Source organism: Malus sylvestris, chromosome 13, assembly GCF_916048215.2.
Source record: "Malus sylvestris chromosome 13, drMalSylv7.2, whole genome shotgun sequence".
NCBI classification, from domain to species: Eukaryota; Viridiplantae; Streptophyta; class Magnoliopsida; order Rosales; family Rosaceae; genus Malus; species Malus sylvestris.
In genome coordinates this window covers 35,045,449-35,117,537 of record NC_062272.1, presented here as the reverse complement: position 1 = coordinate 35,117,537, position 72,089 = coordinate 35,045,449, and the positions used below count along the sequence as shown (strand labels likewise).

General features: G+C 38.1%; 2 protein-coding genes across 3 annotated transcripts; both read right to left on the bottom strand.

Annotated features, from left to right (window-relative positions):
- Positions 1 to 17,105: 17,105 nt before the first annotated feature.
- LOC126594745 (uncharacterized) lies at positions 17,106 to 40,733 on the bottom strand. 2 transcript variants are annotated; one of them, XM_050261006.1, is made up of 7 exons: positions 40,650 to 40,733; positions 40,356 to 40,454; positions 39,805 to 39,848; positions 39,571 to 39,644; positions 38,855 to 39,414; positions 20,165 to 28,053; positions 17,106 to 17,351 (listed from the first exon to the last, which is right to left on the bottom strand). In XM_050261006.1, exon 6 carries the CDS (start codon positions 28,033 to 28,035, stop codon positions 26,887 to 26,889), a length of 1,149 nt encoding a protein of 382 aa, XP_050116963.1. In that variant the 5' UTR covers positions 28,036 to 28,053; positions 38,855 to 39,414; positions 39,571 to 39,644; positions 39,805 to 39,848; positions 40,356 to 40,454; positions 40,650 to 40,733; the 3' UTR covers positions 17,106 to 17,351; positions 20,165 to 26,886. The 2 variants fall into 2 exon arrangements, with proteins under 2 accessions (XP_050116963.1, XP_050116962.1); XM_050261005.1 differs by lacking the exon at positions 40,650 to 40,733 and having other exon boundaries at positions 40,356 to 40,643.
- A 24,376-nt stretch (positions 40,734 to 65,109) lies between these two features.
- LOC126595452 (uncharacterized) lies at positions 65,110 to 65,961 on the bottom strand. Its single transcript, XM_050261743.1, has 4 exons — positions 65,901 to 65,961; positions 65,601 to 65,812; positions 65,321 to 65,509; positions 65,110 to 65,226 (listed from the first exon to the last, which is right to left on the bottom strand). Exons 1-4 carry the CDS (start codon positions 65,959 to 65,961, stop codon positions 65,110 to 65,112), a joined length of 579 nt encoding a protein of 192 aa, XP_050117700.1.
- Between the last annotated feature and the right edge of the window lie 6,128 nt (positions 65,962 to 72,089).

The window sequence follows — 72,089 nt, the reverse complement described above, 5'->3', positions numbered from 1 at the left end:
TGCAAAAGTTTAGGTTAGAAGAGAGCGATCGGTCGTGACGTTCAATATCTTGTGACGTTTGGTCAAAAAGTGGCGACTGGTGAGACAAGCATTAAATGCCTCAAAAGTTGGGACATGGTGATGATGGGAAATGTCTCGTTGTTCGGTTTCCTAACTATTTCATTTTGTCTGGGGTTGGATTGCTTATATAGCACGATTTGGTTGAGTTGGCACCCAAACGGTTAGATGGTTGAGATCACTCCTCAACATTAACTAAAAGGGGTAGAGGAGAGATGAAAAATCCTTATTTCTCCATTGGAAGAGAAAAAGAGCAGACATAGGGAGAAAGACGGGAGCTATGTGATAAGGATTTGCATGCAGAGCTAAACACCATTTGATTGGTATAAATTTGGTAAGTCTTCTTCCTTTGCTTGGAATCAAACATAGTGTAAGGTGTATAGGAAGTTTTGAATTTGTTGGTCGGGCCAAGGGGAAGATAATCAATGGACTGTGTTGTTAATGCATGGTTTTTTTCAATGCTCAAAGTAGTACATATACTGGGAAAAGACCGAGAAAGGCCCAATAAAAGTCAAGGCCTAAGGTGGGAAATGAAATCTAAGGCCAGTGGAATTAGAAAGGGGCATTTCTGAGTGTTGTAGCCGACCGCTCATCAGTCTAGTTAGACCAAGTAACATAAAGCACTTTTTTGACCAACAAGAACATGTGCGAAGATTAACAATAAATGCCAGGAAATTAAAAGTGGGTGAGCCCAAGGCTTTCTGGACTCATTGAGGACCTATATGAAGGGGTGGGAACCTTATGTAAGGGGGTCAGATGATTGAGAAGAGAGAAAATACAATTCTTTAGCCAACTGTTATTTGTAACCTTGTTGAAGTTCATTTCGAGTGCAAATATAAGGATAGTATAGCGGCACAAGTAAGGGTGTCGAACCACAGGGACTGAGAAACAACTTAGTAAAACCTTTGACTATTACAAATGAGCAATAGTTAAAGACTCCTTATGAATTACAATGGGGGGGGGGGGGTTGAGTAATTTTGGAAAAGAAATAAAGACAGAAAGAAAAGTGAAAAATTAGAACTATCTAAAAATAAACCTAAGTCATGAAATAGGTTAGAAACGTTTTTAGGACTTAAATTTGACTTCAAATAAACAAAGTTCTTCCCCTAAACATTCCTGAATCAGTGATATGATCTTTTAACTTCCCTTTCAAATGCACAACTAAGATGTTCATATATCTAGCATGACATATAACTAGATTGTATGAATCCTCTCTTACTTTGCATGTTAGATGCATGACATATACATAAAACTTATATTTGTAGGTGCAACCTAACATGACATATACTCAGATTTAGCACCTAGAAACTCATTAAGAACGAAGAGTATTATGAACATCACATGAACCTAGAACATGGCATTTATCCTAGAACTTCATGGAATCAATTTACACGATTAGTTCTGAACCTAACCACATGTTGTTAATGAATGAAAGAAGAGATGGCAATCATCCTTATCATTCTCAACAGAAAGAAAACATAAACAAGGTAGCTAAGCTTGAAAATATGTGCTTGAAATGATTGAAACATAAAACTAATTCTAGCTTACAAATGAAATTGATAAACTAAAACTGCATCATAACATTAATTCAATCATGTCTAGGGCTTCAAAGCAGCCCTAAGTATCCATAAACTAAATTAAAAACATAACAAAATACATAAAAAGTTAGGAAAGCTAGAACCTAGAAACTGCTCAAGGCTGAAGGCTCCTGCTCTTTCCAGATTTAGTGTTTTTCTGTTTTTTGCTCCTCTTCTTTCTCCTTTTGATTTTGTGTATTTTTCTTCTATTAAAAGGCTGAATTTGTTTTAGACCTGCTGAGAGGAGACTTCAGCCATGTCCAATGGTTCAATTCTTGAACCTAGAAAGCTTAATGGTCAAGCCCAGTGCTTAAGACTGCTTCCCAATTCACGTAGCCGATGAAGGTTATCTACTTTCAACGGCCATTAAGGTTGCTAGGAAATATAGATAACACCATTCGGCGCATAGAATTTTCGGTGAAATGAATAATCGGGCACCTGGCATTCAATGTTTTTCTCGGTTCAAATTTGTTATTGTAAAAGCAATGAGAGAAAGGGATCGAGTGTTACAAAAGCCGAAGTAACTTCTTGAGGAGGAATGCCAAGGTCCTGATCATGCGGATGGATTAGTGTCTCCGTCATCGTTTCAGGCTTAACAAAGGGCCTTTTTTCAACGGTCGGCTGTAGGAGGATCGACCTGGTCAGTTGCCTTAACCACATGTGGATGATTGTTGGTAGGAAGTCTAGTTTGTCAAGGGCGACTTGTCAGTAGGGTTTCTTTGTTGCCGTCATCATCCTGGAATAAGAGTTGTTAGTATTCGGAATCTAATCGAAAAGAAAAGGTCACCAGCAACGTAATCATACCTCATCATCCAGAACGACCACTGGTTTGGGTTTTGGATCTAGAGGGAGATTTTTCTCGACCAAGGTGGCCACTTCCTCCAAGACAAGAGCAACAGTCGACTTTGTTATTGCAGGTTCCTTGACCACCGGGTTATTGGTTGGTTCGACTCCGAATTGTCGAATGGGACAAACCTCAGGTGCTCGACTGGTAGGAGGGTTTGGTTACGTGTCCATCGAGGCTTGAGCAACATGAGCATGAGAAGACTCAGTGGTTGCTCCTGTGGTTTGTTTGGAGATAACATGAATCTCCTGCTCTTTTTTTTTCGCCAATTGCTTGACAAGTTTTTTGGGACGGGGAGCATCACCAGCTGTTTTAGCCTCTTGGCGAGACCGTTTGCCCGGCAAGGTCGGTAAGGCTATCGCGGTTTTCTTTAGCGAAGGAGAACGTTTTTTCTTGGCCACGATCACGGTTGCCATGTCCGTATGAATGCTTGAAAAAACTAAAATCAAATCAAAAGGAAGTTTGAACAAACAACCAAAGGAAAACGATAGACGAAGACAAATACATTGAGCCGTCTCTTTGGATTTTGGGGCAAGGGTTTTCTTCGGGCGGTCGCTGAAAGCTTTTTTGATGGCATTCTCGATCGATGTGTGAAAGAAGTCTTGAGTGTATGTTTCCCACTAGTTGACGAAGGTGACGGTGCTAAGGGTTTCAGGCACATTAGGCCAGAGACGGAATTTTTGGCACCTTTCTTGAAATTCACAAACTGTCTCCCTGCATTCTTTCTCTGAAGAACCAGAGGAGCATCCTTGACTTAGGAGGAAGCGGGAAGTGAGTAGAGGCACCGGGCAACCTTAAAGGTAATCGAGTTGCCAAGCGATGAAATGAGGATGGTAGACTTCCCAGCTCGCTCGACGAGCATCGCAACTGAGGGAAAGGTCACGTGTTAACATAAACGACCCCCAGTTTTGATGAAGATCTACATCTTAAGCTTCACTCCATGCTAATAATGGAAGCTTGATGGAAGGGGGATACTCTTGACGACAGCATATTAGAAACTCGTCGTCAAAGAGGTCTTCTAGGCTGAAGAAGTATTTGAAAACTTCTTCAGCCCGATAAGGAGGCATTGGTCGAGACACTAATTGAAGGCCGAGCGCTTCGATGGATTGGAAGCTGGGGATCTCTGGTCGAAGGGTTGCAAAATAGACCTGCAGCCAAAGTTGGAAAACCCAAAGAGGACCGTTCTGGTGCGGATTGATTTTGTTGATGGTCGTCTTAGCCAAGTAGCGCATGAGGTTGGCAAGGATGGCCGAACTAAAGGCCAATGTGTGACCACTTTCCAGGGCTTTGGCAATCGGCATATTATCGACCAAGCACTTATTTGATTTAGTACAACACCAGTAGAATAGGAAGGCTTCGTGCTCCCCATTCTGAATGTTTTCTTCTCATCGGCCAGCGAAATGGAGGATGAGAGTGTTGTAGTTGAAGAAATTCTTGTGTAGTTTTTGAATCTCTTCTTTTAAAGGTTCTTGACCCTCTTTACCAACTCTTTGATAGTCCGCTCGTCGAATAGAGCTTTGAGGTCGAGGATAGACGGATGCCCAGAGAAGGTGGCATCAACAGAGAGGCCAGAAGGAGACGTTGAGGATGGTAGGGCTTATAGGGCCGAGGGGAAGGACCATGGTGTTGGTGGTTGAGCACCAAAAGCACAAAGCTACCATAAGAAATTCTCTGTCCATGATGATTTCCACGATCGAGAGTTTAATGGCATCGTAGATGCCAAAAGTCTTCCATTTTTGGCCGAAGATTTTTGCCATCCGTTCGAACCAAGCTGCCCAAGCTATGGTGGTTGAAGGCTAGACTCCTTGGGGCTTGGTCAGGTCCCACTTCGACCAATCGAACCCTTGCAACAAAGGTGCCAGGCAATGATCCTTGAGGAGAGTGGTGATGGACGATGGTACGATGTCCTTGAAAAGTGGCCCTGAGATCTTCGAAGCGTAGAGTTTTGATGGCACTTCGATTGATGAAGCCTTGGCATTTGTTGCATTCGTCGGAAAGCTTGGAAATGAAGGAAGCCATTGATGAAGAATCGAATAGTTTTTGGGTTGAGAGTTTTCTGGGTTTTCTAGGAATTCGAGGGCCAAGAGCAAGAAGGGTTTAGGAGTTCATGAAGCGTAAAGTTTGAACGAAGAAGAGATAGGTATTTATAGGGGTTTTGGGCTGAAACCCCAATGATTTAAAGTTTCAAATAAAGGATAAGACTAGTCAGACAATTTAACAATCATTATGGAGATTTAGGAAACCCATATAAAGAGGCCAAGAAATTTCAGATCGAGGATACACGACGACATGTGACGGCATATTCAATGATAAGGAGACATTTGAGTACGTGCACGACTAAAAAAGACCGAAAAATTCACAGTTTGAGGTTATAATAATAGCGTGTGATAAGGTTTTGAGGTTTGAGAAGACGTTTCAGTGTTAAGGACGAACATGCGAAGCAGATGCCACGTGGCAGGATGTTTGACAAAATTAAGATCGTGCGATCGTGTCTCATAAATGCGCTTAATGGATGGAATATTTGAAACTTTTCATTATCCTATCTACCTAGGGTTCCCTTCTTCAAGGTTGAAACTCGGTTAAGGAGTTCTAAGCCGAAAACCTCAGAAGTGAGGGGGCAATGTTTGGGCCCAAAATAATATTATTGGGTCGAGCATAGGTTTATGTTTGGTCTAAAGCTTTTCCAAAAATACTATGGGCCAGCCAGGGGTCATGGGTCGCTCAGTTGGGGAGGTTGAGTCCTATTGCAAGAATGAGTGATTTGGATAAGAGTGGATGGGTCGAGTCCTAGTATGATAAAGAGTCTCAATGGAATGAGAACGCTGAGATTTGAGAAGTGAAGGTGGCCGGATAAAGAGTTTGGCTCAAAGTCCTAGTGGAGGTAGGATTGGGCGAGTCCTGGTTGGATTAGGATGAAGAATCTTAATTCGAGTATAGTTCTGATTCAGCCAAGATGAGATTGGTTGCTATAAATAGAAGGGGGTGGGTCATTTGAAAAGCCTCTCCAACTCAACACACAAACTGCCCTGCTCAAACTCTCGCTATATGCGAAACCTCTCAACAACCTTGAGATTTTTATTTTCCTTTTTCACCAACACATCTTCAGTTTGGATAAACAGCACTGTGAAGACAACCAGTGAACATCTTCAGTTTGGATAAACAACACTGTTGCTGTAGAATTAGCCGACCGCGAAACACCTTTAGTTTGGATAAATAGCACTGCGACGAGGCTGATTGGTTATCTATCCAAGTCTCGATCGAGAAAGATTTTCCAATCCTTATTGGCAAAGGTCATCTTATCAGCTTTCTCGGTGAAGTGAGATGTTACTAGGTTACTACATTCGGCACCCTAAGAGCCAATTTTGATATTGAACTTCGCAGAACTTACAACTTTGTCTTGAGGCTTTAGAACCCGAAGGCCGAGACGTGTTCCTTCCTCGGTTGCAGTAACGAGATTGAGAAATCAGCAGTGCGCTCAATGCCACATCCACATATTTTACTCACCAACCGAGGTTGGCCGTCGAGTTGGCACGCCCCACACATAACCGAATGACGTAGTTAATGAAATGCAAAGCTAAGAGTAAGAATCATCTTTGTATATATATTGAAAAGAGTATGAATAATATCATAAGCTATTTGTAAGAGAAGTAAGGGAAACGGCAGACCTTGAAACCTTAAAAGATAAAGAGTGAAAACAATAGTATTTATATACATGGTTGCATTTGACACCCTAGAAGAATATTCTTCTTGCTCATCCTTATCTATGCACAGTTGTCCCTTGCTGTCAATGTACCGTTGAGATGGTTCTAGGTGAGTGCTGGGTGTGTTGATCAATTGGACAGGTGTCTTGGCAAGGTGTAGCACCATGGGCTCTATTCATTGGACTATGGTTAATATCCCCCCTCAAGCTAAGTTGCGGGGATTAAGCAGTTAGCTTGGAACTAAGCAACTCGAAACGAGCTTTGGAAAGCTTTTAGTGCATATATCTTAGCGAGCTGATAGTAAGAGGGTATATATGATATGTCAACTAACTTGTTTATGACCAATTCACGAATGTAATGATAATCGATCTCGATATGCTTTGTTCTTGCATGAAAAATAGGATTGGCAGCAAGAGCAAGAGCACTTTGATTGTCACATAAGAGCAGCGAGGGATTATGGAGATAGAAACGAAAGTCATGTAGAAGGTAGCAAATCCATGATACTTCAGCAGCTGTTTGGGCTAGAGAACAATACTCACTTTTCCGTGAAAGACTGAGCAACGGTTGGTTGCTTCTTGGCACTCCATGAAATGAGATTGTTGCCAAAGAATATGCAAAAGCCAGATGTAGAACGTCGATCTATGGGACAATCGGCCCAGTCAACGTCCGAAAAAGGAGTAATATTTGTAGAGCATTTGGTGAGAAGAAGTCCATGATCTGGTGTCCCTTTGAGATAACAGAGAATCCGCTTGATGGCTATGAAATGAGTTGTTCTAGGATTCTGAAGACGTTGACAAACTTGATTAACAGAAAAGGCAATGTCAGGCCTTGTCCATGTAAGGTATTGGAAAGCACCAACCAATGATATGTACATGGTATGATTTTGAAGCAATTCACCATCGTAGGGAGCAAGTTTGGAAGCAGATGAAGGTGATGCACATGGTTTCGAATCAAGCATGTTGGCTTTTTTTAGGAGGTAGAAGTAGGATTTACCAGAGCACCAACTGTAGCAAGGGCATCAACGGTTTGCTTAACAAGCTGAAGATAGTCAAAAGTGGAGAGGGTTCATTTCTTCAAATTTTGAAGCTTAGCTTTGAGCTGCAGCAAGTGGGATCTACTACTACCACCAAAATGGTTCTCCAAGTTGATCCATAGAGTATGTGCAGTGGTTGATCCAACGGTGTAAGGGAGAACTGCTTCAGAGAGGGTAGCATTTATCCAAATCTTATAGGAGCGGTCGTATGCTCGGTCTTCCATATTATTCTTAGCAGTTGTATGCTTTGAACACGTTCTTGCACTGCTATATTTCATTTTAATTACATATTCTTATTTGTATGCATGTTTAAAATGGTTTTGTCACCCTCGGGTGTCAGCCAGCACATGCTCATCCTGGTATTTGGGGAATATCGGGGTTGGGGCACGTCACATTCAAATTTGGATAAGAAACTATCTTAATACACCCATTTTAACTTTCCAAAAAATCCTAACACTGCCAAAAGAAAGAAGCTCTCTTAATTACTTAAAAAAAAGTCTCGTTCAAGATCATCGAAGAGTTTCACAAACTCATTCTTGTCTTCTCAAGTTTATCTCTTCCGCGCATTCTTGTGTTCTTGAAGATAACCTTGCATGTATCAACCAACTGAAGAAGGAATACACTAAGGGAGACAACACTAAGTACATTGCGTCGAAGTTCTTTTATTCTCACCAACAATAACAATATCAAAACATTGAAGTCAAGCAAATCCATTCCCAAGACAACCTGGTTGATCTCTTCACGAAGTTATTTTCCAAGTCTACTTTTCAGAAGCTTGTCCAATGAATCGGTATATGTAAACTTTCTGACCTGAATAACTTGTAGTTCTCTTATTTGAAAGTTATGTCAAACTCAGGACGAGTATCCAAAAGCATACTCACTACGATTAGAAGCATTTTTTCCACTAGATTTTTGTTACCTAATGAGGTTTTGATGAGGCACACAACTTGGGATGATCATACTCTTTTGAGGTTTACTACTTTCGTTCCGTATGATTTTTGTTTTTTACATATGCATATTTCTCACATTTCTCCTTAGTCTATGGATTTTGTACTTACCTTAGGTTTTAACATAGGAAGATTTTGTGAGTTTTACTACCAATGCATATTTTCTTTAATTTGAAACCCATATTCGCCTGTTGTGCCAACGATTTCGTCAACTGATCTACTTCATCTGTTTAAGAATGTGATTGTTATAACCCGTCTATAATTATATTTTATTTTATTTTTAAATTATGAAATGATCAAAATGCCCTTGGATGGTATGTGTTGACTTTCATTGACTTAGTAGTTAGAACATGTGTGAGATATTAATTAGTATATTCTTAAAGTACTTGTTATTATGAACGATTGAGCACATGTGTAGGGGGCAAGATAATATCACTAGATATAAAATAGGGTAAATTACATTTTACCCCCTCATGTTTGGGGTTGATTTCAATTCCTTACAATATCTTTAAAACATTTCAAATCATACATTGACTTATCATTTTATTTCAATTTCTTACATCCGTTAGAAAATCCGTTAAGTAAATTGTTAATTGATGACGTGGCTGCCAAATTTGTGCCACGTGGGAAAAAAATAATTTTTTATGCCTTTAAAATATTATAATAATTTATCCTATTTAAAATAAATAAATAAATAAACCAAAACAAAACACAAACCCAAAAAACCCATCTCCCCCCGGGACCCACCTCAATTCCCCTTCCTTGCAACCCAAACCCCCCATCCCCACCTCCACCTCCACCTCCACCTCCACCTCCCATGCATCCCCCCCACCCACCTCACCTAACCACCCCCGAGAAGATGTACGACAACACGACAATAGGGCCCGCGTGATATTTTGCCTCTAGTGCGGTGAGCACGTGTTGGAAATGTGCCCTAAAGCCAATCATGTGATGATACTTTACGGACATTTCACATGTTAAACTAATCTAGTTTTACATATAAAGGGCATACATTATTGTTTGAGCCGTCTCATATAAATGTTATATGCTTAAACGATAAAGTCCAAGGAATATGTGATTGGGAGAATGTAATCTAATGAAGTTAGATTCATGAGACCATTCTTTCGTAGACACATCCTAAAAGTTCCTGATCATAGGATTGTCAATTGGGCGTTGACAGTCCGTTAAGATCAGTACGTACTATGTCTTCTCTCAGGGAGAGTGATTAGTCTCGAGTCATTGGTGTGTGTGACATCAAGACAAGTACGTAGGTGCTCAATAGAGAATGAGTTCACTGAACGTGATCAACGAAGAGTTCTTATATTCCATGTCACATGAGAACTCATGGTTGGGATAATGCAAAGTAGTCCTTTGACCTGAGGCATCACAGTTGTCTTGTGGTTAAGTCCTTGATCTTTGATTATGTCAAAGTCACCCCCTCGGGGTGTCCACGGCATCGTTGGGGTTAAGCCACTTAGCTATGGAGACAAGTGAATGCGCAACAAGGGATCTCTAACCTTCAAATAGTTGAGGGAGAATACTCTATGATATGATTTGGAATCTCTGGCCAGAGTATGAATGAGATTAGGGAATGCGTTCCAAATCACATTCAAGGAAATCATATAAGCACACGAATCACATTGGATAGTAGACATGAATAAATAAACTATCATACCAAACAATGTGGTCAAGAGTATTAGATTAGAGAAGGACCGTATTGCATTTGTAATCCCATACTGAATAGGTTCTCTATCCTCTTCTGATTAGCTTGGGTAACCATGATATGCTGCTAGGTGTCACTCATGGTTTGTGGAAGCCCTAAACGTGTGTAATCACTAAAGGGAGAATTGAAAATAGTTTCAATTCACAATCGATGTAAAATGGTTTTAATCGCCCACTACCTCGCTAAAAGGAACCTAATGGATCGCACACCATAAAAGGTGGAGATTGAAGATTAAACGGAAATGAGTAAGAATGATTAAATGGTTTAATCATTTATTTATGGCAAGGATTAATTAATATGTTAATTAATCAAACGAATAAGTTCGTTAAAGACTTCGGGATAGTTTTGGACCTTAAGGCCCAATGGGCTTCGAACGTCAAGCCCATTAACTTAAGTTGTATGACAATTTAATGAATGAAGATTCATTAAAGCCCAAAAGCCCAAAATCCCCTAAATGGCCGGCCATAGTGTGATGAATTAGGGTTTTGGTTATTTAGGTCACTTAAAGAAGTGACTATATAAATGACTTTATAGCCAAATATTCATTAAGTGATTAAGGGTTTATTTTGGGGGAAAATTGGTGAGAATTGTCTCTCCATTTTCTCTCTAAAAAGGCCAACACCTTGGAGGGTACATCTAGCAATCCTACTACTCCAAGGTCACTCATTTCTTCTACAATCTAACCTTGGTGAAGAGACTTAGAGGTTCTCAATTTTGGGAACTTGGAGAACCTATTCTTCCATCCAAATCCATGGATCTAAGAAGCAAGGAATGAAGGCCCTATCTCTTTGGGTGATTAGCCTTTGCTTATGCAAAGAGGAATCTACAAAGGTATTAATTTCAACTCACTTTGTTTTGAGTTGATTATTGGTTCACCAATCTACTAGGCTTTGAATTTCATGGTAATGTTTTGTTTTTGAGTGCATGCAAGCATGATTCCGCCTTTAATTGTTAATTGCATGCTATATGATGTTGCTCAAATGAACATGTTTTTCAAAATAAATCCTTCAGCACGAATATTCCGGCGTTGATGATAGCACCAAGTCCGAACCATGTGAGGTCCCACCAGTTGAGCACCTTCTTCATCTCATTATGACTCTGCGCCTTCATCTCCACCAACTCTGTGTTGTCCGCCGACCGAGTCAGGACTCGATCCACGAACCGGGCGGTGTCTGCCCTAGCGCATTGATGTAATTACCGTAGCTGTGGAACGACTCATCTGGAAAAAAATCGTCCTTTCGATACGTGCAACCTCTCTACCGTATCCCCTCATTGTCTCCTTCGTCGCGCGCCACCATCTGTAAAAATTCAAACTTACGTGAGGGGGCTTGCGAGGGAGGTGAGGATGGGGTGGGGTGGGATGGGGTTGGGGTGAGTCATGGGGGAGGTGGGGGTGGGGTGGGATGAGGGGTTTGGGTTGCAGGAAAGGGGAAAGGAGGTGGGTCGGGGGGGGGGGGGATGTGTTTTCTAGGTTTTTGTTGTTTTGGTTTTTATTTATTTATTTTTAATAGGGTAAATTATTATAATATTTTAAAGGCATAAAAAATTATATTTTTTACCAAGTGACACAAATTTGGCAACCACGTCAACACCATGTCATCACTTAACGGTTTACTTAACGGATTTTCTAACGGATGTATGAAATTGAAATAAAATGATAAGTCAATGTATGAAATTGAAATGTTTTAAAGATGTTATAAGGAATTGAAATCAACCCCAAACCTAAGAGGATAAAATGTAATTTACCCTATAAAATATTAATGATAGAATATAATAATAATAAAATAAGAAAGAGAGGAAGGGTGGAGAACCATCGAGAAAAAGAAAGAGGGGAATTTGGCGTGGAAGAAAAACAGGTGGGGAGGCCATTTTCTTATTCTTTTTCCTCCCTTACTCACTTCACCACTTGCAAACTATTTTCATCATAACTTCCTCATACAATAATGAAATCACACAAGGCCAAAGGCTATACTTTCGTAGCAAAAACGTCTTCAATCTGATACCATACCCACCCTTTGATAATCGGTGTACAAGAAAACGAGGTCCAAACATATTGACGTTTTCCGACGACTTTCCTCCGATTTCGATCAACCCCGTTGGAAATTGGCCTCGACCCAAGTGAAAATAATGATTCTTTCCCCGTGGGCTCTCCTCTAGCGTAATTTTTTTCCCAAGGTGTTAACTTTCAGTTTTGGGATCAGTTCTTGATTTCGAATTTTAATTTGGTATTCTATATGAATATTTGAGATGATACTCGTATTGTTTAGGAGTTGAATTGGAACTAGGCAATAAGGATTGGTTGCATATTTAGGGAAGAACCTTGAAATCCTAACCTCAATTTGGTTCTCTTTAGAAATGCAAGAGTTGGGTTTGTTTTATAAGTATTAATGTTATTCCATAATCGAGGCCATATACATTTGAATATTTTGTGTCATATTTTTCCTACCCTTGAAGAACATTGTTGAATTTGTATGTGTTGTAGCCTAGGTTTGTGTAGATAATTAGAGTTCTAAAACTACTGAGTGGTTCTATATTTTTCCATGGCATTGTCAGATGCTAATGCTAAATACTTGATTGGACAGTGCTATTACTAGAGTGGTATATGACTCTTGGTTTTGTTCATTGATTTATTGGTGGTTCTTTATTTCATTCTTTCAGCGGATGAAGAGCTTAAGGCTGTTAGGAATTTATATTTTTATTTTGAGGCACTTGAATAAACAATTTGGTTTTCTATGTTAATTATTAAGAATCATTGATATGGTTTGGCTGGTGTACTAGTTACGAATAATTATTCGAATGTTATAGGTTTAGGGATTGCATGTTATTCTATGGCCCAAGAACTAGTTCCTTGATATCAAACATTATACCTATTCTCTAATTGAATATAACTATGTTTTGAGTTCAAGACCAATTTAATATTGTGGGTTAGGTTATTGTGGTTTGTTTGGCATGCTTATTTGATTAACTAGTGCAAATAAATGTTATCGAATTTAGTGAAGTTATAAATATACTGGATTCTATGTGAGGTGGTTGTTTTCAAACTATTATATGCTAAATACATAACCACGTATACAGAGAAAATGTAAGTAGTGTTGGAAGTATGCCCACAAAGCCACTCATTTGATGTAATAGCTTTTTGGAATACTTAATGTATTAAACTTTTATATGTTTAATGAAGGGCAAAGCTTATTGTTAATCACTATTTATTGTATCATGTGTTTAAGTAATAAGGGAATCCAAGGGATGTATTTGATCTAAGAGACAAGTGATCTAAGTGAGTTAGATTATCGAGACCATTCTCTTATGTTCATTCCTAAAATGTTCCTAGCCATAGGATTGCCAATTGGGTATTGACAATCTGCTAAGGTTAGTATGTGTTATGTCGACTCAAGCTTGAGTATGACTAGTCTCAAGTCATTTGGTGTTGGACACTAAGACAAACACATAGGTGCTCGAAAGAGTAATCGAGTACACTGAACAACGATCGAAAGAGAGTTCGAACATACATGTCATGTAAGAACTCGAAAGTTGCAATATGCAAAGTAGTCCTTTGACCTGAGGCATCATAGATGTCTAATGGTTAGGTCCTTGATCTTTGATCATGTCAATGGCATTCCATCGGAGTGTCCACGACATTGTTGGGGTTAAGCTATCTAGTCATGTAGGCATATGAATGCACGACAAGGGATCTCTAACCTTCCATGGTGGAAGGAGAATACTCTAAGATATGATTCGTAAGTCTTTGGCCAAAGCAAATGAATATGACTTAGGAAGTTTGTTCCAATTCATATTCAAAGGAATCATATAGAAAAGTATCACATTGGATAGTAGACATGAAACAAACTATCACTTAAACAATGTGATTAAGAGTATTGTATTAGAGAAGGACCGTATTGCATTGTAGTTGTAACTGGATAGGTTCTCCAACCAATTCTACTTAGCTTGGGTAACCATGACATACTGCTAGGTGTCACTCATGGTTTGTGGAAGCCCTAATGACTAGCAAACACTAATCATAAAGGGAGAATTGAAATGTGGTTTCAATTCACAATCGATCGTTAAGAGTAACAATCGCCCACTACCTCGCTAATTGGAACCTAATGGATCGTACACCGAGTAAGGGCGATAGTGAAGAAATTAAATGAAATGGATATGCAATTAAATGGTTTGATTGAAGAATGGTCAAGATTAATTAATTAGTTAATTAATTATACGAATGTTTCGTATTGGGCTTTTAAGTTGGTTTTGGGTTTCGGGGCCCAAAAGTGTTTTGGTCCATAAGGCCCATTATGTTTAAGTTGTATGACAACTAAAACAAAATGGGCAATAAGCCCAATCACAACATATAGGCCGGCCATGGTGAGGAGATGGTGAAAGTTTGCTTAATTGCAAGTTTGCCACTCACCAAAGAAAAGTGTTATAAAAGCAACTTTATAGCTATTTTCTCATTAGGGTTTTCTTTGAGGAAAAGAGGTGAAACATTTTCTCTCTTTCTCTCTACAAAGAGGCCGGCCACTTAGGGAGATTAATCTAGCAATCTCTTCTTCCCTAAGTCATCCATTTCATCTTCACACTTAACCCTTGGTGTGGAGACTTAGAGACACCAAACTTTTGGTGTTTTGGAGATCCTTTCCTTACATCCACAAAGTCCAAAGGAGCACAAAAGGAGAAGGAAATCACAAGCAATATCCAAGGAGCTAGGAGGTGACTTGAAGGCCCTCCACTTGGGTGAATCCCTTGTGTAAACAAGGATGAGCTTCAAGGGTAAAGAAACTCTAAATCTTTACTTCTCTTTAATGTTGTTAAAGAGTTTATTGGTTCACCATATACTAGGCTTTGAAAGTCATGGGTTTTATGAATTGTTTTTGAATGCATGCCTACTTTAATGTGTTAATAGTTTGCATATGTATTCAAATGTTCTTACTTGTTCTTAGTTAGGACAAAATTTTTTTCCTTCAAGTAGCTAGTTTTATCTGCCTATGTATCAAGTTATACGTATCTTCCTCACTCAATTTCACTATATACTCCAATTGGATTAGTTCTAACAAACCATTTTATTTGCTACTAGCCTCCCTGCACACGCTCACGCGCATGCGGAAGGCTCTTTTATAATGACGTCGTTTTACGCACAACTTATACAATTTAAATGTATTTACCTACGTGGATTTGAAAAGTGAATTAAACATTAAAAGAATGAATGTAACCTTGTCATATATTTGATGGAAGCAAAATATCTTTGTACACAACATTTCTTGTGAAGACTCCCATACATTAACAAACACATAAATCACACAGTAAAACAACATAACACACTAATTATGAAATTAGGACTTCAATTTAAACACGATTAAAGCTAAAAGGAATATCAAAGTTTATTCAAACTTAAAAAACAGAACGAAATCAGATACTTAAAATTTGATGTTAACAATTCCCTAATTTTAGATCACTTACCTTTAGTGTGGAAATCCAAGACGTCGAAACCTGAAAGCACAGTATTTTGAAACCCTTTTTTTTTCACAACTTGCAGAGTTGAAATTTTTCAAACACCGGCATTTGTCAAAGGAACTGATCACATTATATCCACTAAAAAAATTTGTTTTTTTAGACTGTAGATAACCTTTTGTTTTTTCACAGCTCTGAAGTAAATTAGTCACACACAAACGATAAATAAATTAGGCCAACACTATTAGTAACCCAAAAAAATTGCAGAAAAATCTACAAAATAGCAAGACAAGAGAAATATCTATGCTCCCGGTTGGCCGCAATGAATCATGGCATTAAAAGTGGACCTATATCATATACCCATATACCCATGGCGAAATACAAATAGAAAGTTTTCCTTTTAGTTTTGCAGCTATTCTCCCGGTTGGCCTCAATGAATCATGGCATTAAAAGTGGACCATAACTTGGTTCTCTTATGAGCTACATGATGGACACAGATTAACACGTCATGATACAACTTAATGATCTAGCCGATCCCTCACTTTCTTGCAGAATGCCAGGCAGCAAGTTCAACAGATTAATGTTATTATATTCAATACGGCAATACCAAATTGTAAAGTGAACTCTAAAAAGTAAGGCCTATGCTAGACATCTGTATTATATAGCAACTTCATTTCCATCTGAGAGTACACATCCTTGAACAAACTAAGAAGATACCTGTTGTAAATCGAGAAGCTTCATCTCAAGATCTCTAACAGCATCCTGTCGCTCTTGAATTTTAGCCAGAGTGTCCATTATCTACAATTTGATACACAATTTTGGAAATGATCAATCTTAATCAGAAAATTAAATGTTTCAACAACCCAAGCTAGAAGGGTTAGGAGCTTAAAATTAATTGTTCACGATGTCAAAAAATGTGTCAAGTTTGTGAGAGAATGCACAATTTCAATGGTAAAAAGTGCTTATTTGGGGGCAGAGAATAAAAAAGGAAATTTGACAAACTTGGCCTCGCCCTTGATCTTGCATTGCCTTCTGGAAAATTTGTTCATTGTATCCTGTCTCGATTAATCTTTCAATTGTCTGCACAATGTTAAATAATTAGAAAATGAGCTTTCATACTGGTATAGATATACCGTAATTTCAACAGTGCAATAAGTTTTACCTCTTCATAAGCTCTTACGCCTGTCACTGACATTCACAAAATGCAAGAGAAATAAACTATAAAATCAGATCATGAAAATTCAAGTAGAAGCTGTAGAAATAGCAACCACCAATGAGTGGCAAGTGAGGGGTTCAAACCTGTAAAAACTCACCTCTCGACAACATCACGATACTCTTGATGGATGGTGTCCCTTAGAGTCTGCATGTTTTAATCTAAAACTATAAAACTTACAGTAGAAAGATGCTTAGAAGCATCCACTATGAGAACTGGTCTGCCGTTAACATCAAGAAAGTCGTGTCACTAGTAGAAAAAAGCTCATCTATCACGGTTGATGCCCATGGTAGATTGCAATTCACCACGGACATTGTGCCCGTTAGTAATCTGAATGTGATAGAAAGTCACAGATTCTACCACGGGTTATGCCCGTTGTCAATTGTAATATAACCACAGATTGTGCCTGTGGTAGATTAAGATCTAAAACCACGTGCATTATAACCGTTGTGGATTACAAATTGGGCACGGCTAATGACCGTTATAAAAAAATTTCTAAAAACAAAAACAAATAATAAAATATTGTTTAATAAATGTATTATATAATATTTATAAACAAAATTATACATTTACTATAATATAACAATTAAATAAAAAATCATAGATTCAAACAGTATAGTTGTACACTAAACTAAAGCTAACAACAAAACGATGAGATATACAAAGAAATACCAAACTATCCAAAGACCTTCAACAAACAAGGACATTGTCACTTGAAGACTTCACATTTCTTTGAACACCTCCAAACAAAGGACCTTGAGAGTGAATTACTTCCCCTAATGCTTGAGCCTCAACAATTGTTGCCTCTCTCTATCTGGATGGACATAAGCATACAAAAGAACATAAAAACACAAATTTCCATCAACATATTCCTGATTGAATCAATTTTTCGTAATGAGTGAGAAATAACGATACAAACTGGGCACAACCTAAGAGGACAACTGTATAAAGAGATTAAGAGCTGCACAGACAGAACTACCAACACAGCTCTAATGCAAAACTTTCATACTCAATCATAAAAAAATAAGAGGAACCCATTACAACAATTCACAAACACAAGTCAAAATTCGACAAAAAAAAGAATCACATAGCGAGAAAGGATTTGCCTTTCAAGATCCATCTTCAGTGGAAACCCACTTTCGTAAGTGTACCACCCAGACTTATCGCACCAAGCTTAGAAATCAAAACTCATCACTCGAAGACATCATATACAAAAAACCAACCAAACTTATCACACTAAAATCTTCAGAATCGCGAATGTCCTAAAACTGATATAAGAACCGGTCCTTCTCTAACAAGGATGCACATGGTGCAGATATTTCAACAAACATAATTATCAACCCAACCATATAAACCTTCAAACTTTACAAAGATATTCAAGCATTAGAGCTAGAGGTATCAATAATTCAATCCTTAGCAGAGCATCCACTAGATTTATGCATGCCTAATACATTTTCTCTAAACAATAACAAAAAGTTGAGAACCCAAGCATGAAAAGCAGTTTCGTTTTCCTGTATATTTTCATGGTGAGTAATGGCAAGCTTTTCGAGCAGAAGTTCTTACAGTTTACGTGTGATCCTTACCTCAAAACAATCAGTACAACAATCAAACCATCTTACCTCAAAAGGCTTTTCAAGTCCTCAAAAAGCTTCAGGCCTTACATCTAAACCAAACATGGGACTATCTCAAACAAAATCAGAACGCAAAGTACAATCAAAATCCTTAAAATTAGTTTGCCCAACCCTAAATCTAATAATTTTAAGAAATACTATAGCACCAATTGAGAGAGGAATTGCGATAATACCTAAAGATAAGAGAGAGAGATGAAAGTAAGAGTGTTTCCTCTGCTGGAGGTTTCGAAAGAGAATTACAGGAAAAATTGATGGATATATGCATCAGAAACATGAATTAAAGATGACAATTAGAAGGGAACGAAAAAAAAACCTGAGGGCTTTGATCTTGACCAAGGTATAAAATATCGATGATATCGGAAATATCGGTAGTCCAAAAACACGGAAATTTCAATGGAAATATCGGGATATTATCGATATCAATAAAAATTGAATAAAAACCACGAAAATTGTAAGAAAAACTTGGAAATTTTTATTGAAACTTTGCAGGATGTTTATTTAGTCAATTATCTATTAGTTTATCACAAAATATTGGAAGGAAATGCATTGCATGATAGATATAACTGATTTAAGTTGATTATATAGCGAGCTGGCAAACATTGTGAGTGTAAAAAATATGTAGTAATTAATGAAAGAAGTTTAAACACACCATAATCATTTATATATAATGAATTAGTACAATATTTTACACTTTATACATTGCATGGTAAGATACATGAGTGACTTAGCAAGGTCTAAAATATTGATAATATCGGAAATATCGGTAGTCTAAAAACACGGAAATTTCGATGAAAATATCAGGATATTATGGATATTTTAGACCATGATCTTGACAACGGTTTTGATTTTCATTAGAAGGTCTATCTATTTGCAACGAGGGAGAGGGAGAGGAGTGGACGAAACCGCTTAATTTTAAATTTTTTACCAACTCCTCTTGTCTATTTTCTAGGAGTGTGAAATTTGAAAGATTTCAAATTTTGGGAAAATTTCGAAAATTTTTTAATCCCGCCTTCTGATTTTTTTTTTAAATAGTGTGCATTATTGCATCACATTTAATGTCCGTGGTAGATAAACCAATGCGGTGTAATTACTAATAATATTGACCACGGTTAATACCTGTGGTGGTTTAATATTTTCATAACGTGCTAATTAAGACCGTGATAGTAAATTATTTTATTATGACGGGCCATTACTTGCGTGTTGTAAAACACTATTATCTACAACATGCTGACTAAGTCCGTGGTAAATGGTCATTTTTTATAACGGGCACATAATGTCCGTGGTAAAATTAATGTGGTAAATGAGCTATTTTCTTGTAGTGTGTACATAAGCTTTTCCAGTTTTGGCTATACCCTGCACTTAATTACAGGATTAGGGAAGTGCCAAAAACGAAACTTTAATCATAATTACATTACTTTTCTGCTTTAAAGGGGTAAAAAAATCTAAAATGAAAGAAATTTCCCGACATAAAATGTAAGTGACAGAACATGTTCAAGCAACAACTAATGCAAATTATGCAATTGAGCGAGCTAGTGTAGGATAAGTATTAACACACATAAATTATCTAATTTGAAGCTCATATCATGCCCAGCAAACCAAAACAAACAATTCAACTGGAAATTTGAAATTCAGATCAACCAAAACAAACCAAAGTCACTTACCATGGAAGATTATCACAAAATTGCAGGACCCAAACAATCTAAATCGAGTGGGTTCTTGGCGAGGGGGAGGGGGGGGAACTGACTCCGCTCGACCATTTTGTTATCATGGGTCATCTCTATCAGAAACTTTGTATTCATCCTTTTATTTCACCACAATTTTAACATGTATTGGTCTGTAATGCAATTTTTTTTAGCGGACATCTGATTAGAGCTATAGAGTTTTCCTCTCTTTTTTTTTTTTTTAACTACACGTTAGAATTATAGGGCTTGATCTATGACTTCTAGCAATTGATAATATATGCATGCTCTAACCCAAAAATAAAATTAGAACATACAGTGTTGTGAGCTGCAGAGTCACCATACTGCTGTGCAAGAGCATCTCCCATGCTCTGGCACATAGCCATTTGAGCCGCAACAATAGTGCTATCAAGACTACACATCAATAATTATTCGAATATTAGAAATAAATTAAACAAACAAAAGAGGAGAAATATTTGACCACCTGTACAATCATCAATTTCTTCAGCCATTAAATTAAACCTTCTTCGACTGTTTTAGTCCACAATCAAGAGAGCAAACCCTTCATAGAGTTTTAGGCAACAATAATCAAGAGGAAACTAAATAAAAAAATTGGGGATTTTTAAGAACCAAAAACTCTGCAATCAAACAAAATATAATCTACATGGAGAGTTTACAGAGAGAAAAAAGAGGAGAGTGAAGCTTACTATTCAAGGCAACCAAGACTTTCAGATAAAATCACAAAAAAAAAAAAACCCACAAATTTAACGAAAAATTGAGCACAACCCAGAAATTTAAAGGAAAAAATCTACAAAAAATTAACTAAAACTCAATTATAATAAATCCAAAATCTGAGTTGTGCATTCAATTGCTTAATTCCACTCGACTTCTTTGTATGGAGAGTAATCAATGTCCTTTTTTATTTGACACAATTGAACATCACCACCACTAACGACGCAAATATGCCTGCAAAAAATCCCAATTTGCATACACAACAACAACAACAACAAAGCCTTTTCCCACTAAGTGGGGTCGGCTATGTGAATCCTAGAACGCCATTGCGCTCGGTTTTGTGTCATGTCCTCCGTTAGATCCAAGTACTCTAAGTCTTTGCTTAGGGTCTCTTCCAAAGTTTTCCTAGGTCTTCCTCTACCCCTTCGGCCCTGAACCTCTGTCCCGTAGTCACATCTTCAAACTGGAGCGTCAGTAGGCCTTCTTTGCACATGTCCAACCCACTCATTCCTTATCTTATCCTTTCTCGTGAGCCCACACCTCCAACGAAGCATCCTCATCTTCGCTACACCCATTTTGTATACGTGTTGATGCTTCACTGCCCAACATTCTGTGCCATACAGCATCGCCGACCTTATTGCCGTCTTATAAAATTTTCCTTTGAGCTTCAGTGGCATACGACGGTCACACAACACGCCGGATGCACTCTTCCACTTCATCCATCCAGCTTGTATTCCATATATTCTGTCTTTGATCGGCTTAGGTGAAGATCTTTAGATTCCAACACTTCTCTCCAAAGGTTAAGCTTCGCATTTATCCCTTCCTGAGTTTCATCTATCAACCCTATATCGTCTGCGTAAAGCATACACCGAGGAATAACATCTTGAATATGTCATGTTAACTCATCCATTACCAATGCAAAAAGGTAAAGACTTAAGGATTGTTGATGCACAAAATCAGTGAGGACTTTGGTACAACAGAAAGTATTAAATTTGTGACTTTCGCTAGATTGCTCCGGTCATTAGTGTGGATAAGTATGTAAAAGGATAGAGACAGGAGAGCAAACACAAGATGTACGTGGTTCACCCAGATTGGCTACGTCCACGAAGTAGAGGAGTTCTCATTAATTGTGAAAGGTTTACACAAGTACATAGGTTCAAGCTCTCCTTTAGTGGGTACAAGTGAATGATTTAGTACAAATGTCATTAGGAAATATTTTGGGAGAATGATCTCCTTTTATAGAAGAGAGTTTCTAGCCTTGTTCTGACATTGACACGTGTCATGTTATGATTGGCTTCCGATGTTGACACGTGTCGCGCTATGATTGGCTTCTGATGTCGACACGTGTCGCTCTGTGATTGGCCTCCTGCTTGGAGGGGAAGCTCCTCGGTTGGGGACTTGCAAGATCCAAGCCGCTGAGTAATCACGAAACTTCTAAGTACTGAAGTGTGGTATCATCTTCACTTGCCTTATCTGTCTCATAGGTAGATGTGGCATCTTCTCTAGAAGTACTCTTCCTCCGTCCAGGGGTGGTATCTTTAACTGGTGGAGATGCACAAGGTAATGTATCAATTTCACTTGAAGCTTACTTGTAGTTTTAGGCGTAGTCAAGCGCGATACAAACCATGTAGTAGGAGTCCCCCAAGTCGCCGAGCTAGGGGATCTGCTGAAAGAGGTGACATACAAGGTAAGCAATCAGAGCTCTAAGCAATCAGTCCCAAATCAAAAGTTTGATTTTGAGTTCCGGCTGATTGTTCTCATTCTCCTTATCTTGCAGGCAGCATGAAGGATAAAGAGAAGAAAAGGAAAAGAGATGATATGAGATACTTTTGCTTTTGAAGAAGTAACTTTCCACAGGCTTATTCTTGAACTGGGCTGGAGGGTTTTCTGGTTACCTCCAGAGTATAAGGCCGACTGAAGAATTTGAGGGTCAAAACAAGTCCATCAAATCTAAAGTATGTTCGACCCTGTTGATATGGGATACTTTTGCTGTTGACAAAGTAGTGGAAGTATCGGCACGTGTTCTGTTACGCTTGTCTCCACATGCTTCCTTGTATCCTTCTCACTGGCCCTATCTGTTCCTCAGGCAGATGTGGTATATTCTCTGGAAGCATAAGATGTTGAAGATGAGTACTCGAGAGCAATGCTAGGTAAGTAATCAGGAAAGGGGTTCCAGGCAGTCAGTTCCTGACTGGAAGCTTGATTCCAAGTGTTGACTGATTGCTCTCTTTCTCCTTGTCTTGCAGGTAAGAACAAGGCCAAAGGAAAAGACAGGAAAAAAGCATGATATGGGATACTCTTGCTTTTAACCCTGATGATATGAGATATTCTTGCTCTGGTGTAGTGATGTGATAAAAGTTAAGCACACAAATTAAACCCTCTTTTGACAATTGTAGTATATGTATAAGTACGGATTGTTCTGGACCGGGGATTAGGAGGGATTGCTAATCTAATTGAAACTGACTTGAAAACACAAAAATAAACTTAAAAACACTTAACAAGACTCACAAGACTCAAAACAAACTAAAAAGACTCAAAACAGCACAAAACAACCAAATAGACTAAAAACTGACTCTAGGGAGTTATTTGGACGAAAATTGGTTTTAACTTGACTCAAGACACTTAAAAACACAAACCAAAATAAATTTTAACTAATCTAACACTTCAAAGTAAAGGGGGATTGGGTTTTGGACGAAAATAAAGTAAAACAAACAAATTAAAGACTAAAACAGATTTTGGACGAATATTGGGAAATTGGATGGGTGATGGTCTGGCTAGAAGGTCCTTCTCCACACATGACACACTTGCATACAAATCAATCTCCAATTGCTTTTCAATAAACCACGAACCTCAACGCCCTAGATTAACCGTGAATTGCACTAATTAACCCTCAAATTTTCCTAATTTCATTGAATTGGATGATTGCATACAACAACCCAAATTATTCTCCACAAGTTCCCTACATGAATTGCATAATAGAGATACGAGCAAAGATCATTAAGTTCTATGAAAATCATAAGCATTGACGAGGCACTTGTAACTATGAATTGCATGAAACTTATGCCAAGAATTCACTTAACACGATCGTGATAAGCAACATTCACTACTTGTGAATATAAGTTCATAACGATTAGGTGAAAATCTCTTATATTCTAGCATCAAATTCATGCATGCAAACTAAGTTGGCCACCTTAATCAACATACAAGAATAAGTTTTGAGTAAAACAGTTAAGCGAATTGCATTCACAATTTATCAAATCTCAATTGAAAGTAATCAATTCATATTACAAGTATAATCATGGTTTTGAATTCCCCTCTAACTATAAAGAAATTAGTTCCTCATGTTCGCAATTAAACAAAGATAACTTGAATTAAACATTGAAAACAAAGATAGAATACACCTAAAAACACTCCAGATGGCTCATTCTTCTCCTTCCTTAGCTGCGGCACAAGAGGATTGTGGTGGATGGTGTGGTGGATGGATGTAGGTGATTTATGGTAGAGGGTGGTGGATTAATTGCTGCACAAAGGTTTGTATTTATAGGGCTAGGGAAACCCACAAATTTCTGAAGGAAAGGAATGTGTATTTGGCACAATTCATGAAGGAAAAGGACTAGGGTTCACCAAAATCTGAAGGGAAACGGATTGCACAATCCTAAGGGAAAAGGATTGCAGGTTCTAGGGCTTCTAGAAAGGGTCTAGGCGCCAAATTTTTAGGTGCTTCTAGAAAAGATGTTTTAGCACCAATTTAGGGGTTCTAGAAGGATAAAGGTTCTAGAATCTGAAATATATAATTTAAATGCATAATTATCCCTTAGAGATAGCTGGAATTAAGGCACAAATTGATTTGGATAAGATAGGATAAGATAAGGGTAGGTTAGGCAAGGATAAGATAAGATAAGGTTGGATAAGGTTTCATCTTTTGAGCTAATTCCTTATCTTCATTGTCTTTGATTTATTTATTCACTCTTTTCAGCACATTCCTAGCCTCATGAACTTCAAATTCGTCCATCCATCTTGCTCCATTCATAAGCTATCCATTTGGTGCCCAAAACTACCTAAAAATGCTCTAAAATGCACTTTCTTGCCAACTTTGTCATATGGACCTACAAACACACGAAAATAACTTAAAACACTATAATAAACACAAACAAACTATGAAAATGCAAGAAAACAAGCTAACTAAGTCGCATAAATATGCTCCTATCAAATTCCCCCACATTTAGCTTTTGCTAGTCCTCGAGCAAAACAAAACAAGCAAACCAAAACATAACATAACATAAACCTTCCAACGTTTGTCTCAGGGATTTCCAATGAAACATGACACATTAAAAATCACTACTTACATAGATTTTAGTTATTCTCACCCTCGAGCATATACTTAATCATAGTCACCATTCACGAGCTCACATTTAATCAATTAAAATAACATTTTGAATGTAGTAACATGCCTTAGAGAATTCCCTCAATTCCTCACAAGATATACTCTCTATTTTCACACAGATTTTCTAACTACACACCTTACACTAGTTATATGTGAGAAGATTGATGTAAACATGTAGACGAACACTCACATATATGTATAACAAAGAAAGCATTTTCTGGAGTTATTAAACATGCTAGATATGATCTCATGAATGGAATGCTACTACTTAGACGTGAGAACCAGTGATACCATATGCTCATACCAATCCCAAACTCCACATATTGAAATACACAACAACCAAGATTAAAGTCTAAGGGTTGTAATGGGGCTAAGGGTATTGGCTAACAAAGAAAGGTTAAGGATAAACAAATGTTCTTAACGCAATAGTAAACAAAGCAATGAAATCAACTTAGAATTCACTTTAGAATGCAGAAATCAACTTTTAAACACAAGGGAAGATTCATGCAACACTTAGGGTCAAATTCAAGCTTTTTGGACCATTTCTTCAACAACCAACACTTTAGAGCTCTTTCTAACATATTTTTCAACTCTTCTTCATTCTTTTCACAACTTTTCTTTTTTTCTTTCTATTTTCCACGAATTTTTTTCTTTTTCTTTTCTACCCGTGCCTCTTTTAAGACTTTGGCACACACACACACAAAAATCCTTTCCTCCACACTTGTTTTTCTGCAATATGTTTGATCAAAAGGAATTCTCTCTAAATCATGCTTCACTATCCTTTAAGAACAAGGGTATGGGTAGTCCTAATCTAGGCTTGGTAAGGATAATGTGGCTAACAACGAAAATAGGCTAAATAAGGCTCAAAAGGGGTTAAACCTACAAAACAAATGCATGGGATGAAGACTTTTTGGCTCTGGTGGTGACTACTAAACAACTTCATCTTGTTATATGTTATGCACTCAGTTTTAAAGCTTTGAATGAAACGGGCATGAGTTCTAGTATTTGGAACTAAAGTGATAAAACGCATTCTAAGTAGCAACCAAGCAAAGAATAATGAGATCATGCAATGACTTTAGGAAACAAGAAATCACATATTAATAACTCTCCAAACAAAGTTTAGGCTCAAGTCTCTCTGGGTTGTAGCGTTAGTTTGAGTTCCTTCCTTCAAGCATGTTACAAAAACTGATTTTTTTTTCCTTTTGTGATTACATGTGAATTCGTAAACGACAACTAAAACCAAGCATAAACCAAAGAGCATATTAAACTTCCACCCATGTTTGTAACTTTCTTTAACAGTCATGCAATTAAAAACCAAATCCTCATCATTGTGTTGGAAGGTACCCTAAGACAAAAACACACAAAAAAAACAACTCTTTTTGGGTTTTTTTAAAACATTTTCTAGTTTTTTTTTTCAAATTTTCGTATTTTCTATCAAAGACACAATAAAACACTCCGAAATACTCTAAAAACACTTTAAAACATTGAAAAACAACCTTTGAAATGTTAGGTGGTAAACTTGTACGAATTTTGCAACAAAAACACTTGTTTACCCCCCTACACTTAACCGAAACATTGTCCTCAATGTTCCAAACGTAGAATAACACAAAAACAAGCAAATAACATAACTAGCAAATATGACAAATATGGCAAAGTAAAAGCAATAAAGAGTAGGGTTTAGGAACGTAAATCTGGTTGTGATGCCGGAGCTTCCTAGGTCTTCTTTATTTGCATGGGTTGCCTCCCAAGAAGCGCTTGCTTTAACGTCTTGCAACCGGACGATGCTTCTCTTTACGCTCCCCTAGGTCCCATAGCATGAAATTGATCCTTGAATGGAAGGTGATACTTGAAATGATCCGCCAAAGGTTTCAATTCTAGAGTGGGTGCTTTGTCCGACAGGAACTCAATGACAAACACCACTTCTTAGAAAGTTTCAGGGATATTGGACTCGACCAGATTGAATGTGATGGTTGGGACTTGCCCCGTGTCATAAAATTCAATGTCTTTGGGCTTCGTTGTCTCAAATACGTCCTCTTTGATGAATTCTTGATATTCTCCAGCCACTACTTTCTCTTGAATCATTCTTCTTGGTGTACAAAGTCCCTTGAACAATTCAACATAATCTAGAACTTGCTTTGTTGCACCAAGAATTGGAATATCATTTTGCACATTTGGAAGAGCTTCCACAATGTCTTTTTCACTCTCTTCTTGCTTGGGAATAAAAAACTTGCGAGCAAAAAGGACATTGGGTGGAATGGGGTTAGAATTAATTGAATTTGGAACCACCTTACCTGAGTTGGACGGCATAGGGACTCTAGGAGGCTGCGGCAAGGGTTGTTCTACCCTTGTTGTGGGTGTGTCTTCTTCGTCCTCCTCAATTAGCAGCTGGTCGTCCTCCTCTTGGCTTGATTTGGACGTTTTTGGGCTTCTTCCAACCTCCATGCCACTTTCCAAAATGATAGCATCATGGATTTCAAAATCTTCCTTCAAATTTTCAATAGTTGAGTTGGAGAGTTCACTTTGCTCTTGAATTTGTGCCATGAATTCCATAATCTCTCCCATTTGATTCTTCAATTTACCCAACTTCTTGTCTTGATTTTGTTGATCTTGCGCCAAAGAGGTTAGTAATTGAAGAATTTGATCACTATCCATGGACATACTTGACTTTGATTGGAATTGTTGTGGGGGATGCGGTGGTGGATGCATAGGCGTGGTGTAGAACTCCTCATATGGCTGCCAATATGCATCTTGTTGAGCCTCATTGGCTTGATTTTGTGAGCCCTGCACCAAAGAACTTAATTCATTAAGAATTTGATTATAATCTATTGACGAACCTGAGTTTGATTGAGCATATTGTATATGAGGTTGTGGTGGCTGCATAGGTCTTGAATAGAACTCCTCATATGGCTGCCAATATGCTTCATGTTGAACTGGTTGAGGTTCCCACCACATAGAGTTTGAATGATCACTCCAATCAAATGTAGGGATACTTTGTCTTGTGGTCCTTTCGACATATTGCGACAATTGAGAAGTAAGATTCGCCATTTGAGCTTGAAGATTAGCAAAATCCATGTCTTACTTCTCTAGTACCTTAAATCAAAGAAAGAGAACTAAATCAAATATCCAAAGTAAAAGAAACAAAACAAAACAAAATCAGTAACTAAAACAAAAGACACAAAAAAGAAACAAAAAGAAACAACGGGGGATTAGCAAAGTTGCTAATCCCCGGCAACAACGCCAAAATTTGATGTGATAAAAGTTAAGCAGACAAATTAAACCCTCTTTTGACAATTGTAGTATATGTATAAGTAGGGATCGTTCTAGACCGGCGATTAAGAGGGATTGCTAATCTAATTGAAACTGACTTGAAAACACAAAAATAAACTTAAAAACACTTAACAAGACTCACAAGACTCCAAACAAACTAAAAAGACTCAAAACAGCATAAAACAACCAAATAGACTCAAAACTGACTCTAGGGAGTTATTTGGACGAAAATTGGTTTTAACTTGACTCAAGACACTTAAAAACACAAACCAAAACAGATTTTAACTAATCTAACACTTCAAAGTAAAGGGGGATTGGGTTTTGGACGAAAATAAAGTAAAACAAACAAATTAAAGACTAAAACAGATTTTGGACGAAAATTGGGAAATTGGATGGGTGATGGTCTGGCTAGAAGATCATTCTCCACACATGACACACTTACATACAAATCAATCTCCAATTGCTTTTCAATAAACCATGAAACTCAACGCCCTAGATTAACCGTGAATTGCACTAATTAACCCTCAAATTTTCCTAATTTCATTGAATTGGATGATTGCATACAACAACCCAAATTATTCTCCACAAGTTCCCTACATGAATTGCATAATAGAGATACAAGCAAAGATCATTAAGTTCTATGAAAATCATAAGCATTGACGAGGCACTTGTAACTATGAATTGCATGAAACTTATGCCAAGAATTCACTTAACACGATCGTGACAAGCAACCTTCACTACTTGTGAATATAAGTTCATAACGATTAGGTGAAAATCTATTATATTCTAGCATCAAATTCATGCATGCAAACTAAGTTGGTCACCTTAATCAACATACAAGAATAAGTTTTGAGTAAAACAGTTAAGCGAATTGCATTCACAATTTATCAAATCACAATTGAAAGTAGTCAATTCATATTGCAAGTATAATCATGGTTTTGAATTCCCCTCTAACTATAAAGAAATTAGTTCCTCATGTTCGCAATTAAACAAAGATAACTTGAATTAAACATTGAAAACAAAGATAGAATACACCTAAAAACACTCTAGATGGCTCATTTTTCTCCTTCCTTAGCTGCGGTACAAGAGGATTGTGGTGGATGGTGTGGTGGATGGATGTAGGTGATTTATGGTAGAGGGTGGTGGATTAATTGCTGCACAAAGGTTTGTATTTATAGGGCTAGGGAAACCCACGAATTTCTGAAGGAAAGGAATGTGTATTTGGCACAATTCATGAAGGAAAAGGACTAGGGTTCACCAAAATCTGAAGGGAAACGGATTGCACAATCTTAAGGGAAAAGGATTGCAGGTTCTAGGGCTTCTAGAAAGGGTCTAGGCACCAGATTTTTAGGTGCTTCTAGAAAAGATGTTTTAGCACCAATTTAGGGGTTCTAGAACGATAAAGGTTCTAGAATCTGAAATATATAGTTTAAATGCATAATTATCCCTTAGAGATAGCTGGAATTAAGGCACAAATTGATTTGGATAAAATAAGATAAGATAAGGTTAGGTTAGGCAAGGATAAGATAAGATAAGTTGGATAAGGTTTCATCTTTTGAGTTAATTCCTTATCTTCATTGTCTTGGATTTATTTCTTCACTCTTTTCAGCACATTCCTAGCCTCATGAACTTCAAATTTGTCCATCCATCTTGCCCCATTCATAAGCTATCCATTTGGTGCCCAAAACTACCTAAAAATGCTCCAAAATGCACTTTCTTGCCAACTTTGTCATATGGACCTACAAACACACGGAAATAGCTTAAAACACTATAATAAACACAAACAAACTATGAAAATGCAAGAAAACAAGCTAACTAAGTCGGATAAATATGCTCCTATCATGTAGCTTGTTTGCAGAGGTATTATCGGAGGGAAAGAAAGCTGAGTATTTCGAGAGGCTTCGTTGGGAGTGCCCTCTCAAATATGAGGAAAGGTTGAGCATTTTTGCAGATCTGCCTGTCCGTTGAGGATGGAGGTCGACATATATAGGAGTCTCCATAACAACAAGTAGTAATGCTATTCTTTTACCCTTCTTGGTCATAGCACTGTAGTGGGAGCTGCCCGCTTCACGTGTTTTAACTTTGTCAGAGCACTTTGAAAAAGTGGTCTGTGGTATCTGGAAAGTTGATGTTGCGTGTGAAGATTACAAACAAGCTTTATCCAAGGAGATCTGGCTCTCGAAGTTGAGAAAGCGATGCCTTTTCGATTTTCATACAAGCGATCCTGTCGGGGATCTGGCTCTCGAGATTCGGAGAACTGTGCCTCTTCGATTTTTGAGAAAGCAATCATGCTGAAAGTCTGGCTCTTGAAATTCGGAGAGCGGTGTCTCTTCGATTTTTGAGAAAGTAATCTTGTTGGGAGTCTAGCTCTCGAGATTCGGAGGGCGGTGCCTCTTCGAATTTGGAGCAAGCAATCTTGTTGGGAGTGTTTTCTCGAATATGAGTAAAGGTTGGGCATTTTTGCTAGTCTACCTTGCCACGGAGCATAGAGGTTAACACACAGGGACTTTCCAATTATCTAGCAGTGGTGCTGTTCCTTTACCCCTATGGGTAATAATATGGTAGCTAAACCTTCAAAATTTATGTGTCTAAACTTTGTTAGTACTGTTTCTTTGCTATTCTTTTACCCTTCTTGGTCATAGCGATGTAGTGGGAGCTGCAAGCTTCACGTGTCTAAACTTTGTCAGAGATCTTTGGCAAAGTTATCTGTGGTACCCATGAGCTGATGTTGCGTGTGGAAAGTGGATGATTGAACAGTAAGATTCACGTGCTTTCTACTTCACCAGAAATCTTTGACAGATTGCCCGTACTTTCCGCAAAGCTGAGTGCATGTGACAAGTGCTAACAAGGCTGAGAAAGCAGGTGCCTCTTCGATTTCTGAGATCGGCCCTCATGGTCTTTGAGCAGCTCAGCTTTTGAGAAAGCAAGTGCCTTTTCAATTTTTAAGATCGGCCCTCGTGGTCTTTGAGCAGCCCAGCTTTTGAGAAAGCAAATGCCTCTTTGATCTCTGAGATCGGCCCTCGTGGTCTCTGAGCAGCCCAGCTTTTGAGAAAGCAAACGCCTTTTCGATTTCTGAGCAGGCGCCTCTTCGATTTTTGAAGCTCCGTCGAGTGCAGATTTTTATAGAGGCTGGCATTAAGTTCCAAAGCACACTTGAATCTCCACCAGTAGAAGCTCCCTTCTTGCACTTCTAAGATCTTGATTTGTCCGACTTCTTCTCTCTTCAACACCTTTCAAAAATGTTTGGCTCTTCCGACCATCGTTTTGACTTGAACCTTGGTGAAGAGGCAGCCGCGCCTTCTCCAGACAACATATGGCGCCCATCCTTCTTATCCCTTACTGGTCCTCTTACCGTTGGGGATTCCGTGATGAATGATATGACCGCTGCGGTGGTGGCCAGGAACATTCTCATTCCCAAAGATAATAGACTTCTTTCCAAACGGTCTGATGAGTTGGCTGTTAAGGATTCTCTGGCTCTCAGTGTTCAATGTGCAGGTTCTGTGTCGAATATGGCCCAACGCCTATTTGCTCGAACCCGCCAAGTTGAATCATTGGCGGCTGAGTGATGAGTCTCAAGCAGGAGATTAGAGGGCTCAAGTATGAGAATAAACAGTTGCATAGGTTCGCACATGACTATGCTACAAACATGAAGAGGAAGCTTGACCAGGTGAAGGAATCTGATGGTCAGATTTTATTTGATCATTAGAGGTTTGTAGGTTTGTTCCAAAGGCATTTATTGCCTTCATCTTCTGGGGCTGTACTGCGTAATGAAGCTCCAAATGATCAGCCTCCGATGCCTCTTCCTTCTAGGGTTCTGTCCAGTACTGAGGCTCCGAGTGATCACCCTCCGGTGCCTTCTCTTTCTAGGGCTCTACCGACTGCTGAGACTTCTCCTAAGCAACCTTTGTGAAGGCCCCCTCTTGTTTGTTTATTTTGACTCATGTATATGTACATATTTGTAACTTATCGGAGATATCAATAAATAAGCTTTGCTTCATTTCACCGTATTGTGTTAAATACACCAAAACCTTCTTCACTAAGTTGTTTGAATTTTTCTTTTGTTGAAGCTTGTATGTTAAAGCTTTGTGAGTGAAGCATGTAGGTTGAGGTAGTGTTCCCTTAATTTCTCGAGTGAGGAAAACTTCTCATTTGGAGACTTGAAAAATCCAAGTCACTGAGTAGGGTCGGCTATATGAATCTTAGAACGCCATTGTGCTTGGTCATGTGTCATGTCCTCCGTTAGATCCAAGTACTCTGTCTTTTCTTAGAGTCTCTTCCAAAGTTTTCCTAGGTCTTCCTCTACCCCTTCGGCCCTGAACTTCTATCCCGTAGTCACATCTTCTAACCGGAGCGTCAGTAGGCATTCTTTGCACATGTCCAAACCACCGTAACCGATTTTCTCTCAGCTTTCCTACAATTTCGGCTACTCCTACTTTACCTCGGATATCCTCATTCCTAATCTTATCCTTTCTCGTGTGCCCACACATCCAACGAAGCATCCTCATCTCCGCTACACTCATTTTGTGTACGTGTTGATGCTTCACCGCCCAACATTCTGTGCCATACAGCATCGCCGACTTTATTGCCGTCCTATAAAATTTTCCCTTGAGCTTCAGTGGCATACGGCGGTCACACAACACGCTGGATGCACTCTTCCACTTCATCCATCCAGCTTGTATTCTATGGTTGAGATCTCCATCTAATTCTCCGTTCTTTTGCAAGATAGATCCTAGGTAGCGAAAGCAGTCGCTCTTTGGTATTTCCTGATCTCCAATCCACACCCTTAACTCATTTTGGCCTCCATTTGCATTGAACTTGCACTCCATATATTCTGTCTTTGATCGGCTTAGGCGAAGACCTTTAGATTCCAACACTTCTCTCCAAAGGTTAAGCTTCACATTTACCCATTCTTGAGTTTCATTTATCAACACTATATCGTTTGCGAAAAGCATACACCAAGGAATATCATCTTGAATATATCCTGTTTATTGAGTGATGTGTAGCTAGGAGAGTTTATTGTATGAAATGATCTTGTTATGACAAGTGTCACAATCCTAGAAGGGTAGTTAGTTAGATGGTTAGCTTAGTCATTAAGCAAACTAGTAAGTATAAATAGTGAGGAGGAGCAGGATTGTATTATCTTTTGACAGTTAATCAAATATATACTTTCTCTCTATCTTTCTCTCTTTTAAATCTCTCTAAGCTTTTCTTCTTAGTTTCAAAGCATCCATGGCTGTACTTTCTCAGAGCTGTTATGATGGTATCAAGAGCTTAGGTTCTTCAAGATCCTGAGTTTTTTCTTCCGGTGGTGATTGCAGTCGACGCCGATTTGTGGTTTTACTCAGGTTCTATTCTTGGTTGATTCTTGACATTTCGTCTTTCAATTCGAGATAATTTTGTTGATCATTGAGGCACGAAGCCAGAATTGGATGTATTTGTGAAATCTTGTGTGATATATCATGATGAAATTTGAGCACGAAGCTGGGTTGTTCTTGGATTACAATTTTTCTTGAGTCTGTTGAAGTGCGATTAGGGCACTGAATTGAAATTGATGATTAAATTGGTTCTGTTGTTGACGTTTAGTGATGAATTGTTGAGCACGAAGCTCTTGTTAGCATAAACAAAATTTCAGAAATTTGGAAAATTAAGGGCACTAAGCTCATCTTATTCGTATACGAAGATATTGTTTGTCTGAGAAATTTGGGGGTTTGTTGTTCTGCACTCATCTCTCATTTGGTTCACCATACTAAGCACGAAGCGTGTGGTTGATTCTGTTTAAGTTCACAAATGGCGTCTTCTTCATTCAAAATTGAAAGTTTATTGGGAGTGCTCACTATCCGCTTACAAGATGATAACTTTGCTAAGTGGTCATTTCAGTTTCGCTCTGTTTTGGGAGGATATGATTTGTTTGATTTCTTTGATGGGAATAGTGTTTGTCCACCAAAGTATGTGATCTCTCTAGAAGGTGGGGTGACAAAGGAGATTACAGCGGCCTATCGTGATTGGGTTAAAACAGATAAAGCATTGTTAAGCTTGTTGATTGCTAGTCTTGGTGATGAAGCCATTGAATATGTGGTTGGGTGTAAGACTGCTTATGAAGCGTGGACCAATCTTAATGATCGATATGCCACAGTGTCTAGAGCACGGATCAATCATCTTAAGACTGAACTTCACACGATCAAAAAAGGATCTGATAGTGTTGAGAAATACTTGCTACGTCTTAAGGGCTTGAAAGATCAATTACTTGCTGCAGGGGAAATTGTTTCAGATAATGATTTAATTGTAGCAGCTTTGGCTGGATTGCCCTCTGAGTATAACATGATCAAAACTGTGATTGTGGCACGCGAGTCTCCTCTTACTCTTAAAGAATTTCGTGCACAGTTGTTGAGTGCTGAGAAAACTGCTGAAGAGTTTCAAGGTGGTTTTCAATTTCCTATGACTGGCATGTATTCTCATGAAGAGTCTTCTAATGCTGGTTCTCAACATGGACAGACGTTTAATGGTAACTATGGAGGTCCACGATTCTATCTAGGAGAATCATCCAATGCTGGTGCTCAACAAGGACAAAATTTTAATGGTGGAAGTTTTGGTTTTGTTGGTCAAAATCAGCGGTCTAATGGTAATGGTCAAGCTACTATACCACAACAATTTCATTCCAATCGTAACAATGGTAATAGTTAGCGCTATAATTCCAGATCAAGATTCAATGGTGGTAATGGGTTTCATTTTGGCTCTACCAACAGAGGCAATGGCTATGGTAATTCAGGTGGGAATTTTCAGAATAAAGGGGGTTCGAATTGGTCAACTTGGACTGGGAAAATTGGTCAGAAGTCTACCATTATCCTTGAATGTCAGATTTGCAACAAACGTGGTCATACTGCTCCAAATTGTTACTATCGCAATGAACAACAATCTCAAGCGCCTGCTGCTATTCTTAAGTGTCAAATCTGTGGAAAAAGGGGGCACATTGCTCTCAACTGTTTCTATCGAAGTAACTATGCATATCAAGGAGCAAATCCACCTCCCACTTTGACTGCCATGACTGCTCAGTCTCAGTCTACTTTCAATCCGAATCAGGCATGGATCATGGACACAGGGGCTACTCATCATATGACTGGCGATATTAATGATCTGGAAATGATTGCACCATTTGAAGGGGATCAAAAGATCACGGTTGGCAATGGATAATGTCTTCCAGTGAAGAATACTGGTTCCAACTCTCTTTATACTCAGTCTAAAATCTTATATCTTGCTTCTGTGTTACATGTCCCTACCTTAGCAGCTAGTTTATTATCTGTGTATACATTGTGCAAAGATAATAACTGTTGTGTGATTCTTGATGAATATGGTTTTTTGGTGCAGGACAAGGCAACAAAGGCAATCCTAATGAGAGGAAGGAGTAGTGGAGGTCTGTATTACATACCCAAGAGTTTGTTTTTCTAGCATCACAAGCAACAATCAGTTTCTCTTCCAAAGGCATTTCTTGGTCAAGTGGTGAAGGCTTCTCTTTGGCATTATAGACTAGGACATCCTAGCAATGATGTGTTACATAGTATGATTTCTAATTCCAAGGTCTTGTATAAACCAGATGTGAATAAACATATATGCAGTTTCTGCCTAAGTGGCAAAATGTCTAGACAGGTGTTCTCTTCTAGTTCACATTTGTTTGTAAGACCTTTTCAAAGGATAAGTAGTGATGTATGGGGACCCTCTCCTGTTGTATCACTTGAAGGATATAAATACTATGTGAGCTTTATTGATGACTATACAAAGTTTACATGGTTGTTTCCTCTGGTTTATAAATCTCAAGTGCTCTCTGTTTTTGAGACCTTTTTTGCATTTGTCCAGAATCATTTTCATACTTCTATTCAGTATTTTCAGTCAGATGGTGGTGGAGAGTATACAAGCTTTTCCTTCAAGAAATTTTTGAATTCAAAAGGGGTTGTTCATCTTATTTCTTGTCCTCATACACCTCAGCAAAATGGAACTGCTGAGCGAAAACATCGACATATTATAGAGACTGCTATCACATTATTGACTACTGCTTATTTGCCTCATAATTTTTGGATGCATGCTTGTTCTCATGCTATTTTTCTTATCAATCAAATGCCTTGCAAATACTTAGCTTGGCAGTCTCCTTACTTCAAGTTGTTTGGGACTCATCCGTTAGTCAATTCTCTTAAGGTCTTTGGGTCTGCTGTTTATCCGTATCTTAGACCTTATACTAAGCATAAATTGGACCCCAGAACCGATGAATGTATATTTCTGGGATATGTTTTAGGTTACAAGGGAGTTGTTTGCTATCATAGAGGGAAGCAGAGATTACTTATTTCGAGGCATGTAGTTCATGATGAACAGGTGTTTCCATTTCAACAAAGTTCTATAGTGCAACGTACTGTGAATGGACCTCACTATCAGTTCAAGCATCCAGTGGTTCCTCCTTTTGTGCTACCAATTTATTCTGGAGCAAGATTTGGTCAACAACACCAAACTACATCATCTGTTCATAATGGTTCCGATTCAGTGGTTCAGGATACATCTTTAGTGAATGATAGTCCAATGTTCTCTGGTATGGGTCAAGATGAAAGATCTTCTTCTCCAACACAGACCTCTCATCACACCACTACTCCACACTCCTCTCATCCACCTACATCTTTGTTGCCTGTCCACTGTCCTGCATCATTGGAGGTACCTTTCTCACTTCCATATGCTAATGATTTGTCTTCTGGTTCCATACATAATGATACTTCTGATTCTTCCAATGTTCATTCTATGACTACTCGACTTAAATCTGGGGTTATTGCTAGAAAAGATTATAGTACCTATTCTGCAATGGCTGCTCCTATTTCCTCTGGTTCATATTCTTCTTGTGATGATCATGTTTTACTTGGTTGTACTGCTGTCTTAGACATATCTGAGCCTATTGAACCTGCATCTTACAAACATGCTGTTGCTCATTCTCATTGGAGAGATGCTATGACAGAAGAGTTCTCTGCACTTCAGAAACAAGGGACTTGGGATCTTGTTCCTTTGCCTTCTAATAAGAATATTATTGGAAGCAAGTGGATTTATAAAGTCAAGAGGGATCAAAATGGTGCAGTTTCCAGATATAAAGCTAGACTAGTTGCTCAGGTTCAGTCAAACACATGGTTTAGATTATGATGAAACTTTCAGTCCTGTTGTTCGACACAGTACTGTCAGAATTGTTTTGGCACTTGATGCTTCTCACAAATGGTCTTTGAAGCAATTAGATATCAAGAACGCATTTCTTCATGGAGATTTGCAGGAGGAAGTGTTTATGCAACAACCCCAAGGTTTCAAGGATCCTCAACATCCTGATTATGTTTGTAAGCTCAGAAAATCACTGTATGGATTGAAACAGGCACCTCGGGCCTGGAATTCTAAGTTTACAACTTATTTGCCTACCTTGGGATTCCTTGTTTCAGATTCGGATCCTAGTTTGTTTGTTAAAACTCAAGGCAGTGCAGTGGTTATTCTTCTTCTATATGTTAATGATATAATCATCACAAGTTCTGATTCAGTTTTGGTTCAACAAGTTATTGATGAATTGGGAATGGTATTTGATATGAAAGACATGGGACAACTTACTTTCTTCTTGGGTTTACAAATTACTTATCAAGCTAATGGTGATCTGTTTATGTCTCAATCAAATTATGCTAAAGAGCTAATTAAAAAGGCTGGTATGGTATCGTGTAAAGCTTGTCCAACTCCTTGCAAGCCACATAGTCAGTTGCTTAAAGATGAAGGCATACCACTGATTGATCCTACTGAGTTTCGCAGTTTAGTAGGAGCATTACAGTATCTCACTTTTACTAGACCCGACATCGCTTTTGCAGTGAACTATGCTTGCCAATTCATGTCAACTCCTACTGATGTTCATTTTCATTTGGTAAAGCGGATTCTTCGATATCTTCAAGGTACTTTGGAGTGTGGCCTTACATATTCATCTACACATACTTTGGATTTATTAGCATTTAGTGATGCAGATTGGGCATCTGATATCAACACAAGACGATCGACTACTGGATATGTGGTGTTTTTGGGACAAAATCCAGTCTCCTGGCAGTCCAAGAAGCAAGCAAGTGTATCGCGTAGTTCCACAGAGGCTGAGTATAAAGCTCTAGCTAATGTTGCTGCCGATGTTGCCTGGATACGATTGATCTTGAAAGATTTACACGTTTTCTTGCCCTCACCTCCTATTCTGCACTGTGACAATATTTCAGCTTTGGCTTTGTGTTCTAATCCGGTTTTTCACTCTCGGATTAAACATCTTGATATAGACTTTCATTTTGTTCGTGAAAGGGTGCAAAAAGGAGATTTACATGTTGAGTATACTTCTACTGCTGATTAGGTGGCTGATATTTTGACAAAGGGTCTTCATGGACCTTTATTTGTTCAACACTATCACAATCTGAAGCTGGGGGTTCCCCAGTTGAGATTGAGGGGGAATATTGAGTGATGTGTAGCTAGGAGAGTTTATTGTATGAAATGATCTTGTTATGACAAGTGTCACAATCCTAGAAGGGTAGTTAGTTAGATGGTTAGCTTAGTCATTAAGCAAACTAGTAAGTATAAATAGTGAGGAGGAGCAGGATTGTATTACCTTTTGACAGTTAATCAAATATATACTTTCTCTCTATCTTTCTCTCTCTTAAATCTCTCTAAGCTTTTCTTCTTAGTTTCAAAGCATCCATGGCTGTACTTTCTCAGAGCTGTTATGACTGTTAACTCATCAATTACCAACGCAAAAAAGTAAGGACTTAAGGATAAGCCTTGATGTAATCCTACAGTTATAGGGAAGCTTTCAGTTTGTCCTTCATGAGTTCTTACGGCAGTCTTTGCTCCTTCATACATATCCTTTATAACTTGGATATATGCTACTCGTACTTCTTTCTTCTCCAAAATCCTCCAGAGAATGTCTCTTGGGACCCTATCATACGTTTTTTTCAAATCTATAAAGACCATGTGTAAATCCTTTTTCCCCTCTCTATATCTTTCCATCAATCTTCGTAAGAGATAGATTGCCTTCATGGTTAAGCGTCCTGACATGAACCCGAATTGGTTGTCCGAAACCCGTGTCTCTTGCCTCAATCTATGCTTAATGACTCTCCCAGAGCTTCATTGTATGACTCATGCAGAAACTGAATTTGGTTCATGTCGGACCTTGAAATATAAACCACAAAAACAAATTGAAATAATTAAATTCCAAATCCAATCTCATAATTCTGCAATAGAGAAGAAATTATCAGAGATCTTAATGTAGATTTTTCGTTTTGTGTGGTTAAGAACAGTGCGCACAAATGGGAGCAAAATGTGCACCTGATCGGTTTGTATTGCCCTATCCACTGCATTCTTTCTTATGCTGGCCCCTTAATAGCTGAAACCACGACTTCCTAAAGCCAAAAACAAAACAAAATTAAACAGCATGTTGGGAATCCGAAGCTACAAACAAAACCCCCAAAATCACAAAAACAAAATTTAAACAAAAAACCCATTCTTAAATTAAAATTTACACTCCTAAATACTTAATATTCAAAGCAGAGAATTACTCACAGCCTCGAGAGCGATTTCCAATCATCACCGACAGCTTTATCGACCTATTCAAATTGATCAAAAGTCAGAACAAATATAATATAGAAACGTTGCAAACCAGCTTAATTCAAAAGCAGCTTAATCCAAGAGCAGCTTAATCTGCAACAGTTTTTTTTATTTTTTGAGAAGAGCTTAATCTGCAACAATTGAATAAAGAAACAGAATTTACGGTGATATAATGGATTCCAGAACCGATCTTAATGAAACGGAAATGGACTTTATTTGGATACAGACTTGGGTGAGTATGAGAAGAAAGTCATTGAGATCCTAGAAGATTGCTTGGTATCCGATTATAATTAAAAAATTACAAAGAAGAAGAGAGAAATAAAATTAAAAAATTAAATATATATGCACCACACAGAGATTGGATAAACATTTGACGATGAAATTTTGAGTAATTAATCCTTGAAATCAATTAGGGTTTCATCAAATTTTGAGTAATTAATCCTTGAAATGAACTAATAATCTAAATTAAACAGAAGTTGAAAAGAAATTCGTGAAAGGGAACAAACCTTGATCCATTTGCCTTGCCTTGCCCCAGAGACATGGCTGGAGAACTCTCAGTCACTGTGGAAACTCAGTTTTGGTGGGTTTCTCAAATGCTTGGAGATCTGTTCGTACACACATATAAGATATCAAGCAAAGGAGGAAGAAGAAGTAGCAGCAGCAGCAGAACCAGGAGAAACAGAGGCAGACGAAGCCGATTGAAAGTTAGAAACATAGCAAAGGAAATGAAGCAGAAGAAAAGGAAGGTAACCCAATTGAGCTCGACTATTCCAATAACCGATTGAAAGTTAGAAACATACCAAAGTTGTCGGGCATTTTTTTATGATAATGATTTTTGTCGAAGCCGTGACCCCAAATTTGGGCTCTGGCTTTATATATAAGAGATAACTAGTCTAGCTAGTTATTATTAGATTATAGTTATATTGTTGCTTTTATATGTACTATTGGCTTTGTATTTTGGTATACAATTTGAAAAGGGTATGCTTATAGTAGTTTATTACAATTATATCTAAAGTATATTGGTTAGTAATATCATGGCTGGTATAGATACCAATAGTTGATAGATCCAATTTGGGGTGATTACCATTCGATTAAGTACTTCGCCTTTATACGTATCATGTTGTTTACTTAAATGGTAGAATGATGTCCCATTAAACATAAATATCTATATGCATGCCTATACTGAAACCAAAATCAAGTTGATGATTCATGCTCTAAAGCTATATGTACATGTCTCGTATGCCTAGACAAGCTATGCAAAGAAAGCATACAGTTTTTAGTAGTTATTACATGTATGTAGTCATGTCTTGTAGTAGTGATAGGAGTTTATTGAACTGGTGAACTACTAATGACTTGATCTCGTCTTATGATACGTAGGCAGTCTAACACAAATGTTAGATGCAACCACATGATAAAAGAAAATTTACTACTATTGACACAATGATTCGTGTTTTATTTATGTCTCGGAGGCGGGGCATGAAGGGTAAAAGGGTATGTAGTGACGTCATGTGTCTATCTTGGACTATCTCGGAATCAGGGTGTGACAGTAATCGTGTAAATCCTATCATATCTAGGGTATCATTATTGGATTCTATCATATCTCTTAGGTTAGATATTATTCTATTGGAGTTGTAATCTTATTAGGGTAAGGAATTTACCTTCCCTACTATTATAAATAAAGGCACAATGGGGTGGCATAACACACACCTCACAATTACACATCTCTCTCTTTTCTCTTGTTGTTGCCGCACACCCTCTTTCTATCCTTTATATTGTTGAGTAAATTAGTCCTACAACAAATTTATGATTTTGCACTAATTTTGTTAAACTTTCATCTAAAATTATTAAGACAACATGTAGAACTTCAATTAGCCCAAAAAGATTGTCATTCAATCCCTGTTATTTATTGAATTTATTAATCACTACACAAATTCCCTCTTATTTGTTCTGTAACAACCCATCCCCAATTATTAAGATTTTTATGATTAAAAAAGTGAATTTACGAAAATGCCCTTCGAGACAAAGTGTTGACATTTGTTGACTGCCGTGTCGTGTCACGTAAGGTTCATTTTCTTGGCGTATCCTCGTAGTACTTGTCGCTACGAATGCGTGGACCTGAACGGATCGTGATTTGGAGTTATAACGAAAGAGATATTAACGAATGAAGTCTAGGGCAAAATTGTAAATTGATTTATTTCCAGAATGCTCCAGATTTTTTGAGCAAAATCTGGTGGAGCCACGTGTGTGGCCCAAATTAAAAGAAAGAAAGATGGTCGGTGGAGATGGAGGATAAAGGAGGGAAAAGAGGGAGGAATGATGTGGTAAAAACTAACACACAAATTAAACCCTTTTTAGACAGTTGTAGTATGAGCAAGTAGGGATCGTTCTAGGCTGGAGATTAGGAGGGATGCTAATCTACACAAATTTAACTCAAAAATACAAAACTAGACTCCAATGACTCAAAACTGACCAGACTAACTCCAAACAGCACAAAACAAACAAATTGACTCAAAACAGGAACTAAAGGGTGATTTGGACGAATTGTAAACTTAACTTGACTCAAAATACTAACGGGGGACATGTTTGAACGAAATTTAAACTAAAACTAAGTAACTTGCAGAAAACAAACTAATTGATAAGAAATTGGGGTGAATGAAGGGGGTGAAAGACTAGCTAGAGGATTCTTCTCCATACATAAACCATATGCATACAAATCGATTTCCAGTTATTATTCCTATAAACCATGAATAACAATGCCCCAAATTAATTGAGAACTGCACAAATTAACTCTCAGATTTTCTTAAGGTCATTGAATTGGACTCAGCGATGCAATCAAATTATTCTTATTAAGTTCCCTATATGAACAGTATGATAGAGATACATATCAAAGATCTTTAAGTTCTTTGAAAATCATAAGCATTGACAAGGCATTCGTAACTATGAATTGCATGATACTCCTACCAGGAATTTACTTAACACAATCATGATTAGTGACTTTTACTAGTAAATATAAGTTCATAACGATTAGGTGAAATTCCCTTATATTCTAGCATTAAATCCCTGCATGCAAACTAAGTAGGCCTCCTTGATCAACATACAAGAATAAGTTATTAATCAAACAGATAAGTAAATTGCATTCACGATTTATGAAACAATAACTGGATGTAATCAATTTATATCACACATATGTTCATGGCTTTGAATTCACCTCTAGCAAAAATGAAATTAGTTCCACATGTCTATCATAACTGAAAACCAAATTAAAACAAACATTGAACTAAAAACTAAAGACAGAATACACTTAGAAATGTTCGAACAATCCAAAGGCCTTGGATGGCAGGCATGGCACTAAGCTCTCATTCCTTGCAAGCTACGACACTATGTTTTTATTCTCTGAAAACCAAGCTCTTGTGTGTGGGCTTTTTTTTTTTTTTGTCTTTTTTTCATTATGCGGCACCTTTGATTGTATTTATAGGCTGAGGGCACGATAGAAAAGTTGTTTTGGAGAAGGATTTGGCACCCCAATCCCACAAGGAAAAGGCTAATTATACAGCAGAAACTAGGGAGGATAAGGACTAGAATACTCGATAGGTTCCTAGAAGAAAGGATAGGGGCCTATGTGGCACCTTTTTAGGAAAAGGGTGTGGCTTCTAGAACCAGGTTTTTAGGTGTCCTAATATGAAAATAATTCCCCCTTGCAGCTGGAATTTAGGTAAAATAGGATTAGGATGAGGTAAGATAAGATAAAGTTAGTTTGGATAATGTTTGGATAAGGTTTTGGATAATGTTCCTTCCTTTTAGCTGATTCCTTATCTTATATGTCTTGAATTAATTTATCCATCTCTTTAGCACATTCCTAGCCTCTTTTGAACTTCAAAAACAACCATCCACCTCGCTCCATGCATGTGTTATCCATTCCAAGCCCAAAACTGCTCTAAAACGCTTCAAAATGCCCTTCCTTGCCAACTTTGCCATTTCGACCTACAAACACACGAAAATGGCTTAAAACACTCTAATAAATAGAAAGTAACTTACTAAATGCAAAGGTACCAAATCGTCCGGAGCTATGACAATCTGGTTATATCCCAAATACCATCATGAAAGCAATAAAACAAATGACCAACTAACCTTTCAAGCATTTGATCAATGAACGGCAGAAAAAAGTGATCATTCCTTGTGGTGGCGTTGAGCTTCCTATAATTGATGCAAACTCTCCAACCTGTTTGGATAGGGGTGGGCATAAGTTTGTTCTCTTCATTTTTCACCACAGTGACTCCCGACTTCTTTAGAACAACTTGGATCGGTGAGACCCACCGACTGTCCGAAATTGGGTAAATTACTTCACAATCAAGAAGCTTGATAATCTCTTTCTTTACAACTTCCATCATTAGAGGGTTGAGTCGGCGTTGAGCCTCTCGAGACGGTTTAGCCCCTTCCTCCAAAAGTATGCGATACATGCATGTTGTAGGACTTATCCCATTGATATTGGCTAAGGTCCATCCAATGGCTGTTTTGTATTCCTTTAACACCTTCACCTATTTCTCCTCCTCTTCTGCTGTGAGTGTGGAAGAGACTATGATCGGCAAAGTCTCTTGGTCTCCTAAGAAAATGTACTTTAAATGATTTGGTAATGGTTTAAGCTTGAGGGAGGGTGCCTAAATCACTGAGGGTAACAACTTATTAGAAGAAACATGAAACGAATTTGGGTTTGGAGGCTTACCAACATGTTGTGGCAACGATTCAAGGGTAGCTACCATCTTGGCCACTTCTTCACAAAGAGGCACAGCAAGGGCATCCTTATTCCTGCCGTGAGTGTGCACAATTTCTGCCCCTTGGTTTTTGAGTCCCATTCCTTTTGCAATGGTAATTTCAAGGGCATCCCCATTTAGGTCTTGAAGATATTCATGCGGCAACTAATTGAGTATATCAATAGAAAAACAAGAGTGATCATCAATAGGATACCTTATGGCTTCAAAAATATTGAAATCAATAATGTCGCCATCAAATTCCATTGTCAACGTCCCCTTGAACATATCTATCTTGGTGCGGGCTATTTTCATGAAAGGCCTTCCAAGTAGGATCGGCAATGGAGTAGAATGGGTCGAATCTTCCATCTCAAGCAACAGCTTCTTGTCCTCCTTTTGGCTTGATTTGGATGTTTGTGGGTTGGTTCCAACCTCTTTGCTACTTTTTAACGATTGCCTTGGCGGTTTCAAATCCTCCATTTGGATTTACAACGGTTGAACTAGGTAGTTTGCCTTGTTATCTAAAATGTCCCATGAATTCCGCCACTTGCCCCATTTGATTCTTCAATTCACCCACCTCTTTGGCTTGATTTTGTAATCCCTGCGTCAACGAAGTTAGTATTTGAAAAATTTTATCGTTATCCATTGACGAACCTGAATTTGGTTGGGCAGATTGTGGTTGAGGTTGTGTTGGTGCAAATGGCCTTTGAAATATCCCGGGAGGTGGCTGTTTAAATCCACCTTGTTGTTGAGTTTGTTGAGTCTCCCTCCACTTCAAATTTGGGTGATCTCTCCAGCCCAGATTGTAAGTGTTGGAGTATGGATCATACTTTGGCTAATTGTGGCCTTAATAACCTATAGCATTGGCACTTTCCCATCCTTCATTCTCTATCAATTGAGGACATTGATCAGAGGGGTGTCCTTGCATAGAGCACATGCCACAAACACTTGTTCCTTTCACTTTGGATCCTTCAACAACCTGTGATAGAAGAACAGAAAAATTAGCCATTTGAGATTGAAGTTCTAAAATAGCACTTACCTCATTCACTTGGGTTTGCCGTGGGGGGTCTCTTTGTCCAACTCCCTCGTATTGTTGTGCATTCAAGGCTTGGTTTGCTATTAAGATCTTTGCTGCAACTGGTGTTTTGTCAACCAAGGCACCTCCCACTAAAGCATCAAGCATTTGTCTCTTAAGTGGAAGTAGTCCTTCATAGAAATATTGAATTAAAAGCTCTTTCTTCATGTGATGTTGTGGGCAGGAAGCAACTAACGTTTTAAAACGCTCATAGTACGCTGGAAAGGATTCTCCCGGGCCTTGTTGAATTCCACTAATTTTCGTCCTCAAAAGAATGACTTTTGAAGTTGGGAAGAATTTCTCTAAGAATGCTTTATTCATGCTTTCCCAATAAGTAACGGTTCCAGATGCTAGTTCATAAAGCCAATCTTTAGCCTTGTCTATAAGAGAGAATGTAAAGGCTTTCATCTTCAGAATATTCCCATCCACGTTGATTGGGGTTATGCTCGAACATACCACTTCAAATTCCTTCAAATGCTTATTTAGATCTTCCATGAACAGCCCATGGAATTTGGGAATGTGATGCAGCATACTAGACTTCAATTCGAACTCATCGATCTTGCCTTGAGCTGCCCTAGGGTATTGAATGCAAAGAGGAACAACATTGCCCAACCCCGAGGCTGAAAGTTCTTTGATTGTTCGATTGTCCACAACCATGTCTTGTTCCTCTTCTTCTTCTTCTTCTTCAAATTCGGATTCAGAACTAGAACTAGGTAGATTGGGTTCTGGTTGCTTCCTTTTCCTTCTCAAAGTTCGTTCAAAATCGTTGTCAAACTCCAATATATGCTCACGAACAGGTGGAGAACTTTAAGTCATAAACTAGCACCTAAAACAAAGAAACAAAACAAAATAAAATAAAAAACACAAGAAAAACAAAAATAGACACAAAGGGGAAGATTAGCAATTTTGCTAATCCCTGGCAACGGCGCCAAAATTTGATGTGGTAAAAACTAACACACAATTAAACCCTTTTTAGACAGTTGTAGTATGAGCAAGTACGGATCGTTCTAGGCCGGGGATTATGAGGGATGCTAATCTACACAAATTTAACACAAAATCACAAAACTAGACTCCAATGACTCAAAACTGACCAGACTGACTCCAAACAGCACAAAACAAACAAATTGACTCAAACCAAGAACTAAAGGGTGATTTGGACAAATTCTAAACTTAACTTGACTCAAAATACTAACGGGGGACATGTTTGAATGAAATTTAAAACTAAAACTAAGTAACTTGCAGAAAACAAACTAATTGATACGAAATTGGGGTGAATGAAGGGGGTGAAAGACTAGCTAGAGGATTCTTCTCCACACATAAACCATATGCATACAAATCGATTTCCAATTATTATTCCTATAAACCATGAATGACAATGCCCTAAATTAATTGTGAACTGCACAAATTAACTTCAGATTTTCCTAAGTTCATTGAATTGGACTCAGCGACGCAATCAAATTATTCTTATCAAGTTCCATATATGAACAGCATGATAAAGATACATATCAAAGATCTTTAAGTTCTATGAAAATCATAAGCATTGACAAGGCATTCGTAACTATGAACTGCATGATACTCCTGCCAGGAATTTACTTAACACAATCATGACTAGTGACTTATACTACTTGTAAATATAAGTTCATAACGATTAGGTGAAATTCCTTTATATTCTTGCATCAAATCCCTGCATGCAAACTAAGTAGGCCTCCTTGATCAAAGCTCTCCTAGATTCATAGATACATAAACAGAATATGGCATGACATTAATTGATGCACCTAGATCTAGCATAGCATGTTTAAACCTCGTATTTCCAATAACACAAGGGATAGTGAAACTACCTGGATCTTTGCATTTGGGTGGCAGCTTCCTTTGCAACATTGCAGAGACATTCTCATTCACATGTACCACCTCTTTCTCCCGAATCCGATTCCTTGTTGTGCAAAGCTTATTTAAAAACTTAGTGTACTTCGGGATTTGTTTGATGGCATCTAAGAGTGGAATATTGACTTGTACTTTTCTGAACGTTTCAAGGATGTCTTTTTCACTTTCTTCGTTCTGTGTTTGCATGAACCTACGAGGGAAAGGTGCATTTGGTGGAATAACGTTAGAATTAACCGAATTGGAACCTTTCTTACATGTGGTGGACAGATTGGATGGATTAGGGAGTGTGGGAGTGCACGACAAGGTTGTTTCCTTCCTTGCCGTGGGTGTGTGTTGGACATCCTCCTCTTGTTGCAGCTTCTCGTCCTCCATTTGGGCAGATTTTGATGGTTAGGGGTCCGTTCCAACTTCTTTTTCACTTTTCAAGGTAATGGCCTTTACAGATTTAAATCCTCCCCTTGGATTCACAATGGTTGTGCTAGGTAGTTTGCCTTGCTCTTTGATTTGCCCCATGAACTCCGCCATTTGGCCCATTTGTTTCTTCAATACATCCACCTCCTTAGCTTGATTAAGCATTGTTTTATTTTGATTTTGCTGCCCCTGCACTAAGGAAGTTAGTAATTGAACAATTTGATAATTATCCATGGATGTACCTGAATTGGTTTAGGTAGATTGTGGTTGGACTTGAGTGGGTACATATGGCATTTGATACATCCCAGTGGGTTGTGGCTGAAATCCTCCTTGTTGGGCAGATTGTTGTGGTTCTTTCCACTTGAAATTTGAATGATCTCTCCACCCTGGATTGTAAGTGTTAGAGTAGGGGTCATTATGTTGCTGATTGTGGCCTTGAAAACCCATGGCATTGGCAGATTCCCACCCTTCATTCTCGATCAATTGAGGGCACTTATCCGTGAGATGTCCTTGCATTAAGCACACGCCACAAGCAGCTACACTTTGTAGCTTTGGTATTTCAATCACCTGTGAAAGAAGAGTAGTAAGATTAGCCATTTGATTTTTAAGTTCAAAAATAACACTTACCTCATTAACATGTTGCTGCATTGGGATGTCTATTTGATCAACGCCTTCATATTGCTGAGCATTCAATGCTTGGTTAGCAATTAAGGTCTTGGCAGCCATGGGTGTTTTGTCCACCAAAGCTCCTCCCGCTGAGGCGTCTAGCATTTGGCGTTCAATTGGTAGAAGCTTTTCGTAGAAATATTGAAAAAGAAGCTCTTCCTTCATTTGATACTATGGACATGAAGCAACAAGGGTTTTAAAACGTTCATAGTAAGTGGGAAATGATTCACCTTGGTTTTGCTGAATGCCACTAATCCTTTTGCGTAGTAAAATGACTCGAGAAGTTGGGAAAAACTTCTCCAAAAATGCCCGTTTCATACTCTCCCATGATGTGACAGTTTCGGGGGCTAGTTCATACAACCAATCTTTAGCCTTTTCTAAGAGAGAAAAGGGAAAAGCCTTCATTTTCAGAATGCTCCCATCAACATTCACAGAGGTCATGCTCGAACAAACAACCTCGAACTCCTTCAAATGTTTATTAGGATCTTCCATGGACAACCCATGGAACTTAGGAATATGGTGCAATAAACTGGACTTTAATTCGAACTCATCGGTCTTTCCTTGGGCAGCCACGGGGTATTGAATGCAAAGTGGTGCGGTATTGTCCAATCTCGAAGTAGAAAGCTCCTTGATTGTTCGATTGTCCGCTGCCATGTCTTGTACTTCTTCAAAAATCTGAGCCGGTTGAGGTGGTTGGGGTTCTTGTTGATTCCTTGCTCGTCTCAAAGTTCGTTCAAAATCGTCGTCAAAGTCAAGGATGTGCTTATGAACAGGTTGAGAACTTCGAGTCATAAACCACCTAAAACAAGAAAACAAGTAAAGTCATCAACTAGGAACAAAAACACATGAAAATAAACAAAAAGAAATAACAAGGGATTAGCAAAGTTGCTATTCCCCGGCAACGGCGCCAAAAACTTGATGCGAAAATTATCTTAACACACAAATTTAACCCTCTTTTGACAACTGTAGTATAAGTATAAGTAGGGATTGTTCTGGACCGGGAATTAGGAGGGCTTGCTAATAACCACTAAAAAAACATAAAACTAAACTTAAAAATACTAAACAAGACTCACAAGACTCAAAGCAAACTTCAAATACTCAAAACAGCTTAAAACAACTAAATAAACTTAAACTAGACACTAGGAATGACTTTGGACGAAAATTGAAACAGATTCTAACTAATTAGAAACACTAAAGTAAAGGGGGATTGAGTTTTGGACGAAGTTGAAACAAACAAACAAGTATGACAAACTAGACAAATTGTAAAACAAATTTGAGAAATAAGATAATGGATGGGATAGCTAGAGGCTTTTTCTCCACACATAACATGTATGCAAATAACTCGATTTCCAGTTACTACTTCATTGAATTATCAACGACAATGCTCCAAATTAATCGTGACATCACTAGTTAACTCTCAGATTTTCCTTGTTTTATTGGATTAGATGAGATCATTCGACAACCCAAAACATTCTTCTAAAGTTCCCTACATGATATCATAATAGAGATACAATCAAAGATCATTACGTTTAATGAAAATCATAAGCATTGACAAAGCACTTGCAACTATGACATCATGTCACACATGCTAGGAATTGAACTTAACGCGATCGTTTATAAGCGACCTTCACTACATGTGAATATAAGTTTGTAACGATTATGTGAAACTTCCTTATATTCTAGCAACGGATTTATGCATGCCAATTAAGTGTCGACCCTTCATTAACAAATACAAATAAGTTATCAATCAAATAGTTAAGCCAATTGCATTCACGATTCAAAAGTTCGTAACTGGAATTTATCAAATTATATTGCACACATAATCATTGCTTTGAAATCACCCCTAGCCAAGAGGGGTTTAACCACTCATATTTACAACAAAACGAAAGGAAATGAATTTAAACATTAGAAACAAAAGAAAGAAAACACCTAAACGCTCCAATGATCCAAGTTGGACAGCAAGCACGTCTAAGCACTTTCCTTCCCTTCCTTTGCTACGGCACAAGGCATTGGTGAGTGTTTGAAGGTTTGTTTGTATGGAGGAATAGATGTGAAGATGAATGGATGTGTTTGGATGAAGGTTGTGTTGAAATGGTTGTGAATGATCTAACCAAGTATGAACTAAATTTATGTTACACACACTTCCTTTTATAGAGGAAGCGTATGGCAATGGAGGGGAACATGGAGTGGTGTAGCAATTGAGTGCAATGATGCATGAAATCTGAAATGATGGAGGGAACAAGGAATGGTGTAGCAATTGAGTGCAATGATTCAATGTAATGATGCATGAATCTGAAATGATGGAGGGAACAAGGAATGGTGTAGCAATTGAGTGCAATGATTCAATGTAATGATGCATGAAATCTGAAATGATGGAGGGAACAAGGAATGGTGTAGCAATTGAGTGCAATGAGTGGTGTTTGAAATGATTCAAAGGTGAAAGTGAAGTGATGATGCAAAGCATGTGGGTAAAATGGAATGGTGTTGCAGCTAGGGAACATGAATGATTGTGCACATGGTAGAGAAAGGAAAGGGAGGTGGAATGATGCAACAAATGAGTCAATGGAGGGAACATGGATGATGATGCACGGCAATGATGGAAAGGTGAATGGTGGAGTGACACCCTTTGTGGCTGAGCTCTTTGTCCTTTTTACATTAATTCTTCTTTCTATTTAACAAATTCCTAGCCTCTTTAGTCTTCAATTTCGTCCATCCACCTTTCTCCATGCATGTGCTATTCATTCCAAGCCCAAAACTGCTCCAAAATGCACCAAATGCATCTTATTGCTTCATAAGGCCTATGGACCTACAAACACACGAAAATAGCTTAAAATACATAATTAACTAAGAAATAACAACATAAATGCATGAGAACAAGCTAACTCAGTTGCATAAATATGCTCCTATCAAATGGCAGGCTATGTTTTTATTCTCTAAAAACCAAGCTGTTGTGTGTGGTTTTTTTTTTTTTTTTTTTTTTTTTTTTCATTATGCGGCACCTTTGATTGTATTTATAGGCTGAGGGCACGACACAAAAGTTGTTTTGGAGAAGGATTTGGCACCCCAATCCCACAAGGAAAAGGCTAATTATACGGCAGAAACTAGGGAGAATAAGGACTAGAATACTCGGCAGGTTCCTAGAAGAAAGGATAAGGGCCTATGTGGCACCTTTTTAGGAAAAGGGTGTGGCTTCTAGAACCAGGTTTTTAGGTGTCCTAATCTAAAAATAATTCCCCCTTGCAACTGGAATTTAGGTAAAATAGGATTAGGATGAGGTAAGATAAGATAAAGTTAGTTTTGATAATGTTTGAATAAGGTTTTGGATAATGTTCCTTCCTTTTAGCTGATTCCTTATCTTATATATCTTGAATTAATTTCTCCATCTCTTTAGCACATTCCTAGCATCTTTTGAACTTCAAAAATGTCCATCCACCTCGCTCCATGCATGTGTTATCCATTCCAAGCCCAAAACTGCTCTAAAATGCTTCAAAATGCCCTTCCTTGCCAACTTTTCCATTTGAAACTACAAACACACGAAAATGTCTTAAAACACTTTAATAAATAGAAACCAACTTACTAAATGCAAAGAAACAAGCTAACTAAGTAAATGCAAAGAAACAAGCTAACTAAGTCGCATAATTATGCTCCTATCAAGGAACATGATGAATGAGGAAGAGAGAAAAGGAAGAGAACCAATGGGAAAAGAGGAAATGAGGGAAAATGAAGGAGGAGGAGAAGGAGGGGAACCATGAGTTTCTCCGACGAAATTCATCATTTTTTCTGACAAATTGAGCTGATCTACTACTCCTAACCATCATCTCTACTCTTCCCTTACCATTTCCACATCAAATTTCAGGAGATTGGGTTCAGAATTGTGAAGAAATACACTGGTGGGTGCAACGGCTTCGGGGTGGTGATCCATCAAATTTGAAGGTAACTTCGTCAAACACCACGACCATTAGACTTCTCTTAAGTTCAGGAACAAAGCCCAGGGGTTGGTTGAGGTGTTGGAGTGAGTTTGGAGGCTGAATCATGAATTACCTTTATAGGGTTTCTGGCGGGTTTGGATGAAATTGAGGCTTTTCCTGACCAAATTGGCTTTGGTCACAGATACCGATCGTTCGTGACGCCTTGATGTTTGGGCTAGGGAGTTGTAGCGGGGACTCTAGGTGAGTGGGCTTTTGGTTTTCTATATATACATACATATATGTTTTACATCTTCCCATAAACTGTTTTAAATAAGCATGTATTTTTAAGTGCATGTCATGATTGCATTTCATTTTAGTATATGCATTAATATGTATATGTATAACATTGTATGACACTGCGAAAACCAGGTAAGTTTCAGGTGAGTATTGTATGATATTAGTGGTTGCATTGTTTATGGCTATACGTAGATGCATTTAGAGCTCATTATCCTGCACCCTGGTGTTAATGCTCTTGCCCGTGGCCAGGGCACAGTCCTTCACGTGTCACCTCTAGCACTGCACACTCACCTTGGATCCAAGTTTGGTGCACAACCTTGTTTTACAAACCACAATAGGTGGTTCCGACTCGTAGGTGACCTGCGATTTATCGCACAACCTTCACGTGATTGTAGCACTTGAGCATACTTATTTACACCCAGCCCTGTCGTACAGACCATAATAGGTGGTTCTGACTCATGTGCAGGAATTAGTTAAGGAGATATAGGTTCAGCCGTACAGGTCACGTTAGGTGACTCCGGTTGACATATCATTTTACATTGATTTATTTCACCTGAGTTGCTTATTTCCTTGCTGAGATACTTAAAATGGCATATACTTGGTTTTCACTAATCTTGAGCATGATTTCTGTATACGAATGTATTATTATTTTCTGGGAAATTATATGGGTTTTATGGCGAGGGGTTATAACTTTTTCAAAAGGTTTTTATTAAAAACTTTATTTTCAAGCCCACTCACCCTTGTTTTGCACCCTTCCAGGTTTTAGCTGCTAAAAGTTCGTATTAATGAGGATTCGTGGCGAATCTCAGTATAGGTGGCAACCTTTGAGGGTATGATCCTTACCCACACTACCGTACTTTACTTATGCTCTGACGTCGCGTGTGAAATGAGCTCATTACCGCTCACAACGCACTCTTGTCTTTATGCACTTTTAGGTTTAAATGTATTCACATTTTCCACATCACTATACTTTATGGCTTCGTCACCTTCCAGGTGTCGGCCATCACAACTCGATTCCTAGTCCTAGTGGACATTTTGGGTCGGGGTGTGTCAGTTTGGTATCAGAGCATAAGTTGGGCAGTATTGCATTCATCACACGCGTAATGTAAGCATTCTTGGTTTTTAAGCCTAATTTCCGAATTTTGCCACCTCGTCGAGTACGAAAAATGTGTTAGCTTTTCCTATGTTTTGGGTAGTTTTGTCGATTTGTTGACATTTTAGAAGAGCACTTTGGCAAATGCCCTTAGACTTAAAGTGAAGAAATTCCCTACCAAGGAAAGATGTAGTTTTAAGGCAAGTTGATGGCTTAAAGCAAGGCTAATGTATCAGTAAGCATGTATCATCAGAGACTTTACCAACCAATTCCATCCTTATCCTTTAGCCATTAGTATTAAACTTCTCGAGATTGGAAATCCGAAATAGTTTTGATTCCTAGGGAGTACTCGTTAGAATACCAGTTATTAGAATTCCTGTGAAGTCTACTTTTGTCAAGACTCTAGAAATGTCTCATGTGACGATGGTGCTAAAGTGGTAGCACTCGATGAAAGAACATCTTGGGAAAATCACTTTTGGTCCCTGATAGCTCTAATACTTTTGTGATATTACTTTTCGATCATCAAGAAACCTTGTTAGTTCATTCTTAAATTCTACCTTTCTACTTTTGGCCTGAGACAACCACATAATTGTTTAGTCTTTCGGTATAATTCATCATTTTCGAAATTGTTCGACTGTTTGATATTTTAGTCCACATCAACTTTATTCATACCCTCAGTTTCACCTCCTGGTATTAAAGGTATTTTAATTGATTTTGAGTCACTCGTCTGTTCCCCATATCATTTTTGATGTTGACAGACTATCCAGGAAGACCACTTAGACGTTGAAACTTTCAGTTTAGACCATCAATCCTTAAATCACCCAATCAGCATTCTATTGAGCAAATCGTCACCATTCATGATTTATTATTCCTGGAGCTATCGTTGTAACAAACTAATGTGAATTTTGAGTAAAAGAAAAATCTAAGTTTTCGTCTGTCAACCTTCCTTAAACTATTGTTCAAGTTAAGTTATGTTTCAACCCTTTTGTTGCTAGCACATGATTAAGTTAAATATTTACACGTGTTCAGACATTGAAATTGTATATTCAATCTAAATATCTTGTACTTTAGATTTCATGGACTTGTTTTGACTCTCAAATTCTTAAGTATTCTTTTAGTCTTCTCGACATGGTTTCTCGCTCAATCACTGAGGAATTCACAATAGGTTGACTCGGCAAATGTGTGCGCCAGTTTTGTATCGATGCTAGCAGGAACCATTGGAGTATAATCTTCTTGCGAGTTTACCAGATTTACCAAGAAGAATTCCAAGCGGCTTTGAGGATTGAGTAGTAATTCAACATGATATTGGTTAAGGTATGAGCATGGGTTATGAGCTTGGTGGTTGTGACATTAATTTTCAAGTGTGGCTCGAAACTGTAATTGCCATTCGAAGAATGTTGTCAGAGATATGGTTTCTCTAATTTAAGCTTGCAGATCTTATACCCTTCGATTTGGAGAGCAACTTTAGTGATTAGCTATAAATGAAGCTTTTCACAATATGTGTTCATCTCTATGTATATTTCCACTGCTTCACTCCAAGGTCACATTATTGTGGGAATGTGAATGTCGAAACACTTCTAGCAGCTGGTTTGGTGCGTTCTGGGATAGTACGGTATCGCGATCGAGGCATGAATCGAGCGATCTAGGCATACTCGCACATGAGAAGCAAAACGATATTTTGGCATCCTTGGGAACTTCTCACTAGCTTATTGAGACAACAATGGGTGATCGGCATTACAGGTTGCATATTGTAATATCAATGGCTTAATTGTTGGATTCACTAAGCAAGTGGGGAAGACGACTCATCTATGGCAACACTTATTAGTTAGTTATGGTTCGGACTCATTCTCAAAGTTCATGACAGGACGAATGTTTGGTGAGGTCCATTTTCATTTTGGGTTTTGATTTTTTTCGTACAAATATTTTCTTACTAAGTTATTCTATTTATATGGGTATTTATGCCATTACAAATTTTGGGTGAGTTACTCTTAGTTTTAAACTCAATACAAGTATTTCCTTATATTATTACATAATAATTGGTGCTTTCCACCTTACGGGTTATACGAGTATTATACTACTATGTTATTGAGGAAGGAAGAAGGTATGAGCTTGGAGGCATGAAAGAGAAATAATTGCAATCCGATTGCGACGGAATGGCATTCATTTCTATGCAGCCGCTCTAACTCGATTTCTTCCTTGTATATGTATCTATATCCATATCCCTATTTTCGAGCATTTTACATACATCAAGTTATTTTAAAATTTCAGGAATGAAATTGAAGGGAAAATTATGAGATTCTAGAATGGGATTTCATAATGACTATCATGCATAAACAAATCAAATTTAATATACGAAAGCAGCGGAAGCATTTATAACATATTATCAAAGCTATAGTCATGCAAATCCCCTTCAAGGTTCATAGGTTTATATATAATGCATCAAAACAATTTTTAGAATCAAGAACAAAGTGAAGGTTAGTCTTATACCTCTTGATCTAGACTTAAGACCAAGGATGGACCACCTCCAAGGCCTTTGCTCCTTGAAATCCTTGAGCCTAGCTTCCCTCCTTGCCTCCTCCACTTTGTTACAATGAGTGCTCCTAGGTTCTCTTCAAGTTCCCAAAGTAGGAAACCTCTAAAGATCCTCACCCACTAGTGTAGTGAGAAGGATGAAGGAATAACCAAAAGGGTGTAAGAGATGTTAGTAAAAACTCCCCTTTGGTGGCCGGCTTTTGTGGTTCAAGAGAGCTATTTTCTTTTGCCTCTTTTGTTGTTCAAAACTCACAAAAAACCCTAATGAACTTTATCTCTATAAAGTTGCTTATATAGACAAAAGAAACCTAGTCAACAATTTGACTAAATATCTCACCTTTCCTCACCTAAAGTGGCCGGCCCCTTTGTGTTGTTTTTGGGCTTTGGGCTTTTGTTATTTCAAGTCATCCAATGCTTGAATAAAAGCCCAATGGGTTTAGGCCCAATGGGCCTAATTAAACCCGAACGTTTCTTTAAGCCCAAAACGATCTTTATCGCTTTTATGATTTCTTTAGACTTTTCTAAATTAATCACAACACATAATTAATCCAATTAATTGTTTCCATCATCCATTAGTTACTCACTACAATAGTGTTGTGGTGAACAATCTTTTAGGTTCTAATTAGCAAGGCAGTGAGGTGATTGGCATTAATCCAATTGCTTATATTTAATTCAATCACTTAGTGAATTAAAACCTCATTTTAATTCACCTTTCTTCTTTGACGACCACATCTAATCATCTAGAAGAACTCACAAGCTATGAGTGACATCTAACCATATGTCATAGCTACCCAAGCTAATGTAGAAGTTTATTCAAAGAACCTAGTCAGTTGGAATTACAATGTAATTCAATCCTTCTCTAATACAATACTCTCAATCACATCATTAGGGTATGGATATATCATGTCAAACCCCTAATGTGATTATTCCTTCTTATATGATCCAATTGAGTCGTATAGGAACGCTTTCCTTTATTACGCTCGATACTTCGGCCGAAGATTCCCGAATCATATCTTAGAGTATTCTTCCTCTCTTATCGAGGATTAGAGATTCCTTGTTGCGCATACACTTGCCTTCATGACTAAGTGGCTTAACCCCAATTATGCCGTGGACACCCTCGAATGGGGAGACTTTGACATAATCAAAGATTAAGTACTTAACCACAAGACAACGACGATGCCTCAGGTCTAAGGATTACTTACATCTTTCCAACCATTAGAGTTACTTGCTTGACATGTGAGTAGACCTCCATGCAAGTACTCCCGTTCGATTGTGTTCAGTGAACTCATTCCCTTAATGAGCACCTACATACTTGTCTTAGTGTCACAACACGAATGGGATGAGACTTTCCATCCTTCCAATTGAAGAAGACATAGTATGTACCGGTCTACGCATTGTCAGTATCCCTCCGACAATCCAATGACCAGGAACCTTTTTGGACATCTGTTTATTGAAGAAGGTCTCTGTAGTCTAACATCATTAGATTACTTCTTCAATCGATCCATTGTCCATGGATTCACTATTCAGGACATATTTCGTTTATTGAGATAGTCCTAATTAGCATCTTTGCCATTTGATGTATAAGAATCATCCATACATCGATTCATTTGTCCTGAAAGATTTCTTCCAAAGATTGACTTTCAGGGCATATTTCCAACAGAAATTTTCTTAAGCGGGGTAGATTGTAATGACCCGTCCCCAATTATTATGATTTTTATAATTTTAAAAAGTGAATTTACGAAAATGCCCTTTGAGACAAAGTGTTGACTTTTGTTGACTGCCGTGTCGTGTCATGTAAGGTTCATTTTCTTGGTATCTCCTCGTAGTACTTGTCGCTACAAACATGTGGGCGCAAACGGATCATGATTTGGAGTTATAACGAAGGAGATATTAACGAATGAAGTCAAGGGCAAAATTGTAAATTGATTTATTTCTAGAATGCTCCCGATTTTTGGAGCAAAATCTTGTGGAGCCACGTGTGTGGCCCAGATTAAAAGAAAGAAAGATGGTTGGTGGAGATGGAGGATACAGGAGAGAAAGGAGGGAGGAACCGGACGAATGAGGAAGGGAGAAAATAGGAGAACCAATGGGAAAAGAGGAAAGGAGGGAAAAGGAGAAGGAGGGGAACTGAATTGATTTCCCTTTGACCCGTGACCAGATGGTAACCTGTGAGTTTCTCCGATGAAATTCATCGTTTTTTTCCGATGAATTGAGCTGATCTACTACTCCTAACCATTATCTCTACCCTTCCTTTACCATTTCCACATCAAATTTCAGGAGATTGGGTTTAGAATTGGGAAGAAATACATCGGTGGGTACGACGGCTTCGGGGTGGCGATCCATCAAATCCAAAGGTAACTCCGTCAACCACTACCACCATTAGACTCCTCTTGAGTTCAGGAATGAAGCCTAGGGGTTGGTTGAGGCGTTGGAGTGAGTTTGGAGGCTGAATCAAGAATCACCTTTATAGGGTTTCCGACGGGTTTGGATGAAATTGAGGTTTTTCCCGATCAAATTAGCTTTGGTCGCAGGCGCCAATTGTTCGTGACGCCTTGATGTTTGTGCTAGGGAGTTGTAGCGCGGACTCCAAGTGAGTGGGCTTTTGGTTTTCTATATATACATACATATATGTTTTACATCTTCCCAGAAACTGTTTTAAATAAGCGTATCTTTTTAAGTGCCATGTCATGCTTGCATTTCATTTTAGTATATGCATAACATTGTATGACGCTACGGAGGCTAGGTAAGTTTCGGGTGAGTACTGTATGATGTTAGTGGTTACATTGTTTATGGTTATACGTAGATGCATTTAGAGCTCATTATCCTGCACCCTGGTGTTAATGCTCCTGCCCGTGGCCAGGGCACAATCCTTCACATGATGTTCACCTCCTGCACCGCACGCTCATCTTAGATCTAAGTTTGGTGCACAGCCCTGCCGTACATACCATCATAGGTGGTTCCTACTCGTAGGTGACTCGTGATTTATCGCACAGCCTTCACGTGATCGTAGCACTTGAGTGTACTTATTGACACCTAGCCCTATCATACATACCACAATAGGTGGTTCCGACTCGTGTGCATGAATTGGTTAATGAGATATAGGTTCAGCTGTACAGGTCACGTTAGGTGACTATGGCTGGCATATCATTTTACATTGATTTATTTCACCTGGCTTACTTATTTCATTGTTAAGATACTTGACATGGCATATACTTGGTTTTCACTACTCTTGAGCATGATTTCTATATACCAATGTATTATTATTTTCTGGGAAATTATATGGCTTTTACAGCGAAGGGTTATAACGTTTTCAAAAAGGTTTTTATTAAAAACTTTATTTTTAGGACCACTCACCCTTATTTTGCGCTCCTCTAGGTTTTAGCTGCTGAAAGTTCGTATCGACGAGGATTCGTGGCGAATCTCAGTATAGGTGGCTACCTCTGAGGGTATGATCCTTACTGTTACAGCCCGTCCCGAAATATTTTATCGATGGTGTGAAATGATCATTTTACCCTTGAGCGTTTGATGGTGGTGTGTAAATGGGCTAAGGATATGGACCACTTGATTTTCTTCCTAATATTTTGGACCCAATTAGAAGTAAAATTTTTGTTGCCATTTGGACCACACACACACACCCAAACTCCCGTTGACTCTCTCTCGGATATCATCCATTTTTCCGTACAACTGTACAGACAACTCATAACCGAGCTTCACCAATTATGGATCGAGGTTGTAGTTGGTGTATTTGGACTCCTAGCAAGCTCAGGAGTTGTTTTATACCTTTGGTTGGATGTGAAAGCTTCGAAAGCCCGGGATTGCTTCACGAAGCTTAGGGAAGGATTTTGAAAGGTTTTGGACGTCGGGAAGCTCAGTTTTGGCGAGTTGTAGAGGTGGCCGGATTATCGAGATTTTTCCAGCGAGATCCTGTGAGTTTTAGGACCTTAAAGTGGTAAGGATTTGTTCCTCTCATCCGAAGCTTCAATTTGGTGAAAATTTCATGAATTTCGGTTGAGAAATGGATGAGTTATTAAAGTTTGAAGTTTTTCCCAATTTCCAGCGATGGCAACGGAATCCGGTGACTCGCCGGAGAAGAAGGCGAATATTCCGTCAAAGTTGACGGAATATTCCTAACGGCGTCATGTATATGTAACTGTATATGCTGATTTTTAACGAAATATTCCCTAACACCGTTAGGGTTTCCTTCTAGCGTGCTAGGCACGTGCTTGCGTGTGGTTGTGCCTTGGCCGGCGCGTGAGGGCGCGTGGGTGCTCGGAAATTTTTTCAAAAAATATGGAGATGTTTGTGAGGTTGAGTAGATCACGTTAGTATATTCAAACACCCAAATTGAGTAATGTATGAGAAGTTAGTACCTAGCTTTGGTTATGTGCTTTAAAATAACGTTTATACAATTGTTTTGCATATAGGTGAGACCTATCCAGAAGACGAGCGTAATTAAGCAAGACTCGGGGGCTATGACCCTTCCACATATCGGTGAGTGGGCTTTTGATTTTCAATATATACTTATATACTTGGTATTTTTCCCAGAAAATGTGTTTAAATGAAATTATGTTTTGAAATGCCATGCCTATTGATTTATGCTTAGACTATGAATTTGTATGGTATGCATAAATGTGATTTGATGCTGTGGACGCTCAGGTAAGTACTAGGTGAGTTGTATATTGTTTATGTGAATTGATGATTATGTGAAATGTGTTGAGAGCTCATAAACTTGCACCTCGGCGCCCGTGGTTAGGGCACAATCCTTCACATGATGTTCACATCCGCACCATACGCTCACCTTGGATCCAAGTTAGGTGCACAGTCTTATTGTATAGACCACTATAGGTGGTTTTGACTCATAGGTGACCTGCGATTATTCGCACAGTCTTCACGTGATCGTAGCACTAGAGCGTATTTATTTACACCCAGTCCTGTCATACAGACCACTTTAGGTGGTTCCGACTCGTGTGCAGGCATACTTGTGGAGTTATAGATTCAGCCGTACATGCCACTTTAGGTGGATCCGGCTAATATGTTATTTCTCATGACTTAATTCACTTGAGTTACTTATTCAGTTATTTTGAGATATTTGGCAAGTCAAACTTTTGAATATTACTATTTTGAGTATGGTTTTGAGATTTGTATATATTCTATTTTCTGGGAAATTATACAAGTCTTACGGCAAGGGGTTTCTATCTTTGATGTCGAAATGGTTTTGGAAAACTTTGTTTTTGCCCACTCACACTTTCTGTTTTGCGCCCCTCTAGGTTTTAGATAGGAGTGCTTGTTGGTGGCTTACAAGGATTTGACGGAGGTTCTGACATATTATCACCAATGTAGGATCACCTTTGGGTGTTGTATAATTAGTATTCGTCCTGCTGGACTGCACTTAAGCTACTTATGCTCTGGTTGTGCAATCACACTTAATATTGCACTTGCACCTTATCTTATCTAGTGCTCTAGTTGGTTTGGTTTTGTTTGTTTATTCGCATTTCTTATATTAATATTGCTTCCGCACTGTGCAAATGGCTACGTCACCCTCACGTGACAACCAGCATGCCTCAATCTAGGTCAGGGTGTGTCACTTACCCACACTACTATACTTTACTTATGTTCTGACGTCGCGTGTGAAATGGGCTCATTCCTGCTCACAGCGCACTCTTGTCTTTAGGCACTTTTAGGTTTAAATTTATTCACATTTTCCACATCACTATACTTTATGGCTTCGTCACCTTCCAGGTGTCAGCCATCACCGCTCGATTCGAAGTCCTAGTTTCGAGTCGGGGTGTGTCATGTTCCCTCTTATTCATTGAAGGCACTAATTTTTAGAGGTTTGAGACCATCTCTAAAGGAGATGTCAAATTTTTAACATAAAATTTAAATTTGAAGACTTATGTGACATATTGATCTTTTGATAAATTTTGTTTTCCACCCGATATGTCAAATTTAAATTATTATTTATTATATTATTTAATTTTCATAAGTGTAATTAGTATTTTTAAAACAAAAGATAATGATAAAAATTATGAAAAGCATTTATAATTCACTAAATATAAATTTGAAGCTGCTGTCAAATTTGGCAGCAACTACCTCTATCACATCTCGATCCGGGCTCCACCACATCCAGGGCTCGACCTCGCCGTAGCACGATATTATCCGCTTTGAGCCCCGACCACGCCATCACGGTTTTGTTTCTGGGAACTCATACGAGAACTTCCCACTGTCAAGCCTGATTTCTATATACGTATGTATTATTATTTTCTGGAAAATTATACGGGTTTTACAGTGAGAGATGTTCCGACCTCTGCTCGAGGAAAGCCTATCCTCCGCGAAATCTGCTCGCTGCCGTGTGCGACGGCAACCTCTCAGGTGGGTTTTCTTCTCTCTCTCACACTAATTGCAAAGGAAATGGAAAGTGAAAGTGGAACAATGGATGTGACTATTTCTTTGGTTAGTTTTCTTCAAGCAAGAAACTTTCAAATTGTTATTATTTAAATTTTTATTTCCGTAAAATTATTTTTACATTGATTTGGAAATAATAACATTTGTTTAGGGTTTTAGGGTTTAATTATTTGATGCGTTTGCTAGAGTTATTTCCTTAGTTTTGAGCCCAAATTTTGCTCATGTGAGTTGCTGACTAGTTAGGAATTTGGATCCCTTCTGGGTACTGTCCGGAGCCCAAGGACTGGGAAATCCGGGCCTTTGGTTTGTGTGAAAGAGAGATCGGAGCCCTTGGTTTATATAAGGTGGATCAGTGGAATTAGTTAATGGGACCATCATTCAATTTATTGGGTAAAATCCTACATTAAATCTTGCAATGTCGGATACAGAAACTGACACCAATGCTACCGTCACAAAAAGGGTATTGACGTCGCTTAGGCACCTTAATCCAACACCATGAAGCAAAGCAATATAAAATAAAAAGGAACAAAGGCGTTGCTTAAAAGCGACATTACCACTGATGTCGCTTAAAAGCGACATAGAAAAGGGCCATGATGTCGGTTAAAATCGACATTAAGCAGTAAATAAATAATTAAAATATCACACTTGGTGTCGCTTCCAACCGACATCAATTCAGTTAAAATAATAAAATACGCAAGTTAACGTTGCATACAAGCAACACTACACATATTAAAAATAAAATTTTTCACAAATACTCACGTCAGATTGTAATTGTTATATTTGATATATTTTTTCAAGTCTTCATGTCAGTTTTTAATTAATAACAATTACAAAAAATTATATGAAAATAATTCCAACCGATATATCATTTATAGGCCAAGTCTTAGTCAACCATTAACAAAAACTCATAACAAATATTTTATATTTCAAATAACATAGAAAAACTCATCCGTCATAACAAACACCAAATCCGACATTACAAATACAACATACAAAAAACAGAAATAGAAACTATAAACGCTAGCACAAGTGTCATACATAGCCGACAAGAAAACACACCACACTACTCAGCAGAACCAGAGCCCGAATGTGAACCCGTTCCTTCTCGAGATGCTTCTTGAGTTCCTTCTCGAGATGCTTGTTGAGATCCTCCTTGTGATCCAATAAACCTCGTCATGTCCACATTTAATGGACCACCTGCAAGCATTCTAGAAAAACCTCCAATTGGAACATTCGGGCAAATCCCATCATGAGTAGCCATCTCGGGTCGATATACAGGCATTTGATATGGCGGATGCTGCATGTATGACATGGGTGGTGGCTGCTGCTTGTAAGCCATGGGTGGCTGCTGCTGCATGTATGCCATGGGCTGTGTCGGATACATCGGATATGGAGGTTGTAGATTATAGCCTGTATATGGATATACAGGTGCACTAGGAGGCTGATTTTGGGGTGATTGTTGGGTTCCTTGTGGGTATGGATATGGAGGAGGAGGCTGACCCTGGCTTGATTGTTGGGTTTCCGAACTATACGGTGGTATCGGCTGAATTTTTTGCAGTATTAACTTAAACAGCTGATTCTGTTCCTACTGCTGGTTGTGTGTTTCTGCAAGCATAAATTCTAGATTTGCCATCCGTTTAGAATGAGCTTCTTCTTTCCTGTTCAATTCATTGTTCTCAGTTAACAACACTGCCACTAAACTCTGGGATGATCTTCTGGAAGAATTAGAAGAAGTTGAGGAAGATGCATACGACACCATATCCGGAGTCACCCCATGTCCATACCCTCGTACTCTATTATGACGCTCAGGACCCATCGTCTCCACATAAACCTGGGTCCTAAGCTCATCACCATCTTCATGCCCAGACTCAATCATAGTTTGAATATTCCCCTCCATAGTTGCCTTGCAATAAAATTTTTAAAATTAAGAATTCAACTATAGATAATAAAATTTAATAACAATGATATACTACATAGATATACTACATAGAAAAAAAATTTAATAACAATAAAATTTCATAACAATGATATACTACATAGAAAAAAATCAATTACCCCAGTGCACTCCGACGTTTCATCAATCCAAGTGCGATCCTTTCGAGTATGACAGTGATGAAAAAACGAAACAGGATCTGTCTCCTTCCCATGCTTTTTCCGCTATCATTATAAGTAAAAAAAAAAAGAACAATTTTCACCAACCATCAAATTATATATAAATTTCTACCAATAATATATTAAATTTAAAAAGATCTACAATACTTGAAGACGAACAACCATTACAAGTTCTGCCCTTGCAAAATACTTTGCACCAGTTGTGTGGTTCATCGTTTTCAACCGCCGATTATACTTATTTTTTGCAGCAATCTCCTAGAAAAAAATAATTTATTAAACACATTACAAACTTTAATAAAATAAATAATAAAAAGTTTACCTTCGTTTTTTCTTTGTTCTAGTAGGAGACCAATTCAGCCCACTGTTGAGGATCCACATTAGGAGGAGTTTTCCGGTACTCCTCAACTGGTTTATCAGTATAATGTTTTTTTTTCAATTTATTTCTATACTCCTTATGCGCATGCTCCGCAATATGAAGTGTCATGTGCTGGATCATTGGCATTTTCGCCATATCCTCTTCTTGAAAAATAATAGTTTCCTGTACGCATAAAAAAAATTCAAGCAAACTAATTATTACTACAAACATTGACTAATTATACTCTCTTCTAGTAACAAAAAAATAATTCTACCTTTATTCTTATCCAAAAAGCTTCTCTGCGCTCTTGCTTGATTTGACGCCAATCACTCACCAATGGCATATGTATAGAATCTCTTACCTCTGCCGCTACATGTTTTGAAAATGCACTAGAATTTTCACTTATACATTTTCCCGACGCATAAAAACAACAAACTTGTTCCTTCCAGTTGGGAATCGAGGGTCCCCGTCCCCGTTGAGTTGTTCCTTATAAACAAAGAAAAAAGAATTAACAACCATGGACCAAAACAAAAAAACTGCAACTACAAACCATAACAAATTAAAAACGAACAACCTTCAACTTCTTCCTCTTCAAAATGGGGATCGTCAGCTTGTTCATCTTCAAAATGTTCCATAACAAAACAATTTGCAAGTAAAAAACCAAAAAAGTAAAATGAGAGAAGAAGTGGAAAAAACGGAGGAAATTGGGAGGGTGTTGGACATACTGAATTTTGTGAAGAAAAGAAAGCACGGGAGAAATGAGTGGGGAAGAAGGGGATTAAATATGGATGCTAACTTGGCGTCAGTTAAAACCGACATTAACCCACTGACCTCGCTTTAAAACCTGCTGGCGTCGAAATAACTGAGTCATAGTGTCGGTTTAAACCGACAATACCACTAATACATTTACTGATAAAATTAAACCCACCTACTTTCTGACAAAATTTAATGAGCCAAACGTTGCATCGGTTTAGCTACACTTGGTGTCGATTTAAACCGACACCATCACTAACACATTTATTGCTACAATTAATTCCAAACTTCTGACAAAATTTAATCAACCAGCGACAACGTCGCTTTAGCTTAACTTGGTGTCGGTTTAAATCGACACCATTACTGACACATTTACTTGCTCCACACACTTCTGACAAAACTTATTACACCAGCGTCGCTTTAACTAAACTTAGTATCGGTTTATACCGACACCATTACATACACATTTACTACTGCATCTAATCAAACAACAACTTTCTGACATAGTTTTTTGAAATTTACATGGCGTCGCTTAAAACCGACACTATTGTCTGACAAGCTTTAATGATGTGGCCATTGTGTCGGTTTAGTTATATTTAGTGTCGGTTTTAACCAACACTACCTTTGACACACTTTAGTGCCGCATTAAATCATACAACTACTTTCTAACCCACTTGACTTACGAAGTGACTAATTGGAAGTGGTCTTCCCAAGTCCACTTCACGTCGGTTTTAGCCGACACTACCTCACCCATGTCATCGCCTAAAAGTGATAGAAAAATAGTTTAAAAAAAATGCTTAACCCATAAAAAATAAATATCGAGTTTTTTTTTTTTGGTTATCTCATAAAACATTTTAAGATTTTAATGAATAAAATTGAACTTAAACCATATATGTAATAGAAAACAAAAATATTGTCTAATTAATACTTAAAACACATAAAACAATTAATATATTTATTCCATGTCATCATCTATCGTGTCGTCGTCAGCATTGGCATTGCTAGCGAACTGGGTAGGCAACGGTAATGATTCATGAAAAGGAGTCTCTTCCACGCCAACCCTTGTATGGAAATTTTCATGGTCAAGTATCTGATCATCCAAATTTGGTATCGCATAATCTTCAATTGCATCACTATCGTCTAATACGTCAAACAAATCCCTTGGCTGCATTCGAACAACTACGTGCCAATCTTTTTCAATTGTGTCCTCGACGTAAAATGCTTGTAATTCTTGTGATGCTAATATGAAAGGATCCGCTTTAAATCCTAATTGATTGAAGTTCACCATAGTAAATCCATATTGATCAGTCTTCATTCCTCGTGGACTTTCACTATTAACCCATTCGCACTTAAATAACATCACAGCTTGACCCCTATCTCCTGGCTCAGCATGACCATAATATTTAACCTCGAACATATCTACAACTCTGCCATAACAATTCACTTGCCCAATTGCACCAGGAACATTTGCAGGTACAAAGACACCACAATTTTGATTCTTATGCTTGTCATCCACAGATTTTATACGAAATTTGAACCCATGAACAATGTGACTTTTATATCTACTCACAACCCTGCTAGGATAATTAGCTAGCCAACACAAGTCTTGAGATATCAACATGTCATTAGGATGACATCTTGAATTCATCTGTAATAAAAATGATGATAAAAGTTGACATGATAACTATAATCATGTTATAATTAAAATGTAAAAATATAAATAAATAATGTGATTGTTGTATCAACTCACATGTTGCTTGAACCATTCTGGAAATTCTTTCTTGCTGAGCTCCTGAATTTGTCTCATAGTTAACCTTTCTTGATGAAGTTTCATTTTCAAGAATTCCTCATGCTACCTGGGCATTTATGTCCAAATTTAGATAATTAATTTTTCAAAGTTAAGAAAACAAATAAAACATTAAGACATAAGATTAGACGTTCTTACCTTCTAAATGGGTGAACTTCATCACAATTATTTAGAATGTATCTATGGCACTGATCAATAACATTTAGATCGAGCTCCACATTTTCTCTTGAACCTCTATAACATCATTTGGAGTATTAAATAGATAACCCACCAGACACTCCACGTCCAATACCATCTTCATTTCGGCCTTTACGGGTGCGACGAGACTCGACATCTCTAAAATACATGGAACAGAAGGACAAGCACTCATCCACCAAATATGCTTCAGCAACAGAACCTTCAGGACGACCTTATTATGAACATAGTGCTTCAACGTTTGCAAATACCTACAATTATAAACGAAACACAAATTATTATAATTATAAATTAAAGCTATGACTACAATTGTAAAAAATTTATAAAAATTTATTAATTACCATTCAATTGGATACATCCATCTATACTGAACAGGCCATGCGAGAGCTGCTTCATCTGCCAAGTGAACTGGAAGGTGCACCATTATATCAAAAAATGCAGGAGGGAATATTTTTTCAAGTTGACATAATGTCAAGGCAATTCTTGATTTCAGTTGCTTGAATCCTTCCTTAGACTCCTTCTTACTACACAACTGTCTGAAAATTGCACTTAACTCTAATAATACCATAGTAACAGCTTTAGGCAAAACCGGGCGTATTGCAAGCGGAAGTAACTGCTGCATTAAAACATGGTAATCGTGACTTTTCAACCCATGTATTTTTCGTTCATTCACGTGCACACATCTTGATAAATTTGAAGAATATCCATCAGGGACCCGAATGGTAGACAACAATTTGCAAAAGGTAGTTTTTTCTTCTCTTTTCAACATGAACAATGATGGAGGTAGAAATGTTATATTTCCTTCTCTATGTGGGTGTTGACTACGTCTTATGTTCAAGACTTCAAGATCTGCACGTGCAGCCAATCCATCTTTAGACTTTTCTATATCTAGCAATGTTCCCACCACACTGTCACATATATTCTTCTCGATGTGCATAACATCGAGATTGTGTCTAATCAATAGATGCCTCCAATAAGGTAGTTCATAAAAAATAGATTTCTTCTTCCACTGACTGTTACTACTTGTACTGCCCGAAGTTCTTTTTCTGCGTTGCCCAACAGAAGCATCTTTCTTTGGTTTTCCAAAAGTAAATCTTAATGTAGAAAGTTCTTCGAGACATTGTAAACCAGTCCACTGCCTTGGTGCATTACGATGCTCTCGACGACCATTCAAATTTATGGTTTGCCTTTGAAACCTATGATTATCTTCAAGAAAACGTCGATGCCCCATATAAGAAATCTTACGACTCGTTGGTAAGTAAATAGATTCTTTATCATGCATGTAATGTGGACAGGCTTTATAGCCATGTGTACTTCATCCTGACAACATTCCATAAGCTGGAAAATCACTTATAGTCCATAAGACGACAGCCTTCATTGTAAAACTTTGGTTGGAATATGCATCATAAGTGGGAGTTCCCACCTCCCACAACTCATTCAACTTGTCAATCAGTGGACGCATGTATACATCAATCTCTTTAATAGAGACAACAACAAATTTGGTTGCTTCATGCACATTCAGGGCGGCAAATTGTAAATAGAAAGCACCATAAGCCATGTGCTATGGTCATGCCTCATTTTTCCAAAAGGATTAAATCCATCACTAGCCAACCCTAATATGACATTTCAAATTTCTAACGCAAAATCCGGATATAAATTATCCAAATGCTTCCATGCTGGAGAATCTGAAGGATGTCTCATAAACTCATCCTTAGGACATTCAGTTGCGTGCCACCTCATATGTTCAGCAGTATGCTTTGACATAAAAAATCGTTGCAATCGTGGTTTTAAAGGAAAATACCACATAACCTTAGCTGCGATCTTTTTTCTTGAGCTATCCTCTGCGTTGGAAATTTTATATCTTGATTCACCACAAACCGAGCACACGATCAACTCCAAAGTATCTTTCCAATAAATCATGCAATCATTGGGACATGCATCAATTTTCACATACGTCAGACCCAAGTCATTTATAAGTTTTTTTACCTTATAACAGGAATCAGGCAAACAATCCCCTTCAGGCAACATTCTTTTAATTAACTCCAGTAAAGTGGTGAATATCTCGTCTGGCATTCCCGCTAAACACTTGATCTGATACAGTTTTACAACTGCTTCCAATTTCTTAAACTCTTTACATCCTGGCCATAAATCTTGATCTGCCTCTTCAAGCAACCTAAAAAAAGTCTCCACCTATTCTGGACGCCTTTCCCCACTAGGGGGTTCAGTAGACAGCCCAACACCTTCTTCTGTTAATGGTTGGACAAATACATCATTAAGAAAATCATGCATACCAGCCACCTCATCTCTTGTTTCTTCTTCTCCGATTGCCACATTTTGCTCTCCAATGTTTTTCTCACCATGATGTGATGTGAAAATTAACTTGACACACAAATTAAACCCTATTATTGACAATTGTAGTATTGAGCAAGTAGGGATCGTTTTAGACTGGGGATTAACTAGGGATGCTAATCAACACAAATAAGACTCAAAAATACTAAATTAGACTTAAAAACACTTAACTAAACTTAAAAACACTAAACAAGACTCTTAGGACTCAAAACTGGCTCAAAACACTCAAAACAGCAAAACTAAGCTAAAAAGACTCAAAACAGGTTCTAAGGACTATTTGGACGAAATTAACACTAGTGAGACTCAAAACACTAATTTGGACAAATTAAAACACCTTTTTAACTAATCTAAGACACTTAATTGAAAGGGGGGTTGATCTGGATGAATTTGATTAAACTAAATAGATTGTAAACTAAAGCAAACTAAATATGAAATTGGGTGAATTGAATGGTGAAATAGGTTAGTTAGAGGATTCTTCTCCACACATAAACATATGCAGCATAAATCGATTTCCAGTATTGTTTCTTTAAACCATGAACGACAATGCCCCAAATTAATTGTGAATGCACAAATTAACTCTCAGATTTCCCTAAATTCATTGAATTGAATGGACAAAGCATCGCAACCAAATTATTCTCATCAAGTTCCCTATATGAACAACATGATAGAGATACATTCAAAGATCATTAAGTTCCATGGAAATCATAAGCATTGACAAGGCAATTATAACTATGAACTGCATGATACTCTTGCCAAGAATATACTTAATACGATTGTGACTAACAATCTCCACTACTTGTAATTATAAGTTCCTAACGATTAGGTGAAAGTCCCTTATAATTTAGCATCAGATTCATGCATGCAAACTAAGTATGCATCCATAATCAACACACAAGAATAAGTTATCAATCAAATAGATAAGTAAATCACATTCATGTTTTACGAAAAAATAACTGAAAGGAATCAATTCATATTAAACATATGTCCATGGCTTCGAATTTACCACTAACTAATAAGAACTTAGTTACACATGTTCACATCAATTGAAAACAAATTGAAATAAACATTGAAACTAAAATGAGGGAAGGAAGAACTCTTAGAACTCCCAAGGATGCAGGTGGCTTGTGCACAAGGTCCTCCTTCATCAATGGAAGGCACAACAAGGGTATCTTCTTCTCCAAAGTTATGGCACAGGTTGTAGAATGGTGAATATGGTGTGGCAGGTTGTGTTTCTGAATGGTAGGGGGTGGTGACGAATTTTAGCTAAAAAGATGTATATATAGGTTCGGCCAAACCCTAGGGTGAATCAGATTAGGGTTATGAATCAGCACATTAAGAGAATTAGGGCCCTAGGGTGCGGCACAAGTGTATAAATCCACCAAGACAAAGGTTTGGCCCAATTAATTTCTGAAAAGGATTTGCACAACCCAAATCCATAAGGAATAAGGCTAACAAAATCAGAATCCAAGGGGAATTGGGTGAGGAAAGGCACGGCAAGGATTGGAGAGAATGAGAATTGCTTGCAAGGCAAGGCAAAAGCCTTCTAGAAGGGAATAGGTGCCATTTTTGTAAGGTTTCTAGAAACAATGTGTTTTGTGGCAGAAATTAGGACTTCTAGAAGGGAATGCTTCTAGAAATAGCTTCCAGAAATAGATATTT

What these genes read in the sequence shown, in the direction of transcription:
- LOC126594745 (XM_050261006.1), bottom strand. Translation starts at nt 28,035, where the DNA reads ATGGATTTTGCTAATCTTCAAGCTCAAATGGCGAATCTTACTTCTCAA.
- LOC126595452 (XM_050261743.1), bottom strand. Translation starts at nt 65,961, where the DNA reads ATGGAACATTTTGAAGATGAACAAGCTGACGATCCCCATTTTGAAGAG. An exon ending in CTTTTTGGATAAGAATAAAG is followed by an intron (nt 65,510 to 65,600) that starts GTAGAATTATTT and finishes TTATGCGTACAG; the next exon opens with GAAACTATTATTTTTCAAGA. An exon ending in CTCAACAGTGGGCTGAATTG is followed by an intron (nt 65,227 to 65,320) that starts GTCTCCTACTAG and finishes ATTTTTTTCTAG; the next exon opens with GAGATTGCTGCAAAAAATAA.